The sequence below is a fragment of the Lepisma saccharinum genome, chromosome 20 (genome assembly GCF_977018435.1).
Source record: "Lepisma saccharinum chromosome 20, izLepSacc3.1, whole genome shotgun sequence".
Lineage (NCBI taxonomy): Eukaryota > Metazoa > Arthropoda > Insecta > Zygentoma > Lepismatidae > Lepisma > Lepisma saccharinum.
In genome coordinates, this window is record NC_139248.1 from 53588664 (window position 1) to 53655291 (window position 66628).

The 66628-nt window shown below is 38.4% G+C and overlaps 1 protein-coding gene across 1 annotated transcript; it reads left to right on the plus strand.

Moving 5' to 3' along the window:
- Positions 1-7433: 7433 nt before the first annotated feature.
- On the plus strand, positions 7434-45798 carry nmdyn-D6 (nucleoside diphosphate kinase 6). The gene is made up of 4 exons (XM_083141485.1): positions 7434-7778; positions 17863-18005; positions 38898-39058; positions 45489-45798. Exons 1-4 carry the CDS (start codon positions 7698-7700, stop codon positions 45662-45664), a joined length of 561 nt encoding a protein of 186 aa, XP_082997611.1. The 5' UTR covers positions 7434-7697; the 3' UTR covers positions 45665-45798.
- Positions 45799-66628: the final 20830 nt, after the last annotated feature.

A 66628-nucleotide genomic window follows, 5' to 3' on the forward strand; every position in this document is an offset into this window, starting at 1 on the left:
TTCTCCTTCTTCTCTCCCCTCTTTCTGTTCTGCTTTTATCTCATATTGCCTTCCATACTTTTCTCGCATCTTATCTTCATCCCACTCTTCTCCACTCCTCTTATCTCCTTTCCTGTCTTAGATTTCCGACTCCACTGCACTCTCTTTTTTCATTCTTCTCTTTTTCTCTCCTTTACTCTACTCTCCACTTCCCTCTTCTCGTCTCCTCCTCTCCTCTCGTTTTCCTCCTATTTTCTCTTTTTTGTTCTTTTTCCTCATCTCTCCTCGAATCTTTTTCCATTCTCCTCACTACATCTCCTCTCCTCGTCTATCCTATCTTTCTTCTCTCCTCTACCTTTCCTCTTCTCCTTTCGCTTTCTCTTTCTCCTCTCCCTTGTAACCTTTCGTTTCCTCTCACCTCTTTTCCTTACTGTAGACTCATCAGCGATGAAATACTAGAAACCTATTTTTTTCTTTCAGAAAGAATTTTGTCATTTGCGATATAATAGTGATATTTTTAATAATTTTATACAATAATAATTGTTTATATTTCTTTCGCGTATTTTATAAATATCTATTGTGCACGTGGCAACCCTGAAATTGAGCCTAACTCTGCACGCAACCCACCAACGGCTTGTGTAAATTGGGTTGCCTAGTTTAAAATGTCGTTGTCCTAAAACTTTTGAGAGACACTGTACAAACTAACGGTTGACTCAAAACTGCACAATTTTACAGAAAACAATATTTGTCCACTGCTCCTTCACAGGATAGAAAAGTCAAGTTGTAATGAGAGAATGATGAAAACGGAAAATGAGACTCCCATAACACTAATTACTGTTGACAACAGCCTAACTTTACAAATTCCAGCTGACACACTATATTTGCTTCAAGCTTGAAAAGCTTCACTTTATGGAAAGTGAAGAAGTTTGCTGGAAGCATATAATGGAAAACTGTATGCTTGCATCAGGCTTGAATCAAGCCAACTAGTTACCGCGTGTCAAAATTGCAGCAAGAGTGTCACAGAAAGCTGAAAGCTTGAAAGCATCTTGCATCATGTTTATACAAAGCTTGCTGTATCTAACCTGCTTTGACGACAAGGTACCTTAAGCTTGCTACAAGTATAGAAGAGGAAGGGAGCTTTCAGACGGAAGTGGCACGTGTCTCTTGGAAAGCAGTCTTAAGAAATAAATGCATCTTTTCGAACTGAGGCGACACATCAACCTGCACGTGTGGCCCCAACTGGGCCGTGCTCTCAATACAGTGCATTGTACGAGCACCTCGTCTGTTGTTCGCGCATGCATGGTGAATGTCTTCCTTTAGACTAAAGGGGGTAGTCTCAGCACTTCGGTTTGAAATCCCGGTTTGTAGGTTGTGGCCTTTCGCTTTCACTTCGATCTGTAAGATCACGACTGTGATGATCTTGTTCATTTGTACTTACAAGAATTCTTGCTGGTAGAAGACAAGCGATGGTACGGTTTCTAACAGTAGCAGAAATACAGACATTATGTTCATTTGTTTTATATTAAATATTACAAAGTTATTCTTTACTTAATGCACATATATTACCACTTGAAAATACATTTTCAAGAAATGTCCTTAGAAGATTTACAACAATTATAAGAAATGAACTCTGAAATTACCGTGTCTTTCGCTCTTGCAAAATGGGGCGGGGGAAAAAAGTAAAATTACTCGCTCCTCTAGGGCCTTAATGGTGCTTCCTAGAAGAAACATGCACAAAATCTTTTTTGTAGAGAATTTTATGTAGATAAATTTTCATCATAACCTCTTTTGCTGTAAAATGCTTTTCAAGCGAGGCATTTGCAAAAAACTGATTTTGGGCGTACAGGGGTACAAAATTAATATGTTGTTAATAACCCTTTTTGGAAGATAATAAAATTTGTTCCAGCTTTCCCTGTTTTTTTCCTTACTACACCCTGAAATAATCCCTTGTTGACTGGCTGCTTTGTATCTCACCTCCACATTGTCTACTGCATCAATCGCCGTCTTCATGGCATCCTTATCTCATGTTTCAAGGCCCGCAACGGAAATAAAATTTATTTATTTATTTATTTATTTATTTACTCACAGTTTCAGATACAGTCTTATTTGGCCATTTTACACTGAAACAACGTAAAGTAGAAATAAAAAATAACAAAAGATAAAAACAATAACAAGATGGGATAGATTTACATGTTCTTCGTCAGTAATATACAAAAATTACGTTCTGGAAGGAAAATATCTACATTCAGGGGAAGTTTGTTGTAGATTTCTGGTAGCCTGTAAAACAAGGAGCGCTGTAGAAGGGATAGCCTAGTGGTTGGGTTGTTGAAGAGTTGGAGGTTGCGCGTTAGCTTTTGGGGTACCCTAAGTGTGAATTCACTGATTAGGAGATCTGTTCTGATTTTGCCCTCGTATTATCTTGTATAAAAATTTCATGTCAGCCAGATCACGACGAAAGGATGGAGTGTGAATATTCAGAGCAGCCATGGTGTCTGATTTGGATACATGTCGAAAGGAAGGTATTCTATGGCGAACAATTGCAAGAAAGTAACTGAGAACAGAATCTATTTTGGTGAGATTGTTTTTTTAGGCCATTGCCCAAATTGGGGAACAGTATTCAAGGATGGGCGAGATGAAAGATTTAAAGAATAAAGCAAGAGATGATGGGTTTTGAATTTCGCTAAATCTGTATAGAAGACCGAGAAGGCGCATGGCTTTTTTAGTGGTAGCAATAATATGATAATTAAAAGTGAGTTTTTCATCCATGATAATACCTAGGTCCTTTTGCGTGGAAACGTTTTGGATTGGATTGTTTTCAATAGTATAAGTAGACACCACTTTGTTCTTTTTTAGGGAATAGGTAAGGAAAGAGCATTTCTGAGGGTTTAGTTCTAAATTCCACTGACGACACCACTTAACAAGTTCTGTGAGAGCATTTTGAAGAATCATCGTGTCATGATGCGATGAGATCTCCTTAAAGAGTTTACAGTCATCCGCAAACAAAAGTATATTGATAGGGAGGGAGGACAGTTTTTCAGGGAGGTCATCCATGTACAGAAGGAATAGGAGCGGCCCTAAGACACTCCCCTGGGGAACTCCAGACAAAACGGGAAGAAAGTTAGAAGAGGTACGTGAAAGAACAACACGTTGTTCACGCTCATGGAGGTAGTCCTGGAGTAAAGAAAGAAATTTGCCATGGATGTTAAATCTGGATGATAATTTATGAAGAAGAAATGTATGATTAATTTTGTCAAAGGCTTTCGAAATGTCCAAATATATAGTGTCAAGTTAGGAGTTATTATCAATAGCTCTGGCAGCATGCGAAAGTAAGACGGAAAGATTTGTTAGGCAAGAGCTGCCTGGAAGAAATCCATGTTGTGCTGTGTTGATATATGGTGACGCAAACTGAAGTAACCTGTTTTTGATGATTTTTTCACAAATAATTGATAGTGGCGATAGAAGTGAGATTGGTCTATAGGATTTTACACATTTTTTGGTAACAGTTTCATGCATCGGAGACACATTTCTTCAATTTTACACAAGAAACTACTTACGGAAATGAGTTTCTCCAAGGTTTACAACCTCCGTCGATATATATTCTTCCTAAAACTTCATCCTACAATGCAGCAGAACAATAAATAATCACTTTTCATGTAATAATATTGCGCATTTTGTGAAAATCGACAACATCATGCCGTTGTTTCCAAGATGTACCTGCAGATGGCTCTAGCGTCGGAAGTCACGCGATCTCGCTAGTGGAATCAGGGTTTCCAAACGCGCGATTTTTTTCGAGAAACGCACGGTTTTTTGTCGAGAAAGGAAAATGGTTTTTCGATGAATTTAGGGGTGAAATGGGTGCTAATGGAACCTAACCTAACAGGCCTAACCTAACCTCGTGTGAATGGTTTGTGGGGCTACCCGTGGATGGTTTTTGGGGCTAACGTCAATGGTTTGTGGGGCTACCCGTGCATGGTTTTTGATCCCCGGTTTTTTACAACTTTCATGCACAATAGAGTTGGAAACATTGATATTCGAAAACAAAAGAAGCGTTACAATTCGCAAAGCAAGCGATATCGCACCGTGACGTGCTTTCCGTAGCATTAAGGAAAATGGTTTATTTTAGCAGAAAAAGTGTTTGTTTTCGTGCAAAAAGCATATTGGCACCTTCCACTATGTTCCGCAATACATAATTGGTAAGTACAAACCACGAGAAAGACAAAATATCCGATTTAAATGTGTCTCCGATGCATGAAACTGTTACCCATTTTTTATCTCCAGTTTTGTGAATGGGCACAATGTTGGCCCGTTTGAAGTTTTTCGGAAACACACCCTTAGAGAAACATTTGTTGAGTAAGGCAGACAGAGGAAGAGCCAAGGAGTCAGCAGTTTTACCAAGGAATATTGTGGGGATTTCATCTGGACCTAGGGACCGGTGGAGGGGCAATGAAGCGAGAAGGTATTTTACTTCCTCAGGGGATGTTTTGATTGAAGATAGTGTGTGAGGACAGACAGCATTTAAGTGGGGGAGAGGGTCGGAAACTGAGGAAGGTGAGAAATTCTGATGAAAAAAAACATTGAAAAGTTCGGCTCTTTCTTCTCCACTAGCAATATCAGTATTAGGCTATGAACAATTTCTTTAGGTATACGTGGGCTTTGTTTTCTTGAATTTAGTAATGTGAAGAATCTCTTAGGGTTTGTAGTACATTCGGTTGTTATGTTATTTATATGTTCACTATATTTTTTTCTGAGTAGGTATTTTGAATGACGTCTGATGTCACAATAGGTACCGTGAGTGTGAATATTAGGGTGCTGCTTCCATAGGTACCAAGCCTTGAAAAATATGAGGGGACGAAATTAGGAACAACCGTAAAGCGAACATGGCGGGTCCTAACTTCTCAGCAAGTGAATCTGATTGCACACAACATATACATTCATTTATTAAGAAATATCTAAGCCAATGACATTCAGAAAATATAAAAACAACGACTACGCCTTGAAAGGGTACGTGACATGGGCGTATGTATAGTTCACGTAAGGGAGGGGAGGAGGTCATCTTTTGGTATGATTAGGTGAAAATCTGGGACACTGCTGACCGGAAGCTTGTTGGGGAGCGGGGGGGGGACCCGACAAAGTTGTATGTATGTACAACAATCATATTCTTTACACATCTTATAAAAAACGGAAATCCCCATTGAAGTATGTCATTAATCTTGCAATTCTTTTTCAGTGCCACAATGAACTGAGCTGCTATTTCACAATGTCGAAACTTTATTTGAGAACTGCGGACTGAACAGTGCGGGCACCCAAGCACTGACTGTTTACAGGAAGCAGCTTACTATATAATGACAAAGAACTTTAACTGAAATTCAGCCCTAGTACTAACAGACGGCGGCGCCATCGTGAAGTAAGAAACGAGAGAGCGGTTCAATGTACAGTTAGATTGTTTTGTAAACTGAGCATTTTAAAATTACGCGGTTGTTCCTTTCGCGCATATTTCTGTTTACATTTTGGTTTCGGAATTAATCCGTCTTGCGGTTGTTCCTTTCGCGCTTGTTCCTTCAGGTTTATTCCATTCGCGGTTTTTCTACGGCTCCAACTTCGCGAGTGGCAGGAAAGCGCTAAATCAAAATAACAGTAACACTCTCTATATACCTTGAATAACGTAGTGTGGAAAACGACCCAAGAAATTGGTTCCCCAGACGGATGAGAAACACAGATGGCAGTGCGATCAATATCGGTGCTAATTTTCTTATGAAAGTAATGCGGCTTTGTTAGTTTTTGGAATATATTTTGTAGATTTGTTTGTCTTGAAAGGCGGTACGTGAATTGATGGAAACAGTTATATTTGTGGAGTGATTTGCAGTCACGAAATGACATTAATTTGGAAAGAAAAGTAAAATAAAATTAATAAATAAATAGCATGCCTAATACAAGAAGAAACATCGCAAAGTGATTCCGGACGTCAGGTGTTGGATTGTGTAGTAGAGTTTTATTTTTCTATGTTATTAGAATATAAATAGTATCCTGAGAGATATTTTATACCGAGGCGACAAACCACAAGTGTCGCTTGGAAGCGAGCAGTCCGTAATCAATGCAGCCTTTCGAACCGTAGGGACACAATCTCTGACTGCACCGTTTCCTCAAACCGCACATTACAACAACAGATCTAGGCGACACGATAAGTCACACGTGTCGCTTTGTCGCTTGTGCGTCGCTCAAACTGGGCCATTTCCTCAATAGCTTGCAACATGTTGCCGTGGTTTGTTGTTCGCGCATGCGCGATGCAATGAGTGTCTTGCTTTAGGGAGATTTTACACCAAAGCGACACGCGACAAACGATACGAGGATTTCACACCAAAGCGACACGGGTCCTTTGGTCCAATGCAACTTTCATACCGAAGCGACACATGTTGCTTGGAAACGAGCCAATCAAGAGCAACATTTCACATCGTAGCGGCATGACGGGAAGCACAGGCCAGCGTTCGGTTGGTGAAATCCTCAAGCGATAAGTGTCGCGTGCCCCTTGCCGCTTTGGTGCACAATCTCCCTATAGCAAGACACTCATTGCATCGCGCATGCGCGAACAACAAACCACGGCAACATGTTGCAAGCTATTGAGGAAATGGCCCAGTTTGAGCGACGCACAAGCGACAAAGCGACACGTGTGACTTATCGTGTCGCCTAGATCTGTTGTTGTAATGTGCGGTTTTTCGTGTCGCCTATCTGTTGTTCGCACAATTAGCAGCGAACGCTTGCCAATAGACTGAAGGCACCATGTCGCTTGTCACTTAGTTGGGAACTCACCCTGTAGCGCGTCGCTTCGGTCTGAGCACCCTTCCTTTAAGGAGAACAAGTAGAACGCGAATACGCCATATGAACGTGTCGTTTGCTGTTTGGACCCTCATGTGCAATGAATGCTATTTTACAGTCTGGAAGTGTGTGTCACTAGTGTGACAGTGTGAACCCGTGTCACTTGTCCCATTGGTTTGAAAGTTTCCTTACACTCATGTCGATGGCACTAAGAAAGTTTTGTGGGGTTCCCCTTGTCGTTTCATGGAATCATCATTATCATCATCGGCGCGATTAGTTTAAAGCGGAAGAAAAGAGACAGTAAATATCCAAAATACAAATGCTTCAGTGTGTATATCTTTAGAAGAAATGATGATGATGATAATAATAATGAACCTAATTCATACACAAAAATTTAGTTGCCAAGAGCATTCCACGCGTATTTTTTTCTCCCGTATTATTAACGAAAGTATGACGATAACAGGACGTGGTCGACTGTCTAGAATGTTCGTTAATATCTTCGCGACCACTGGACCAAATATCATAGCAATTATCGCATTCATATAAATGCTTCATGTAAAAGAATCAGACGTTGCAGCGAAAACTCCATTTACTTCCATTATAAGCAGACGAATACCAAGCACCGGGTTGTAGCAGAAGACAAGACATGTCGTGTAAAGAAGGGATTACCCGAATTATCCATCTTCGTTCGCAAAAGTACAACATTTATTGAAAGGATAGATAAATGGTGTATAGCATCTCACTTTGGAAGATATGTAACTTAACTCATTAATAGAGTGATATTGCATTGAAAATTAGGTCATCTTTACTTGTCTGATGCTAGTGCGGGACGGGACTACTTGTTTGTCTTACAAACATGTACGCCGCAGACGATAGTTTAAGTTATATAAGTTTGAAATTATTACATAATGTCGGTTCCTTCAAAATTACTACAACTTACTTTAGCCATTGTAAAGTCACATGCAGTTCAGCATCCAGTTGTGAAGCAGGTAATCAAAACCAACTCTTTGATCAAAATGTCGTGACAAAATTATACTTGCACTGTAAGACATCGTGTTAAGTTTTTTATAACTTTTTATATGAGTATTTGCAGATCGCTTATTTATATTTTTGTTAAACTTAGTACTTATTTTTAGGATAACGGTTCCGATTGTTTTATGATTTTTTTAAAATTCTCCTAGCAGAAAAACTAATTGGGGCCGTCGACCCACTGTACCCCCTTGAGAATTACGTCGATTTTTTTTTTAATCGACAGATTTCAACGTTTTACGTAATATAAAAGTGGTTCCAGCGTTAGGAAACCGGAAATAACTGAGATATTTGATCGCAAAGTATGACCGGTAACGGTTCCGATTGTTTTATGATTTCTCATAGCACAAAGACTTATCGTAGAATTTTGGAAATCATTGTCACGAAATTTGAACCTTCCTTAAAGTAATGAGCACTGTTTGCACTCGAAGAAAGTTATTTATGTTTAAAAAAACAACTTAAAAATTACCTTATGCACTTCTCATGGACAAGATATTCTCCGTCGACAAGCGACAGTAAATATCGTAGAAGCGTGAGAATGAATGTAGAAGTAAATCGGAACCTTAGTAGAATGCATTTAGGGACTTTATTTTAATGCTAAGGGAACCAAACCTAACCTGCCTAACCTAACCATGAAAGCATACATTGAACAAAACCTTAAGTATTCGTTAAAACTCCGGTGTATGTGTTAACAGCTGTACATCGAAATCAAACCATATACAAATTGCATTCGTAGTATAATGAAATCGCAATAAAACAAAAATAACTTGGGCCGTATGACCTGCGTAGGCACAAGAAACTCCGGTAACAGTAGTATAAGCCGGAGACACATTAAACTAGTTTGTTTTCAAATAAAAATCATTGCTACTTACCTCATATGCATAGCGGAAGATTTTTCAAGCTGGGGTCACTTTTTTTTTCATGAAAAAAGCGTTATTTTTAACATTATAATCATGGTAAAAATTTACTATCCTTCGGACACCTCTAATTTTTTCGTTTTGTCAATTTTTGACATTCGTACTTACGTATCTGCTTCACGGAACATTCCTGAAGGTGTAGAACATCTAGAAATTGCAAAATAAGCGAAAATAAGGCGTTAGTTTTCGGAATGGAAACTGTCGATTTTCGCGATTTTTTTTGTTTCACAACCAAATATATATATTCCTTATACTACCACGACACCAAATTTTAACTATGTTTGCCTAACCTAACCACGTGCCAATGGTTCGTGGGGCTAGCGTCAATGGTTCGTGGGGCTAGCGTCAATGGTTCGTGGGGCTAGCATCAATGGTTCGTGGGGCTAGCATCAATGATTCGTGGGGCTAGCACCAATGGTTCGTGGGGCTAGCGTCAATGGTTCACAATTATTTCCAATTTCTAGATCCTGATACTAACACGACACCAAATTTTAACTATGTTTCCTAACTTAACAGAACTAACCTATCCACGTGCCATACTAGCTATTTTCCGTCGGAGAATTAATTTTCAAGAAACAACATGAATTTCAGCTATGAAACATTCCCACATCACACAAAACACCTTCCCGATGTTCGACAATGCTACAGGAACTTATTACGGTAAGTAGTTTCTTCTGTAAAAATAAATAAATGTGTCCGAAGGATAGTAAACTAGTACCCAATCGTGGTTCGGCACCCGGCATCTCGTCGGGTAAGTACCTTTTTCTTTTTACACTTTCTGTTCACGATAGCCCCACTATCCATTCACGGGGTCGAGGTATGCCTACGAGGTTAGGTTAGGCCTGTTAGGTTAGGTTCCATTAGCACTCATTTCACCCCTAAATATGTGCTTCATCATCTAAAAAATTCGTCACTACGTTCAATTGCGCATATCCGGACAACATCGGTTTTTCTCAATTTACTCCTTCAGGAAATTTTTGCTCGCTTTGGGATTTACGTTGTTGAATTCCTTATAAAATAAGCTTTCCAACGATATATAACACGTATTCCTTAGGAAAAGGACATAAACTAGAGTCTTACCTTACGTTAGAAAAAAAAACGCTCACACGTCATCTTGTCAAACTTCCACATGGTTGTGTTAACAGACGTAAATCAAAATCGTACCATGTAAAAATTGCATTCATAGCATGTTGAAATCGCAATAAACAAAACTAACTTGGACCATTTTTAGAATAAAGTTAACATGCATTTTACAAAGTTTTGTCAGTATAAACATAAGTTCAGTGTCACTATTCATGGGGGGAGGGACTGTAAAACTTTTGACCGGCGAGAGATTCTATGTTTTCAGTATCTTCTTAGCTTGAATTTACTTCCATTTTCTACTTTGAGATCACTTTTAGGTGTATATTTGTATTGCTGAAATAACCCACACTTATTCCATGTAATAGTATTGTGGATAGGTTGGACACTGAATGGCCATACTGGGTGTTGCCTTCCGACGCTCCAAATTCTTAGAACTAAGCTTATAACAGATGAAAATTATATTATAACCATGAAAATTTGTTTCATTAGAGTGGTACTTGAGTAAAAATTTCTCAAATTATGTTGGGTTATTTCATTCCTGAGATGAAAAATGGGTAACATTATTGTATGAGGGAAACGGATTCCTTCAAATTTACAGGAGAAAGTACTTACGGAAATCATTTTCTTTAGCGTTGTGGAAGTTCCTGAATGTAGATTTGATCCATTTTAATGTGAATGCGTGTTGTTTTCTGCGAAAATCTCTGTTCCAGCCTCGCCGTGTTTTCACTAGAACATGACGTGTCGAGTATTTTTAATTTTTTTTTAACTATGCTTGCCTAATTTAATCTAACCTAACCTTACGGAAAATTGTTTTTGGGGCTAACGTGAATGGTTTTTGGGGCTAACGTGAATGGTTTTTGAGGCTAACGTCAATGGTTTGTGGGGCTGACGTCAATGTTTTGTGAGGCTAACATCAATGGTTTGCAACGTATTAGCATAATTTCAAATCCAGGCACGAAAGTAGATATTTTCCGGTGAACGAGGTTGCAACACTGCATAAATCGACAAAACACTCAGAACGCCCACTAAACCAGTATGCTATCACGGCCATAATGTGTTACAGATTCAAAACAACAAGTAACAGTAAGTACTCGTAAATCTAAGAAATAGACATTGATATGCATTATTTCACTTTAGGAAATGTTCCACATTCGAAAATAACACGTTAGCAATGTAAAGAAGTCCGAAATATATGATTTGTAGGTGTTTCCCTCATACGATAATAGTACCGAAAAATGTATTCTGCTCAGTGCTTGAAGTGATAGGGGATGGATGATATCCCCCCAACTAATGAAGCTTTTTCAACCCCCCCGCTGTCTCATTGTTACCATGTTAAACCATAGGAACAACTCCCGAGCTAACCCCAAGGCTCGAACAAATATTTCTCCAACTAAGCTTCCTAACTATAAAAGTTATTAAATTCTAGTGTGCCACTATTAATATAGATTAAGTGGTGAAGCAAAGCAATGGTTTTGATTTTGATGAAAAAGCCATAGTATTATTTATAAATATTAATATTGATTAAAATACCGGTACTTTGATCATAACAATCCAGACTGGCTAATTGTGCTGGAACTCTTGGAATATTATTAGTATGCAGCGGCGTGCATTCAGGATATGCAAGGTACGCACTGCGTACCCACAACACAGTAAGAAAAAATAAACATTTTTTCGTCTTCATGAAAATTCAACAGTTATCGCTCCGAAAGCAGTTCCACTGCAAGAAATTCCGATTTCCGCAAGAAGACGCTGCTGCCTTCCTGAAGGCAGTACCGAATGATCCCGATTGTGACTTCGGCACCCACCCGATCCGCGTTCCTGCCGATTTCCGCAGAAAGATGCTGTTTCTTCTGCTTGGTACCCTAGAAATTCGAAGGTAACACCATTGGCTCATATCAGCCCCGACCACGTGTTTGGGTCTGCCCGCGCTTACCCTCTCTCTCACTTCTTTCCCGGTTCTAAGCATCGAGGGTACCCAAGATTTTGACAGTGTATGCAGTGTTGACAGTAGTCAACATATTTTTTGCTGGAATGCTTAGCTTACTAGCATTTAGCAGCCATGCGTAGATAGATCACTGTTGGGTTGCAATAAAAATACATTATAAAAAGTGATGCAGGAATCAAGCAGGAGGGCAAGAATATGTAGTGGTGGAAGATCATATTTAATATACGCGTAAACTATCACATATAAAATATTTATGTGAGGTTAAAGTTACACTAGCAAGTTTTTTTTTTTTTTTTTTTTTTTCCGTATAGGGAGGTGAGGACCAGAATGGACTGTCACTGTGTCGAGGGGAAAATATGTGAACAATTTGCAAGTTTCGCACAATTCTCAGAGTATGAGAGTATCTGTTTATCTCCTTTCGGGATCAACATTTCCTTTGAGTCCCATTGCATGGGTGTTGATTGTTGAATGAATGATAAAAGAAAAACATAATAAAGCACAATGCTTACAATGGGATTCGAATGAGCCCCCCTCCCTCCCGCCAGACATTGCAAAGTGATGTACGGTAGTTTAGCTTTTGAAGTGTTCTGGCATGTATGCTGACGTATTTTATACTTGTCCTTAATTATCTCCCTTCTACAAAATACTTTGTCGACTGGCAACTCCGATTCATTCGTCCACAAGAATGCGTGGTTTTCGGGCATAGCAGACTGGACACAACGTACCGTGGGAGGTTGACTTTTGCTTTCTTCTGTCGTGTGAAATTTGCAGCGAGTGTTTCGTTCATATTATTTACATTACAGGATCTCTATTGTTTGTCGGTGCCGTGAAGTGATAAAATAGGGGGACCGGGAGTTATTAACGACATACTGGAGAAGGGATTTTCAGAATTTACGAAAAAAGTGTAAACAATCCGAAATGGAAGGTCTGTTCCTGATTTGGAAAAATTGTTTCAGGCAGGAGTTGTGAAGGATGGTAAGCAGTATATTAAGCATTTTGATTTTTGAGAAAAAGAAAAAAATATCTCTACAGTGTGATTGACTGAGTAGAAAAACAGTGAAACTTTATTGTTGGCCTTATTCGTTGGTTTCCTCTGCGAAAGGTGTGAAATAGTAGAGGATACTGAGATTTATGAAATTTATTACATGAAATTTGAAAGGACGGAAAATGATTGAGCCATTTCCTTCCCGTTCAATGTTCATCGCACTGCATGAAGGAAATAACCAAAGTTGAATTGTTGGACTCTACGTAGCTACTATCAGAATATATTTGCGAATATAAAATATCATACATATATTTTACCTCGTTACATTTGGATATTGATGCAAGGATGAGAAATTTCCCATTATAAAATTGTAGAAAAAAGTTATTTTCTGAATAACATGATGGCCAGGGAGGGCGGGAGGTCTGGCCCCCATAATTCATTTCGGTTGGCCCATGTTGCGTACCCTAGTTTAAATGTCACCACACGCCACTGTTAGTATGTATCTCTGGGAGTGAAGTTGAATCAACAAGTATTGATTGCACTGGCTGTTGCAGGCAGGCACAAAACCATGGGGAAGGTAACTTGGACTCGGGCTATGGGACACGTTCTGGTTCGAGTCTCCTCGGGGTGAAGCGTAAAAACTTTTCCCCCTGATATTTCAGCTTGTGTATGAGACCTGTGGTGACCCACTATCATGAGGAAATTGGGGAGCTACAAATGAGTAGCGTAACCCAGTCATGGAAAGGTGCAACAATGACTGAGGGTTTGTTGTGCCGACCAAACGTAACCCTATAACTGGTTGGATGATTGACTTCCTCCGCTGAGGCATGTGGGAGTGAGGCTGGCAGTCAGTAGTAGGCCCGGGCCCTCATGGGTTATTATTATTATTTGCAGAAACACCATGATTCTGAAGAGTAATGGCAGAAAATAATAATCACATCTTACTTGGGATCATTATTTTTGCAATGATTTTGTATTAATCTTTAGACCACGGTTCCTCATTGTTTATGTAATATACATATATGGGTTTGAATTGATTCCCTGGCTAGATGCATTGATCAATTACCTTATCTTTGTCCTTGTTTTCATGTGTCTCCCATCATTGAAGAGATTTGTTGCTAGTTTTAAATGTGTCTAGTTGATTAATTTTGGACTTCAAGTTGGAGAGGGATGGTGAATACAACTGTAGTAACTCTTATTGGCAATTTGTAATTAGTTTTAGCCAGTATCCACCCCTTTTCTTTAATCCACTTAAAAGTAGGAGAGTACTGAACTAAAATCTCTTACTTGTAATTGCAAGTGGTTTTTCTAGATCCACCACTGGTTAATGGGTTAGAAGGAAAAATAAAGTTACACAATAGACTGATTGATTGGTTTTAGAGCATATAATTTTGATAATTTTGCCCAGTTGTTATTGCTGTGGTCTGAAGGAAGTTGGCAAAGATTGTCAAGAATCAATTGATCTTTCCCAGGATAGAGACAGAGATAAGACTCATGTTGTTTCAACAATAAACTTTTGGGTGTGAGAATTGCACAGGTCCATGAGGAGGACAATAGGGATGATTACCGAACTGCCAAGTTTTTAGATATATTATCATGCCTACTATTTTTAAAGACTCAGATGTTCTGTATTTTATCACCAAGTTTAACAGACTCTAGAATATGTTTTAATATTTGATTTATCCCACTTTGTGCTCATGATAGGCTAGTTGAAACTGGACCTACAGTTTAAATCACTATGCAGTATGTCTCAGAAGGGAATTGAGAGAATAGGTTTTTGTTTATTCCCTTTACTCCTCATATATGAGCCGGCCCCCATGGCAGAGTGGTTAGCACATTGCAATAAGATGCCAGGGGTCCCGGGTTCAAATCCTGGCCTGGGGCATGGATGTTTGCGAGTGTCCATTCATAAATTTCATCACATCATCACTCATCCCCATCTTCGCAAATTAGCCACAAGTGGCACAAAATGCAAAGTAAAATAAACCAAATCAATCAATCAATCCTCATATATGATCCTTCAGTTTACTGTGGCAATAGGAACTAAGATAATGACTAAAGCCCGGATTTTTATGTAATATCAACCCCTAAAATATGTACATAAATATGTAATAAAAATGTCTGAAATATGTAAAAAATATGTAAATTCATAATGAAATATGTACTATAAATATTTATTCCAAACGTTACTTCCTATTTTTGTTACATTTTTTCCTCGCAAAGGGATATGTTTATTTCAAAAAGACTTACAAAAATTGAAGTTACAATATTACAATGCTTACATTAAGTATTTTTTATGTTCTTATAGAGCAAAAATATTAACCACAATTTGAATATATTCAATATTTAATATACAATGTCACCAGGAACCATTCAAAATGTTCAGTAGTAAATTTTCGTTGGCCAAATTTTTCACTCAAAAAGCACTTACAAAAATTCAGGTTACCTTTGATCTTGGGGCAGGCACTGTATTTAATTATTTAACTTACAATATGTTGCCAGGTACATTTCCAAATGTTCAGAAGTAAATGTTTGTCGCCGATCAGATAATATGTTCTTGTACGCAGAGAAACTTCTCTCCACGTCACAAGAAGTAACCTTAGCGTACTTCAGGAGGTGAATGTGGTCGGGAGAAATATCATTGGGAGGGTTAACTGTTGAGAATGCGGCTCACTGTAAATAAGCTGACGTAACCTGGGTTTCTTTCAGTCACTGCGTCAAATTTTCTTCGAGCTTTCTCTCCCACATCTCCTCCAACAGCAGACAGTTTCTTTCTTGCATCCTCATATATATCCATGGCTTCCAGGAGAGGAAGCCCAACAGTTTCAAGTTTTTTTTATGCTTGTATCAATCCAACCAAAATTGCTGTTTATGTATGCCATATCGCAAGCAAGTTTGGTGTCCTTGAAGAGATTTTGAGCAGTGCGTACCGATATAGCTGAGTCCGCCGAAAATGAGTCAAGCACAGATTTCACTTCTTCAAAATGTTCGTTGTAAAACGTACTTGCCGGATCCAAGTGCCCCATCTAGTAAGAATAGGTTCCGGAGGAAGTGGTACACCTGGCAATTGTTCCTTGTAAACTTGCACACGTTGTGGTGCCTTCAGAAACACCTTTTTCGTGGAAGAAATAAGTTAGTTGACTTCCGGGAAATTGCCTCTCACCTCCTCAGCAATGCGTTGGAGAGCATGTGCCAAGCAAGTAAAGTGGATCAAGTTAGGATAAAACACTTTAAGTGCCGTAGCAGCTTTTAACATGTATGACACACTGTCTGTGAACATGAGAAGAACTCTCTCTTCTTGTACGCCATCCGGATACAACAATTTAAGAATGTCATTCACAAATCGTGCTATGGTGGAATGATTAGTACGCTCTAGAACTTTGCATTCAATGAGATGTGGTGTAGATGGAGAATCAGCAATTAGCGTTCCAACAATGAAATTACTTACATACCGTCCCAAAGCATCAGTTGTTTCGTCGATGGAAATCCACACATAGGAACTGCCTACTTCTGCCCTAATTGATTCTAAAGTTTCTTTGTAGGAATGTGGAAGATATCACTTTCGAAGGGTTGACTCGTCAGGAAGTTTACGGCCACAATATTTTTCCAGGAAATCCCGGAACTTCAGTACTTGAATTTTATACCAAGGGATGTTTGCTGCAATCATTGCTTCGCACATTTCCTTGTAAAACTCACTGAATGAAGAATCCTCTTGCATCTGGGTTAGTAAAACTTTCTTGCTTCTTTTCACTCCGTAGTTGTTTGTTTTTCACATGAAGTGAAGTGCGAACATGTTGATCTAATTGAGACTTCATAGTGCACCCAACTTTTTTATCGCACACTCGACAAAAAATAACTTTACCATCCGTAGTAAATGCATCATCGACTGCTATCCAAGATCACAACTTTTGAGATAACGAGGAGGTAGGCGAGCCATTCCAGCTTTCTACAGCTAAAACACTGTTTAAATACTGAGGCAAGCTCTTCTTAAAACTACAATGGTTAAAATGAAAAGGCGACGAAATATATATATACGAAATTCTACGGTTGAGTTAACAATACTTCATTCAAGATTTGTCGCCGCCGGCTGCAAAAATCAAAACGATCACAACAATGTACGGATGAAAGGTAAGTGCCTCTCAGCGTTGTACTTGCCGCCTTCCATTGTTGGTTCTCTCCGTTCGCTGTGTGTTGCTTGCCGCTCCATGTTACAGACTGGAAACTGAAACACTGTCGAATCTTGATGTAATTGTTACGATGCGGCGAATCAACGAACTGCTATGTACGTACAACGAAGGCAAATCGCACTTTTAAGTTACTATATTTTTTTAGACCTGGAAATGGGGAGGGGAAGTGAGAAGATACTTTTTTAACTAGTAAGCCAAAAGTTCATTGGATTTTCCTCTTAAGGACTGTTTTATGTAAAAAATATTTCATATCTTAGGAATATGTAACATTTAGTAAAATATGTAAAAATATGTAATATAAAACTTCACTGTGACATCTCTACTGACGTAATTCGTCAATATATTTTAATTCCACGCTTGTACATATAAAGGAAAAAATATGTAATTACATAGAAATCCGGGCTTTAATAATGACACACAATAATAACCATCTATTCCAGCCATGGACCCCTGTTTTTGCAAAACAATACTCAATTTTTAAAACCTAGAAGTCAGCTTGGTTTCTGTTTATAGCACTACATATTTTGTATAAAGCAGTGGAAGTTTAGAATTGATTCTGAGTGAGGAGAGGTTCCCGACAGAAATTTACCCCTCTTCTGGTTCTGCACTGGATTTGAAGGGGATGGTTTAGTTATGATGAACTAAGTAATAGCTTGTGATTTAACCATCTGATGAGAAATATTGTATAAATAACATGTGTCAGAGGTACCGCAGAAAGTGTTTGTATAAAATTATTATTTCATTATAATTACATTGGCACAGGATATAAAACTATGCATTAAAAAACCTGTTAAGTGTCATGTAAATATAAATTTATGATTAAATATTCAGTGTGGAAAACACAACATTTCGGATAAGTATATTGTTGTTGTCTATGTTACAAACATTCTGATGAAACTAAAGTAATGTTGATTTTCTGCCTCCTAGATTGTGCATGAGAGCATATTGAACAATTCGTTTTACATAGTAAGAACAAGGAGAATTAGAATGAAGCAAAGTCAGGCAGAAGAATTCTATGCAGAACATAAAAACAAGTTTTTCTACCACAGACTGGTGAATTTCATGAGCAGGTTGGTTTTATATTTTTGTAAGCCTTGTACAAATTTGGCCTGATGTTGGTAAAACTTGCAATATTCAATTTTAAAAATTAAAATAAAATATTTATATACTTGTACATCATTATACCACTCTTCAACAAATATGCTACTTTTCAATATATTTTGTATTTGTCATTTAAAGTTTGAAAGTATTTTTCTTCCCTTCTCTCTGTGGTATTTCACGATTATTTTGCTTTGTTTTGTAAGTACTAGAATGTACAATTGAAGATTAGGAACACACAGGAGATGTACTACGTAGAAATTTTCGGCGAAAAATGCAGGACTCGAACCCGCGTCTCTGGCTGGCATACTGTGGCATTGCTCTAACCGTTGAGCTACCGAGCTGGCCTGGCCTCGCCTGATTTTTCGCTATCACTGCTTTACCTGTGTGGAATTGTCTCTGCCAGTGCTACCGCAACGGGATCTGTTGCCTTTGAAACACAGTAGACTTCGACGTTGCCTCGTTCCTCCCAGCGTAGAGATGTTAATTATTGAAGATTAGGCACACATTGGAGATGTACTACTTAGAAATTTTCAGCGAACAACGCAGGTAAAACAGCAATAGCGAAAAATCAGGCAAGGCCAGGTCAACTTGGTAGCTCAGTGGTTAGAGCAATGGCAAGGTATGCCAGAAACCCAGGTTCGAGTCCTGGTCAAGCCTGCATTTTTCGCTGAAAATTTCTACTTAGTACATCTCCTGTGTGTGCCTAATCTTCTCTGTGTTTCAAAGGCAACAGATCCCATTGCGGTAGCACTGCAGAGACGATTCCACGCAGTTAAAACAGCGATAGCGAAAAATCGGGCGAGACCAGGCCGACCCTGTAGCTCAGTGGTTAGAGCAATGACACAGTATGTCAGAGATGCAGGTTCGAGTCCTGGTCGAGCCTGCATTTTTCACTGAATATTTCTACATAGAATGTACAAGTAAACATACTTAATTAATTAGGATGTAAATTAGGATCTTAATTGTACTTACGTGAGTTCTTGATAACATCCCTCCAGCTAGGGAAATCTACACTGCACTCCCCAGCTGATTCTCGCCATGTTAAATGACAGGAACATTACCAGCTAGCCGCAAGGCTTGATCAAAATTCCTCAATAGAACAATTTCCACTTCAAGCACTGTCCTAGATCATGACCATGATGATTGAAATGATGGGAACATTAGCAGAATCAACTACTAATGCTGCTGCTTTACCTACTACTAGTAATAGTTTTCTACTACTACTGCTATTCATCTTGTTACTAATTACTTCTTCATTGTTTCCAGAAGTAATGTATATTTGTTATATGCAGTGACACACAAGGTCTGTTCAGCAAGAGACCAAACTTTAAATGCCAGGTACCCAAATTGGTACTTGGAACTTATTGCAGGGTTGACATCTAGAGACGAGTTTTGGCAACACTGTGCCTCTTGTTGCATCATGGTATCTTCAGTAATCATCAAGCTACTACCTCTGATGGGCACATACTGTCTGTTGGATTTGTGGAAGGGCAGGTGTTACAAAAGCAAATTCCAGGTTTGACATGAACAACTCGTACACAAGCAAGTTTATTTTTTTAAATATACCACAACCTGAAACAAAATTAAGGGTCAGTATTGGACCGCCAATGAACCAATAGAATTTGCTAATTACTGATGATATGAACTCTGCACCAGGATTTTGCCCGGCATCCCGGTGGGCCAGTCCGGCCTTGGATGGATGCTATATTGTTGACAAGGTACACATCGCGTGGTACATGTTCGGAATCTACCGATCTGCAAATAGTTCAATAGTGTGTGTGTGTGTGAGAGAGAGAGTGAGAGTGAGAGAGAAAGAGAGATAGATATATATGCATTCAATAGAAATAATTCACGCCCACACGTTCCTTTCAGCACAAACTTCCTCACAAGTGCAGTGTGTAAGGAAGAAGAAACGGAATAAGAAGGACCTGAGCAACACAAAAGTAGCCATACCATCTTCATACTTTACCATCGAACACATACCACAAATCAAATTACAACAAGCATTCAATTCATAAAATATCGTGGAGACGATACATATCGTCGACACAATACGTATCGCCAAAATATCATGATGATATATATAGTGGCCACGATATATATTGCCGAAATGTCGTGACAATACATATCGTGGCCACGATATATATTGCCAAAATATCGTGACAATACATATCATGACCATGATATATATTGCCAAAATATCGTGACAATACATATCGTGACCATGATATATATCGCCAAAATATTGTGACGATATATCGTCTAGTTGATATCACCGGAACGATATTTTTTCAATATCGCAATATATCGTCTAGACGATATATTGCAGAACACTAGTTGCCACTGGTCCTATACACAGGCCAAAAACCCAGGTAGGCTCGAACCCATGCTGTCCCGCAGTCGGAGCCCAAAGCACAGCACCTTAGATGACACGACCACAGAGGAGGAAATGTATAATATATAATTGACGAAAAATTTGAAGTTTTCAGACTTCTGGTTTTCTATTACTTGTATGCCTGCATTGGTGTTTTTTCTATTTTATCTAATTAATTTTTAATAAAATAAATATACAATAAATTAGAATTGTTGGGGTAAACCAGGTCAAATTTTCAGAATAACCTCTGACTGGCATGAAATGCAAGTCCTTGACAATACATTTTTTTTTTTTTAATTCTGCAGTTGGGTACATGGATAGTAAGATAGAATGGGCGTTAATGAACTGCATACTGTTCATGGGCATTGCCTGAAAATTTTGTAATGAGTTGAATGGTTATTCACTGAATTGTAATCAGGTTAAACGTGGATTGGTTACAATTGGCTTGCTCTGATAACGCACTTCGACACTATTATGAAGTACACACAACAAATACATTTCTATGTTTCACTTATGATATTTACTTATTTGTATGGTGCGTTCAAAATGCACCAACAGTTATCACATCTTTTATTAATGTTAAATCACTTCTGCAATTCGCTGGTATATTAAGGTTCACAATTTTAACATTGATAAAGTAGCACGAGTATAAAAAGAATTCACGTGAATAGTAAAAGTATGTACTATTCAAAAACCTCTTTTTTTTTGCAGTGAATAGGCACGTATGAATTTTTGAGTTTGTTGCTTAAGTTCAATTTCACATATTCTAGTTGTCAAAAGGATAGAGTCAAATTCAAGTGTCGCAGTTACGTAATATTTTTCGTTGTTCCTTCCTTGTAGACACATGATCGTGCAGAAACTCCAGGGAGCGTATCGGAGCAAAACTGTTCAAGGTTCAATGCCAAAAAGTTCAAATCTTAAGTTCAATTGACACCAAATACTTCTCACTTAATTATATTAAATAAAATACTGGTAAAAAAAAAAAAAGGTAAAGTGTTCCCCTGTGCATAGCACCACGCCATGAAGGCGTATAGGGGGTGTGGGGGTAACGCCCCACACTTTCTTGATCCGGTCGTGAGTGGGGGTGATGTGATCAGCATCACGCCCCTGACCGCCTTTACCCCCCAGGGTTTCCCCCAGGTACCCATGTTATTCGACGCTGGGTAGGCGCCGGGGCCGCTTCCACCGTTAGAAAAGTTCCTGGATTTGAACCGACCGGGGAACGAACCCGGGACCTTTAGCATGGTAGTCAGACGCGTTACCGACTGAGCCACCGCGGCCACTAATACTGGTCATGCAAATTATTTTTAAAATGGTACCACAAGATTAAAATAACTGGGCATGGAATTTCAATAAAAATGTCTATCACAAGATTTAAAAAGTTAAAATTTGTTGGTTCTCGAAATTGATCAAATGGACAATTTTCTTACTAATATTTCACGGCATGATTCTTCATTGCAATAATCAATTTTAGTTCATACTAGCAACACGTAACTTTATAATACATGCCAAAAGTTCACAATGTCCCAACTTACGATTATGAAAGGTTGCACAGATACAATATAAAAGCTTGACCCAGTTGAGAAGGAAATACCAATACGACGTTGAACCTTGAGGGAAACGTGACGAACTGTGTTGGCAATTTTTCCGTTGCTTGCGAAGGAGGAAAGGTGAAAGGTGACTGTGGAGACACCTAATGGTATAAATAGCAATGAGGAAAATAACCTCTTAAGGGAAATTTTATGAATGCGAAATTTCCGTGTGGGAAATTTTGACATAATGTAATGGGATGACGTAAAGCGGGACTACAAATGACAGGTTCACGTCATCGCCGTTACACATTACTGTAAAGGGATTATTTTTCCTTACCTTCCTTATTAGCGTTATCCATTGCGAGGGTGTATAATCAGACTGTGTTTTCCTCTTTGACCTCTCAATGATGCCAAGACCTGCATCACATGGTAGGAAAGTGTGGGCTGGGACCAAAAACCTATGCTCTATTGTTTTGAGATCGGTAATGTCCAGCAAGTACATCCGCAGGGCCATTATTACTGAGTGCTTATTTTGTCCAACACAATAATCACTATATACTATTACATTAGACCTGCTGTGAATATCTTCCGGTAGGTTTGGCATCACTACTACTTCACTACCACGAGATGCAACAGATTCTGGCCAGATGCACATAACTGCAGAATCGTCATGACAGAAATGGATTCCAAAGCAGTATGTCCACAACTGCCACAGGTAGAACACAGTCTCGGTGCTGATCATGGGCGTTGGAAGTGCTTGTTCAAAATCCATGGCGATAACTGTTGTGTTGCTGTCAACGTCTTGGCACTTCTTTTTTGCGTTCCTCAAAGACTGGTATGCAGCTTCGGCTTTACAAAGATGCAACTTGTATTCGGGTGGCTTAGGTTCTACATGCTGCATCGAATCACATGTTTTGCATGTATCAGTGCATGGTATTTTAAATGCAATGTTGAACTCATGGTTGAATACATTTCGATATGTGTGTAACTTCACTGGATCAATAGTCTTTTGTTTGCACTCTTCCACATACAAATAATACATCTCCTGCAGGGACTGTGATACGGACGACGAAATGATCCCAATGATCGCCAACTGTCACGAACGCAATGGCAGTGCCAATTGCCAAGGACGACGTGACTTCCGGTCGGACGTAAGTTTGTATACCCAAATATACTGTAGACAAATGAGGCACAGGTGAAGAAAAACGCACAACCACTGATCGGTCGCACGGCAGCTGCTTAACTGGACGCGACGAACGTCTCGACGCTACTGTCAACTCAACCTCTTTCACCGCGGGCGCGGCTCTGCTCGTCTTACCTACCTGCGAGACTTACTATGGCCGTTACGCGCGCTTATTCACGCATGAGGGTTGACCTTAGCTTTATGTAAGACGCAATTCATCTGCGTAATATATATATGTATGTTCATATAACTATAACTGTGTGTTATTTCACTCTCCACTATAGATAGCCTTTCAGTAACATACACACAGAGAGCTGCAAATTATGGTAATCCTAGCCTGCCTCAATCTTCCAAATACCTTATGTTCTAATTTCACCTCGGCTAAAACTCAGACGGCTAAATGGGATACTCTGACCCCTCTCAGGTACGGGCTTGGTGAATAAAGCATTGAGAACTTAAGGGTGTTGCTGGTGAATCATAAAATAAATGAACGACTCTTCTCAAATTTTAAGATTGGCAACTGCATCTTCTGGGAGGTTACTTTGACCTTTCTTTTCATTCATTTTTATCCAGGAGATGGTTTATTTCCAATACATACGAAAGCTTACATTACACTCAAGTTACAATTTACAGTCCATGAATATCCTTAAATTTAAAAGAAATACAGAATCCCCTGTTCGTTAATATTCGATTCGATGAATCCAGAATTCTAATTTGCTGCATGTCTCCACGGGAAAAAAAATCCAAATATGTGTATGTGCAGGGAATAGTTACGTGTGTATGTGCGTCGCTAGGAGGAAGCCGTACCAGGGAAGAGAACCCTGTCGTTTTTGCAACCGAAGACGAAGCTTACGGCCTACCATTCAGTAGCAGACAAAAACTTTCGTTCGTGCCCCTTCCTACAGTATTGCGACCAAAATGTGTCACGAGTATCGATGTTAATACGGGCAGGATTTAAGCAGAATCGAATCTACGGGCTCCACTGAGTACTTGGGATCGAGAAACGTTAATAGGCAGAGCTTGCATCAATATACACGCCAATGATGACATGTCCACTGAAAAACGAGACTTATTGCATTACATGTCTAGTTTTGCTTCCTTGCCCAAATAAGTCTACGTTGAATAAATTTTGAAGAAGGCCAAAATAAAGTTCGAAGATCTGAAATTCTATCATTTATCCGTAAGAATGAGAATATATGGGTCAACAGTGACAAATACATGTCCAATAGGCAGGCGTCATTAACCTCAAAGGATTTCGGCCGATCCTAACCTGTCGTCCCATAACATTATAAATTTCGAAGTATAAATTGTGCTTGGCGAAATACAGGTATCTTTATTCCCAAGTGTCATTAGATGTTCATATCGTAGAGCCGACGCTGATGGAATACGTGTAAACTAAGCTCCGCATTTACTTATATACCTTTCCAATCGATGCTCACTTGTTAAGCATTACGTAATTTGCACAGCGCGACTTGCGACATTTCCAAAAACTAAATACTCATCAATGTCTATATTCACAATCTCAATATCAAAGTTTAACTAATTTCCACGTTGCAGCAAAACCAAATAAAATTGTATAAGGGGAACGATTCATCTCTGATAATAAAGACTAAACTCGAATTATTCCTCGTTGCAACTTGAACCTTATTGAATACGTTAAATTTAAAAGAACAGATTCGATCTTCCCATTGTTGCTAAACGAAATCTATGTCAATCTAAATCATAAACATTTTCTACCGTGAAAGAGCACAGATTTACATATCCAATATTAAAGATTCGGTCAGAAAATTAACATATAGATTGTTACATTAGGCTCCGTTTACACTTTTGTTACAATAAAGGAAATATTAGTGGATTATATAAGTCTAGTAATAATCTTTCTATTTATCAAAAATTATGAAATATAAATGATTACAAATACGGAATATTAACAATCAAGTAATAAGAACCAACTAATATAAAATAACCAATAATAATTAACGGCACATGGATATGAGCCGTGAGGTTCATATCATATGGCCCCCACTTTGAAAATCGTTTCTTGGACGAAATATATATATTTATAAATGAAGGAGAAGAACGATTTACGGAGAATATGCACTATACGAATTACCCTTTCTTCACAAAAAATACTAAATAATACGTAATAATAATACAAAGGAATATTTACAGGTACAGTCATGTACTAAAACCATTAAATATCTATGGGTATTACAAACATACTATATACACCAAATACCTGGAGTGTTAGTCATAACATTCCCTTTAAATTTCAAGGAACTTTCATGCAAACAAGGCCCTTATTGACACAAACATGTTTCATGAGCCTCTTCTTTAATTTGCTACGACTGCCCTCAAACTTAAGTTCTGCAACCATACGGCTAACAAGTTCTTCAAACTTCAGTTGTTTTCCAGCGATTTGCTCGGAAATCTTCTCCTTAAGATTCTGATTAGAACCTTTATCGATTTCACACACTAAAGGAAAATTTTCTTTCGAGTCTACCTCACTGATTTCTTCCATTTCATTCCAAACTGACTCTTCACCAAGAGCACTAAGTTCGTCATAAAGTCTTGGCGATATAGGTAGATCCAGCAACATTTCATCGTCCAGACTAATCTCACTTAAACCATCATCTTCACTTATTCTTCGGAAACATTCCGGTTTTTCTTCTACAGGCACTTGCATTTCCATAGTCTCTATAATTAAGTCCATTCGGGATTCTTTGCGACAACCGCAAAGGTTACACATCTCGATTTCTTCTTCAGTTTGTACCGCCACATCCATTACATCTCTCTGCACATGCACGGCGCCTTGCATCATCGTAGAGAGCAACGGATCTCGACCACCATCTTGAATTCCTATAGAATTCTTGAAGTCTTTAGTGCCAGCAATTTCCTCAACTTCTTTTACGTTTGTCCCAGAGAGTTCTGCGGTTAACGATTTCCTCAACAGGGAAAACTGCAAAGACATCTCTTCTTTCAGATATTTCTTCAAGTCGGCAATTTCCTTTGTCACGTGTTCATGGAGCGAATCTTCCAAAGGTTGGATCTGCTCGGACACAGCTTCTGAAATTAGTTTCTCTGTTTGTATTTCTCTGTACATATCTTTGATATGTTCTAAAGCACAATTATTTAGATGCGTTGTATTATTATACTATTAATATTAACTTAATAATACTCAGCGGTGAACGATGAGACTCGGTGAAGTACACAGACTCCTCTCAGGTACAGGGATAGTGTTAGGCAAAGACAATATTCACAGCACAGAGAAATAAAACCACATTACTGCCGTATGTATAAACTGAAAAGTTTTATTCTTTATTTATTGCAATTATAATGCAACTATACTTGAGACGAAGGCGAGGATTTCGCTTTGTCGATGAATTGACTCAATTAAAACGCATAAAACTCAATGCGTGGCTATCGGCAAGCCTATGATCACATAGACCTAGCTTGCGCCCCGAACTACCACACCAAGAGATAAGCAATGATAACTGAGCCAATATTTGCTCTTTAGCCTTTTATTTCCAAATTAATCTTTAGGCTAACTTTATTATTTGACGTAGAATGGTTGCAGTATTGTGCATATCATCAATGCATGGCTATCGGCGTACCTATGTTCACATAGGCCTAGCTTGCGCCCCGAACTACCATACCAAGATGTATGCACAACACCGAGGAGTTCTTTTTAAGTTTAAAAGCTTCGTCGATCCGTGGCGAAAAAGTGTGATGATTCTTACGCGACATCCTCGCTTTTATACTATTTTCAAGAACACAAATTAAAGTACAGATGAATCATTCACTATCTACAAAAGGATACTATCAACAAAACTGACATCTATACATCTTTAGAAATACAAATTCGTATAGTGCACTCTTGCAAACAAAGATACATTAAATTACCTATAATGTAGCATAAAATACAATAAACGATAAACAAAAGATATATATTACAAACAAGGTGCATTATTACATATAATAACAAAGAAATTACGCTTTCTTTTACAAAAATAAATACATTAGTGACATATCTTCTACTGGTGACGTCACATAAAAATGTGGATCATATCATCTGCCCCTTCCTTTCGGAAACTAAGTTTCAGGAAGGAAGTTATCTACCTGGAGGAAACTTAGTTTTAAAGTACAAATTCTTTCTTTTTATCCTCCGAAAAGCGCACCAGTTTTAGGTTATCCAAGTTAACCTTACCATATAATTCTTTAGTCCTTGGAATTAGCAATGTCACAACATTATTTTCCACTTTGTCCACTAGATAAGGTCCTATCCACAACATAAATAACTTTTGAATGGTCCTATCTAATGAGGAGCTTCAGGAATGGTTTTTAACCATCACGAAGTCTCCAACTGTCACTGTCTTGGCGTTTCCCTTCTGTTTTAAATCCTTCGACAGCTTCTTCTTCTCCCTGACTTGGGCTAAGAATAATTTGGACTTCCAATCCGGTTGGGCTTCTTCCCGTTCGGGCCAATTGAAATGGGTTAGGATCTCTCTGGGTATGGGATGGTTGAAGAATAGTTCAGCAGGTGAATATCCAGTAGTCTCAGAAATGGAATAATTAATTAACCAAACAACTTTTGATATGTATCGAGACCAAGTCTGATGTTCTCGATAACAAAATAAACGAAGTAATCTGACTATCTCTTGATTTGCTCGTTCTACCATGTTCCCCTTTGGATTGTAAGCTGTTGTGCAAACGTGATGGATACCAAGCTTTTTGGTAAATTTGTGCCACTGCTTAGAGGTAAACTGAGCTCCTCTGTCGCTCAGGCTAAACGTAACGTTTGGATAGTGAGCAAAATATCCTCTCTGAAGCGTGTTTATAATTTCTGTGGTGCTGGCAGTCCGTAAAGCATATGCGGGGACAAAACGTGTACCCACATCAATAAGGCTCAAGATGTACTGGTATCCATTAGACCGAGGAAGCTTCCCAATCAAGTCCAGAGAAAGCATCTCATGAGGTTGCTTGGGACTGATATGAAGGGTCTCCTTGAGTATCCCTAATTTGTCTGGTTTACTCTGGGCACAAATTTCACAATCTCGGATGTACTGTATCACGTCATCCTTCATGCCTTTCCAGAAGTATCGTACTGCAAGTCGCTTCAATGTCTTGGATACTCCAAAATGTCCAGCTTCATCATGAATTACTTTCAAGAGAGGTTGCTTCATTACCACCGGAACACACAATTTCCAAAGGGACTGATTGTCTGATCCTCTCTTAAATAAAATTCCTTCTTGAATGCGATAGGAACAATGCAATCTGAGGTTAGGTTCCTGAGAATTTAGAGATTGGAGTAAATTTTTGCAGAATTCATCTTCAGATTGTGCCTCTCTCCACTTGTCGACGTCATCTATTTCTCCTCTTTCGGCCCACAGGTAGTTTATTCTGAATGTCTGCTGGCTATTTTCAGGATGAATCTGGGGTATATCATCAGCAGGATACCGAGATAAAATATCTGCCAGATCGTTTTGGCGACCAGAGACGTATACTATTTTATACTGGTACTGTTGGAGTTTTAGAGACCAGCGAGTCAAACGACTGTTCCAGTTACGGGCGTCTTGTAACCATACCAACCCTTTATGATCACTGTAGATAGTGAAAGGCCTACCTTTCAAATAAACAGCATACTTCTCAACTCCAAAGATTATGGCCAAACATTCTAACTCATGGATGGAGTAATGGCGTTCGTTCTCCTTCAGTTTTCGGCTTGCATACTGAATGACCTTCCTCTCTTCACCATCCATTTGGAAAAGAATACTACTCAATCCTTTCCCAGAAGCATCGCATTGGATACAGAATTCCTGTTCAAAATCAGGCTGTGCTAATTCAGCATCTCTTACAAGTTCATTCTTCAGTAGCTGGAAACTTTGTTCTTCCTCGTCTCGCCAAATCCAACGTTGATTTTTACCTAACAGCTTGGTGAGCGGTTCAGATTTAGCTGCAAAATTTTCAATGAACTTCCGCCTCCAGTTGGCGAGGCCAAGAAATTTCCGAACATCCTTTCTAGTTTTAGGTTTAGGAAATAATTTAACGGTTGAATTTTTGTCTCGTTGGATTTTGATAGCATCTCCAGAAACAATGTGACCCAAGTAGGTAATTTCCTTTTTGACAAATTCACATTTTCGCAGCTTTACAGTCATCCCCACTTCTTGGAGTCGCTGCAACACTTCGTCCAGATGTTCGAGATGCTTGGAGAGTTCTTTGTCGAAAATCAGCAAGTCATCCATATATTGAGTTAGATACTCTTCGGTTTCAGGACCAAATACAGCATGCATGGCAGCTATGAAAATTGACACAGCACTAGAGATACCAAAAGGCATTCGAGCAAACATCCACTGACATCCTTTATAGGAGAAGGCAGTACATGGTTGGCAGTCAGTTTTTACAGGGATCTGTAAATATCCAGAAGCCAGATCCAGATTTGTAAAATAACGAGCACCTTTAAATTTTTGTAAGGCATCCGAAATGGGCTCAACTGAATTTCGTGGAACACGTACAATTTTATTCAAATTTCTGAAGTCAATGCATGGGCGTAATGTACCGTCAGGCTTGTCGACTACAATTGAAGGGTTCAAGTAAGGGGAATTACAAGGAATTATAACACCCCATTGTCTCCACTTTTCTAATTCTTCCTCCAGGAGTTTCCTTTTTGCTATAGGTATGGGATATGGAGATCGATACACAGGTTCTGTGGTGGTGAGTTCAATCTCACACTGGAAGTTTTTAATAGTACCTGGTCTCTCGGAAAATACATCTCTATGCTTCAATAAGACGTCTTTCAATTGGCTTCTACCCCTTTCGCATAAAATCTCATTCGCATTGACCTTCTGCAGAATGTCGTCAGGACTAGCCGTCCACTGATCGACATGGGAATCTTCACGGACATTTCTTACATACGTCCCTTTCGAAGATCCATTATTCACGAGGTCCTGCTCTACCGGAACTCCGTCTACGGTGAGGGATAACTTCTCGCGCTGTAGGTCAATTCCTGCTTCATATTTTTCCTGAGGAATGGGTAGCCCAAAATAAAGTCAGCTTCGAGACCCTTCAAGACAAACATGTCCTCCAATAAATTTCTTCCAGCAATCTCCAGATATACTTGTCTACATCGTACAACTCTAGTTTTGTTTCTCCCAGTGAAATCAGTCAGCCTAACATCTGGACATATTTGTAACTGCAATGATGGCAGCTTCTCTTTAATCATCTTCCAAATGGCATAGCTCATGAGATTACATTCGCTGCCAGTGTCCAGAACACAAATAAAATCGACGCTGGTTACAGTTGTTTTAATTAACGGAGCCCTGGGTAAATTTTCCTTTCTAACTGCCTGTTGTAGTGCTCTATCTAAACTTTGTTCTCCCTCATTGAGAGTCAGCACAACAAAAAGATGATTATCTTCACTATTTATATCGCTGTCATCGGTTCCCAGAGAAGTCCAAGATTTTAGCCCAACCGTGATCGGGAACGAAGAATTCACGTTGGGTGACTGGCTAAATCCGACTCCATACCATTCGGATTAGCACTAGTCGATGGTGCCCAACAAAAGTCTCTGGTTATGTCGACGCTTTGACGTTGCTCGTTCGTCAAACGTGAAGCAGAAGGTTCAAACGGAGGCGCCGTCGCTCTGAAATTACTGGGTTCAGAGGCGTTACGTGAAGAGTCACGGAAATGGTCTTCTGGATCAGATCTGGAACGACGCGGCCCAAGTGCGTAGTTGTTCCTGCCATCCCTTCTAGGAGGATTACGTCGTCTGTTGTAATTGGAATATCCATTCCTCTGGTTCTGCATAACTTGTCTGACTCTGGGTTGTTGGTTTCCAATTCTATTTTGTCTGGGAGCATTTCCCTGGCCTGCACCTTCCCTATTCCACACAGGCTTCCAACTGTCCTGCTCTTCAAGCACCTCGAACCTTTTCAGAAAGTCGGCTAGCTGCCGTACAGTTTGAGGAGAATTAGCTAGACTCAGACTGCGAGCTCTATATGGAAGCTGGGAGATGATTAAATTCACAATCTCAGGTTCTATGTAATGGGCAGACAGATTGTGGTAGGCTGAGTAAATAGACCAGGCATATTCCTCATGCTCATACCGGATTGCTTTAAGTATCGGCGAGATCTCACTGCTGTCAGCTGCCTCTCTTTGGCCTCTTCTGAAGCATATTGTTTGCGAAAACGACGGCAGAAATCAGAATAGGACTTGAACTCTAACTGGTTTGCTCGAAACCAATGCTCAGCCTGGCCCTTGAAAAGCCGAGGAATAATTTCCAATCGGTATTCGTATGGAATCTGCATTAAATCAAAATTGATATTAAGTTCTTTGAAGTATTGCTCAGCATTCTGGGCTTCCAGGTCTCCCTTGAACTTCGACAAGGAATTAAGGTCTGCCATCCTTGGAGTTCCAGTCATTGCTGATCGCCGAGTTGTTGGCGGCGACTCATCTGGCCCGCTCCTTGAATTTCCATGCCTTCGTGTTCGCTTCCTGATTTTTGCTTGATACTGAGAGTCAGAGCTGGTGCTGGAAGAGGAGGAACTGCGATCTTTCTTCCTTTCTAGACGTTTCCTCTTGGTCCTTTCTTCATAAAGACTGTGCCGGGCCCTGTAACCTCTGTCATCGCCCGAAAGACTAAAGGTAGGTGGAACAGCAGACGCCACTTCATTAGCTCTTGAATCAGCAGTAACTCGTGGGCGACAGACTTGTTTGTCTTCTCTAGTTCTCTCTCCACCGGCTCTGTCCATCGCTTCATTTAGTTCAATGTTCATGGTTGGCAACGCTGCACTCTCAGCAACTGCAGACGGATGACCAGCTGTTCGAGATCCAGTTTCTGTTTCCGTTTGGCGGGTAACGTGCATGGTCTCTAACTGATTCGTAAGTTGTTCTACTTGAGTTTTTATTTCCTCAACGTCCTTGCTTCTTTGAGACACAATTACTGAAATCTGACTAATATTTTCTTGGACCTAGCCCGGAACTGTATTTTGTCAGTCTCGGCCTCGGCCAATATCTGTTCCATCGTCAGCTGTTTTTCAATAATCTTATTGCACTCCTCAGTGAATCTCGAATTAATATCCTCTACATCGATGCGAACACTTTCCGTGGCTTTATTAACATCGGCTGCCAAGCTACGCCGGAACTCATCAAAGTCCATCTCTCTAGCCTGCCGAATTTCTTCAGAGAATCGGGCCCTAGTATTCTCGTTCTCAGACTTTAGTTGTTGTATTTCACAGGCCATCTCGCCTATTTCAGCTCTTAAAGCTTTCATAGATTCATCGTGCTGCTTACCGATATCATCCTTTAGCAACGCACATTCTCTGAGGATATCTTCCTTCAATATGTCAGATTGTCTACAGATATCAGCCTTCAGTGTTTCAGACTGTTTGCAGATATCAGCTTTCAAGCTGGTAATGGAATCAGCTTGCTGTTTAATATCAGCCTGCAGTGTTTCAGACTGTTTGCTAATATCAGCCTGTAATGTTTCCACACTTTCAACTTGCTGCTTGCTAATTCCTTCAATCATGGTTTTTAAAGCTTCAAACATATTTAATGGATCAGATGTAATAGTTGTAGACAATGATTCACATTCTTTACAAACGAAATCGGTAACTTCACGGCTTTCAGATCGAACATCTAAGCCACAACATTCATAATGTAGAAGCTTTGTACATTTCTTGCACACAAATGTGGTTTTATCTTTATCAATGTTCCGACAACAATCGGGAACATTAAGCTCTGAATTTGAAGCAAGATTTTTATTTGCGCTACGCAAATGTTTTCTTTCCATTTCGAACGAAGTAGTTCTGTGCTTTTCTACAAATATAAAAGTTTAGTGCTTTTGCACAATGAATCTCAACTTTAAACAATTGTCTTGCCCTTGTACACTACAAAATCGAGCCAACACGTTGAGCTGCCACTTGATACGTTCTAAAGCACAATTATTTAGACGCGTCGTATTATTATACTATTAATATTAACTTAATAATACTCAGCGGTGAACGATGAGACTCGGTGAAGTACACAGACTCCTCTCAGGTACAGGGATAGTGTTAGGCAAAGACAATATTCACAGCACAGAGAAATAAAACCACATTACTGCCGTATGTATAAACTGAAAAGTTTTATTCTTTATTTATTGCAATTATAATGCAACTATACTTGAGACGAAGGCGAGGATTTCGCTTTGTCGATGAATTGACTCAATTAAAACGCATAAAACTCAATGCGTGGCTATCGGCAAGCCTATGATCACATAGACCTAGCTTGCGCCCCGAACTACCACACCAAGAGATATGCAATGATAACCGAGCCAATATTTGCTCTTTAGCCTTTTATTTCCAAATTAATCTTTAGGCTAACTTTATTATTTGACGTAGAATGGTTGCAGTATTGTGCATATCATCAATGCATGGCTATCGGCGTACCTATGTTCACATAGGCCTAGCTTGCGCCCCGAACTACCATACCAAGATGTATGCACAACACCGAGGAGTTCTTTTTAAGTTTAAAAGCTTCGTCGATCCGTGGCAAAAAAGTGTGATGATTCTTACGCGACATCCTCGCTTTTATACTATTTTCGAGAACACAGATTAAAGTACAGATGAATCATTCACTATCTACAAAAGGATACTATCAACAAAACTGACATCTATACATCTTTAGAAATACAAATTCGTATAGTGCACTCTTGCACACAAAGATACATTAAATTACCTATAATGTAGCATAAAATACAATAAACGATAAACAAAAGATATATATTACAAACAAGGTGCATTATTACATATAATAACAAAGAAATTACGCTTTCTTTTACAAAAATAAATACATTAGTGACATATCTTCTACTGGTGACGTCACATAAAAATGTGGATCATATCATCTTGTTCTGTCTTTTCGAATTCTCTCTGCCACTCGACGTATTTTCTTGTATTTATTTCATGTAGCTTACGCTGATACTCCTCCCTTTTCTTCCCTTCTTGTGGATTTACTTCCGGTCGGACGTAAGACATTAGATTTAATGGATCCTTGTTATATCATTGCGCCTCTGACACAACTGATGAACATCCAAAGGACGTTGAGTGTTTTATCTTAAAGGACTGCATCTCTGGATTCAATTGAAATGTTTATCTTCCTTCCGTCTCAATCTAGCTATCACCAATATTTTTCTCAATCGAGCCTTCACCAACCTTTTCTCAATAGGGAATCACAATCTTTTCTCAATCGGGCCCCACGTTTAGGGTGCCACTTGATACGGACGACGAAATGATCCCAATGATCGCCAACTGTCACGAACGCAATGGCAGTGCCAATTGCCAAGGACGACGTGACTTCCGGTCGGACGTAAGTTTGTATACCCAAATATACTGTAGACAAATGAGGCACAGGCGAAGAAAAACGCACAACCACTGATCGGTCGCACGGCAGCTGCTTAACTGGACGCGACGAACGTCTCGACGCTACTGTCAACTCAACCTCTTTCACAGCGGGCGCGGCTCTGCTCGTCTTACCTACCTGCGAGACTTACTATGGCCGTTACGCGCGCTTATTCACGCATGAGGGTTGACCTTAGCTTTATGTAAGACGCAATTCATCTGCGTAATATATATATGTATGTTCATATAACTATAACTGTGTGTTATTTCACTCTCCACTATAGATAGCCTTTCAGTAACATACACACAGAGAGCTGCAAATTATGGTAATCCTAGCCTGCCTCAATCTTCCAAATACCTTATGTTCTAATTTCACCTCGGCTAAAACTCAGACGGCTAAATGGGATACTCTGACCCCTCTCAGGTACGGGCTTGGTGAATAAAGCATTGAGAACTTAAGGGTGTTGCTGGTGAATCATAAAATAAATGAACGACTCTTCTCAAATTTTAAGATTGGCAACTGCATCTTCTGGGAGGTTACTTTGACCTTTCTTTTCATTCATTTTTATCCAGGAGATGGTTTATTTCCAATACATACGAAAGCTTACATTACACTCAAGTTACAATTTACAGTCCATGAATATCCTTAAATTTAAAAGAAATACAGAATCCCCTGTTCGTTAATATTCGATTCGATGAATCCAGAATTCTAATTTGCTGCATGTCTCCACGGGAAAAAAGATCCAAATATGTGTATGTGCAGGGAATAGTTACGTGTGTATGTGCGTCGCTAGGAGGAAGCCATACCAGGGAAGAGAACCCTGTCGTTTTTGCAACCGTAGACGAAGCTTACGGCCTACCATTCAGTAGCAGACAAAAACTTTCGTACGTGCCCCTTCCTACAGTATTGCGACCAAAATGTGTCACGAGTATCGATGTTAATACGGGCAGGATTTAAGCAGAATCGAATCTACGGGCTCCACTGAGTACTTGGGATCGAGAAACGTTAATAGGCAGAGCTTGCATCAATATACACGCCAATGATGACATGTCCACTGAAAAACTAGACTTATTGCATTACATGTCTAGTTTTGCTTCCTTGCCCAAATAAGTCTACTTTGAATAAATTTTGAAGAAGGCCAAAATAAAGTTCGAAGATCTGAAATTCTATCATTTATCCGTAAGAATGAGAATATATGGGTCAACAGTGACAAATACATGTCCAATAGGCAGGCGTCATTAACCTCAAAGGATTTCGGCCAATCCTAACCTGTCGTCCCATAACATTATAAATTTCGAAGTATAAATTGTGCTTGGCGAAATACAGGTATCTTTATTCCCAAGTGTCATTAGATGTTCATATCGTAGAGCCGACGCTGATGGAATACGTGCAAACTAAGCTCCGCATTTACTTATATACCTTTCCAATCGATGCTCACTTGTTAAGCATTACGTAATTTGCACAGCGCGACTTGCGACATTTCCAAAAACTAAATACTCTTCAATGTCTATATTCACAATCTCAATATCAAAGTTTAACTAATTTCCACGTTGCAGCAAAACCAAATAAAATTGTATAAGGGGAACGATTCATCTCTGATAATAAAGACTAAACTCGAATTATTCCTCGTTGCAACTTGAACCTTATTGAATACGTTAAATTTAAAAGAACAGATTCGATCTTCCCATTGTTGCTAAACCAAATCTATGTCAATCTAAATCATAAACATTTTCTACCGTGAAAGAACACAGATTTACATATCCAATATTAAAGATTCGGTCAGAAAATTAACATATAGATTATTACATTAGGCTCCGTTTACACTTTTGTTACAATAAAGGAAATATTAGTGGATTATATAAGTCTAGTAATAATCTTTCTATTTATCAAAAATTATGAAATATAAATGATTACAAATACAGAATATTAACAATCAAGTAATAAGAACCAACTAATATAAAATAACCAATAATAATTAACGGCACATGGATATGAGCCGTGAGGTTCATATCAACTGCACTGCAACTACATACGAGCATTCTGGGTTTGAAGCCCTACTGTAGTGCGAATGGTATCTTTGGGAAAGACATGATGTGATTCCTGACAATATTCAATTCTTCTTGCGCAATGGCATGTGGCCAGTTGGCAGTGTCTACCTCTACCATCTTCTGGTGGTGAATGCAATTTGTTTGCAGACGAATCTTTCTTCCTTGCTTCTGTTTCACCACGAGCAGTACGCAATCTACGCTCAGTGTTGCCATGCACCTTGCAAAATGCTCGTTTACATAGATTGACTTCCTTTCCTGAGAGCAGATGCATAACGTAATGGAAAGTGTTAGCACGTCGGGAAACATTTGGAATTTTCCTGTCTGTCCTGTAAATGCGCTCACATGCTGACCTGCGGATCAGACCAAGAAGACAGACATTTTGTTTGTTAAAGTCACCCATGTTGTAAAAGGGAAGGAAAATGGTATCTTTTGACTCAGAGTCTGTCCATGTACCGGCACCATTCACTTCTGCAACACATCACATCACTTCGTGCTTCGTTTGGTCTGTACGTCCAACGTACATTTTACCTGTGTTCCTGTTGCGCTTACATTCATTGTCTTTCCAATTTTCTTCATTTCTCTGTCGTTTCCGTGGTTTTACAGGTGAGCACACAAGACTGGAACAACTCGCACCTTCTCGCACAGCTGCCAAGTTTACTTTCAACAGTAAAATATAAGAGTGACCACGATTGGATGATTACCTGGCTCATCGCCAATGGCAGACCGCAACATATTTTACATGCTTCATTGCGATAACAAGCAGAGAGGTTATTATTCCACTAACTTTCTGGCGTTGACAGGGGACAGGTAATTTTTCCACTAAACTTGTCAAAAAAACAATTGTGTTGTTTCATTAATGTGGGTGTACAACCCATGTGGTATGCAAATGAATTATGAAAGTTTGTCAGGAGATGGATTAATGGTGCACAAATCCAAATTTGTTATCTCAATTTTGGCCCCTCAATTTCATAATTAAATGCTAGTTATTGTCCTCCACCGTGGCTGTGCGGTCTAATGTGTCATGCTTTGGGCTCCACTTACGGGATGTGCCCAGGTTCGAGTCTCCTGGTGTAACAACATCAAGAGACTGCCTGTTCCGATAATTGTAAATATTGATTTGTTTGAATTTATTACTAACCCATTTGAAGAGCACTAATTTCTTATATTCTTCAAATCTTGGTTTAAAAGTGCGACCGCGTTCTGCAATTTTGATATACGTGTGGATATATACAATTGAGTGTTGTCGGCATAACATTGCACGTTGCATTTTTCACTAACGAGACTAAATCAGCAGCCGAGAGCGTGAAAAGCAGGGAACCAAGGATCGAGCCCTGAGGCACCCCAGCTCGTACGTGAAGTGGAGAAGATATCTCCCCCATCTTAACCTGCTGTTTTCTTCCACTTCGAACCACTTAAGTGCCGTCGGCGAGAATTTATAATAATGAAACTTGGCCACAAGGAGCTTATGCGGTAGTGTCAAAGGCCTTGCTAATGTCGAGCAACGTAATGTTAGATTGATCCATCGAGTTAAAAATGTCGTCAGTTACTTTTAAGAGTGCCATTAGTGTGCTATGGTGAGGGTGAAAACCGGATTGCTGCCGGGGAAGGATATGAAATTTGTCAATATGCTTTCGAATTTGATCATTTGCAATTTTTTCGATTTTTGAAAGCACCTGCAGAATGAAGATGGGCCGCAAGTCATTCACAAAAACCAGGTTCTGCTTTTTAGGGATGGGAATTACCGTTGCCTCCTTCCAAGAATCAGAGAAAACTGCCATGAATCAAAGTAATTAAGTTATAAAATGTGACCTTAAAGCATTTCATTTATGCGAGATTGGATTCAAAGTAATTAATTCTTATGCCGGAGTGGTTTCTAAAGAAGGCTCAACTATTTGGCCTGTTTTACCACAACAATTCTTATATATTTTATATTAATTAGATATAATAGAAACAAAACATCAATGCAGGCCAACAAGTAAAGCAAAAACAGAAGTCCAGCAATTTATATATGTATATATGAAAAAAGTTGACTGGCTGTAAATTAGGTAACATGGCCGAATAATACTAACACTGAAAAATACATACTGTATTCATTATTCAAATAATAGGTAATGGAAATTTTCATAAGTGAAGTCGAAATTTCAAAAGAAAAGATTTAGAACTGAATTTAAAAATTCAGGGCTGAGTGCCTTGTATTTTTCTGCCCCTGTGTTCACCTGTAGTAGTATGTATTACAAATTATTAATGATTCTGCATAATCGATACATCAGTTCTCTATGATAATTGCTGTAGATACTCTCCTGAATTCTTTATTCTATTTGTTTGAATTTACTTTGTCTCCTTTCCAGTGGTCCTTCAGAAGTGCATATCTTAGCCCGAGAAGATGCCATCAGAAGATGGAGAGAAATCCTTGGGCCTACAAAAGTATACAAGGCAATAGTAACACACCCACAAACCCTCAGAGGGACATATGGACTGTCAGATACCAGAAATGTTGCACATGGATCAGGTACGATTCATCATTTTGTTTAAAATCAACCATTCATGGATATGCTGCTTCCTCAGATTCACTGTTAAATTCCCAAGTGCTCTAAAGAAATTCTAATTGAACTGTGGAAAAAAAAATAGGGAGAATTTACACCAAAGCAACAAACAACATGCAGCATGTGTCGCTTTGGAATAAACAATCAGCAGCATAGTTTCTCACTGTAGCAGCATGTCAGGCCACACAAGTCTGTGATCGATTGGTAAAATTCTCATGCGACGTGTCACCTGACACTTGTCGCTTTGGTGTGAATGCTCCCTTAATGATTGTTTGAGTTATGATTTTCTGATTTCTAATGGTTAAGAAACTCGATTTGAATTGTGTAACTTTGATATCATCACAACAGATGCACTTTTTGTTCATGGATCAAATATATGCATGACTACAAACATACTGAACAGGTTTTGTGATTATGTACTGAACAGGTTTTGTGATTATGTAAGGCAATTTTTTTAAAAAAATTATTATTATTTTGTGCGTAGCGATTCCATGTTGTTCCTGTATGCTTAGATTACTATTTGGTGCTCATAGTCTTACAATTGTAACAATACAATAGTATAGTTTAGTAATTTATATTATATTATATTTGTGTATGAGTTCTATTATGTTATGTCTCACTGTATTATATTATGAGTTTCATTTGTTTTTTTTATTGGAAACCTTCTGTAAAAGGAGATAATTTCTCTGTTGAAGGAAATAAATAAATAAATAAATTGTGCTCTGTGCTCACAGCATTACTACAGTTGAATGAGCCCTTGACTGAGAATTATATCAATTTTTAAACTTTTTTTAATTGATAGTTTTTGCTGTTTTATGCATTATAAAATGTGTTTCTTGGTGCAAAAATCACAAATAACAGAGATATTTGATCCCAAGATAATATGGCCTGCATAATTAAAAAAAAAAAGATAGAAACTCCTATCTTGGCGTACTTTCACCATTTTTATTCGTAAAAACTGGTTGAATGCACACTGAAATAGAAAGAAAAGAAACGTATGCAAATGATAACACTACCAATCTTAGCATTCCTAACGTAACAACATATATTTCAACATCAATAAATCTAACACTCCTAACGGCAGCTTTGCTTCTATTTTGGTTTCGTAAGTTTCAGTCCTTCGTGTTTGTTAGATTTGCTTTATGTTCTAATACATTGTAATATAAAATAATTAATATTTATTGTAAATTTATTTAATTTTTTCATTAATATTTTGTATTTGTGAAGCGGTAGCCACCCCCATCACATCTGGTGCTGTTTTGATTGTCATGTCATGTGCTATATTCGCTTTTGTGAAGCCTTCTGGCTGGGGTGCTTCAGATTAAGGTAACAGAGCTACATTACTTCACCAGAATGCATCTCCACGAGCTAACAACAACAAAAAACATCCATAAAGAACACAATCTTCATAAACTAGGCAAAATATTCCAACTTCTAGTAGGACCAATGTGAAAATCTTAAAATGTGGGAAATTGTAGAATGCAGGAAAATTTAATGACAATTTGTTTACTGGGACTGTGTATGATGTAGGAAGATGTAAAATCGAGGTTCAACATTTACACATTTTGAGGGGTTTTCCTCGGTCTTTCCTAGGGTTACCAGATTGCTGTAAAAAAAAATGTAGGACATGCTGTCCCAAAATGTAGGACACAAAACATTCTCAATAAATACGAGATGCATTCAAGTTCTAAGTTCTCCTATTTCTTTCTTCATTAATAGAAGCAGAGCAGTTATAAACGTGAGAGTTGTTTGAGAAGAAGCATCCATTTTTGAAGCAGGGTCGACAGAGTCACATGCTTGTTGGATCCGGTGCTTGAGATGTTGGAGATCAGTGATTTATTTTCTTCTCTTGATACACTATAGCTTTAAGATGACCCCCAAAGGTAAAAGTCAAGGGGCATAAGGTCTGGAGAACTGGGTGGCCACTCAGTGAGCCCTCTTCGACCAATCCAGTGACCTGGGAAATGTCCATCCAACCACTGCCTGACACATAAATAGGCTGGTAATTCATCTTTCGGGTTCATCAGTGGGGGAACACATCTTACTGGAGAATATTCAGATATCTCTCCCCATTTAGGTTGCCATGGATGAAGACAGGTCCCACAATTCGGGTGTTCCATATCCCACACCACACCATTACCACGATGGGTTGGTATCCGACCAATAACGATGATTCTGCTTATTTACCTCACCGTTCATAAAGAATATGGCCTCATCGCTGAACACTTTTCGGTAACTGGGGATCGTCGTTGCAACGAGCCAAAGCCCAGTCTGCAAACTATAACTGCCTGTCGAGTCATCCTCAGTTAAGAACTGCTGCATTTGAATTTTGTAGGGATGCCACTTGTTAGTATGCAACACACGGAGTATGGATCTCGGACTGACTCCTGACACTGAAACAAAAAATGCCGGGTACTGTGGTTCGGGTTCTTGACCAAGGATGCCACGATTGCTGTTGCTATTTCTTTGTCGGTAGCGGTTCTCTGCCGTCCACTACGTTCTCTGTCTCCAGTCTCCTTAAACGTCTGCATTACATGCAACACTGTGGTATGTGAGATGTCGTCTCTCTCTGGATGCCGGGCATTGAAATCTTCTGCAATGACCCTGGCACTGCGCTCCCCACTTATAACAACAATTTTGATCAGTTCTTGGAGGGTTAGAGCCATGTTAGATCACCTGGAACAAATAAATACCAACCCATTACATTACACCAAATGTGAACTTCAACTGTAAAAATATCCTCACCAAATACAGTTAGGGGGAAAATAACAGCGTATTCTTATTTCTGAGAAAACGCACATGCAAAATAATATGCTACATGACGCCCTTCCCATTTGAAAATCTAATTCCAAGATGGCAGCTTTCAAGATGGCCACCATGATCCACAGTAGCACCATCTGGTGTGCCCCACCCCAATTATCCATATTCGAAATTTCATCGCCCTCTGTCAAGTCATTTTCAAATTAAAAGTGTGGTGCCGGACTTTTGCCTCACCCTGTAGATCAACTAAATGTTTGCACACTTTCAACAAACACATTTACAAATGAACACAGTATTAATCTACAAAGCAAAATAAACATGTATTTAAGGTCTGTTACACAACCCTGTATTTTAAACAAAAAAAATCTGATGTTTTCAAATCAATGTGTGATCCTGGAAGTATTTTGAATGTTGATCACTGAAATGACATCCATTTTTTTTCTCAACATGTCCGAATTTTTCATAATTTCACATTCAGAATTCTCATATTTGCAATTACATGACATCTATCACCTAAAGCAACAAAATAATTTATGCAAGGGAAATTTTGGTTGTTTCCAATTGAATAAGTGATTCTGGAAGTACAGCGTGTCCACAATGAGACTCCAACATTTTGAAAGTCTATAACCAAGGTTCCCACACACCTGGACAACATGGAAAACCTGGAAATCTCAGGGAATTTGAAAAAAATACAAATCTCAGGGAAAATCTTGTAATTGATTAATGGTTCCCAATGAAGCAAAACTGAGGGATTATGATATGCTACTGTCTGTGGATAATCCAAGCTGTTGTAGCATTTCTCTTTCAGCAAGGAACTCGTACCTATTTGTTTGTCTGTTTCTTGTTTTTAAATGTGATTCCAGAGCTGGTGACCAAGTGTATGCCCTCATAAATTTTGCACTCTTTAAAATTGAATTAACCGATTTTGATCTTTTACATGACGTAAAATATATTTCAAGATGTGGAAAATGCATAATAAAGATAACCTGATGTCTAAAGTTAACCAGTGTTCATCTGATTTCCCTTATTGGGGAGTAGTTTTAAGTTTTTTCTTCCTTCTTTTTTTACAAAATAGTAAAAAAAATGGAGTGTCCTGTTTAGGGAAATATTTTTCTGCCATCTTTTGTGTACAATATTGTTGATTGTGTATTTACTGCATTTAGAACAGAATTTTAAATATTTACTTACTAGTGCCATATATGAATTATGTACTGTTCATAATACTTGTTCATATTTTAAGTTTTTGATCATGTTCAACTATTGTTATAGTATGACATGATATGTGAATTTTTACATGCCTCAAAAGCTCACATATGGTAAAATGGAATTACTTGTAGGACCAGCAGATCTACATTAATATCATGTAGTGAATTAGTTTTCTCAACAGATATGCCAGAAATTGAATATCATGATGTGAAGGCCAGTCGAATGGTGTATACTTAACTCCCATCACACTTGCACTTGCAACTGTCACTAACTTACCATTACGTACTACCATTCCTCACTTATTCATCTTAGATTAGGCTTGTTTTGGAGCACTGTTAAGTTGGTTTTGATTTTATCACATGGCAATGCATATGTGGAAAGTGGGTTTTCTGTAAATAAGCAGGTTTTAATAGAAAACTTGAAAGAAGAGTCTGTTGTGGCTATTCGGCAAGTTTATGATGCAGTGAAAGTGGTAGGGGGAGTGTCAAATGTAGAAGTAAGCAAAGATATGATCCAGAGTGTTAAAGGTGCACGTATTAGATACGAACAAGCATTGCAGAAGATGAGAAAGAAATGTGATCACAAAGATGACAAAAGGAAATAAATGAAACGTAAAGCAAGCGAGATCCGTGCTTTACAAGCCAAACAACAAAAGATGCAAGAAGAAGCAAAGGCTACTGCAGAACAATTAAAAAAACATGAAGCTTCTGAGAAGTAAAGTTTCTTAATTTGCTGAATCAGACATTAAGTACATTTCTTGTTTTATATTTCAGTCTCGATAACTTATTATTCCTTTTTAAATCTGTACTAATAATTGTCACTTCATTTTTATGTGTTTTAAAAATTCCAATGATTTGTTTGTCTTAACTATTATTGTACGCATTACAGATTAATTGATATTGTATCCATTTATAAACATGTATGAAAAGTGTGAAAATATTTCAATCTTCTATATCAGATATGTTAGAAATTGTTTCAGAGTTGTTTAAAGTTCTAGAAAACTGGTCATCTTTGTCCTTAATTACATGCAAAGAAGTCTTAATTACATGCAAAGAAGTGTAATTTTATTTTATTATTAAACTATTTTTGTTATTTGCATCAGAAAACAACAGTAATAAAGAAGGTGAGGATGGTATGGCTATGAGGGGAAATGGAGGAGGCCATTGTAAAATTATAGTAGTCATTTACTGTGCATTCAATACTCTAAAAAAATATGAGGATTCTGGAAAACTCAGGGAAAATTGATTTGGAGTTTGTGTGGGAACCCTGTATAACTTTTTCATTTCAGATTGTACAGCTGTGATTCTGGCAGAAGCAGAAACTCAAAACGTTTATGTGGTAACGTTTTAGTGTGCACAATAGCCGTAGTGGCGCTGCAACAATCGATTGTTTGAAAATGGAGATTCCAAACGAGCATGCACAGGTTGTGTGGTGGTATGCAGAAACAAAATCAGTCATTCAAGTGCAACGAAACTTTCGTCATGTGTACAATAAGGATCCTTCAACATTTAAGACTATAAAGAAGTGGTGTGGTTAGTTTTTGGCGACCGGCAATGTTTTGAAAGGACATGGTGGTGGTAAACCCAAAATCCATGAACAGGTTGTAGAAAATGTGCGGAGGTCATTCTAAAGGAGTCCACAGAAGTCAGTAAGACAAGCAGTGAACAATTAATTGTAGCAGCGCCACTACGGCTATTGCGCGCACTAAAATGTTACCACATAAACTTTTTGAGTTTCTGCTTCTTCGGGAATCACAGCTGTACAATCTGAAATGAAAAAGTTATAGACTTTCAAAATGTTGGAGTCTCATATTGGACACTGAATTTTGAATGCTCATCATGGAAATGACATAAACGTCTTCCCATCACGTCAGGATTTTTCTCCACGTCACTAAGCACAATCAACCTACCATATTATAACATTGAGGTTTTGACATTTTGTGAAGGAAATTTTTAGGAGGGATTTCTAAAATAAAACTTACGTAATCAAAGTCCGTACAATTTCCATGCCAATGTGTCGTGTGAAGGTAGATTAAATGTTCCTATTCTACATGCAATTACAGTTAAAAATTGAAGGATTTGTATTGTAGAAAACCAATATTTTACCACCATGTAAACAGAGCCATTTATTTGGGAAATAATAGAACTGCACATTTTATTGTGAAATTAAGGCAATTAGATATTGCTGGAAAAACTAGACGTGATGGGTAAAAATTGATTTCATTTTTGGAATCAGCATGTTGAAATTATTCCGAGACAACAGTCATCTGCGAGACATCCAAACCCATGCAGGCCAGTCCTATTTTCAAAATAGAGCAAATTACAAAAATTGGAATTATTAGTACTGACGTAGGAACCCTGACTGTGGTTACATAGATAATTGCAAATAATTTTAAAAATTTAAATTTTTCTGAATTCATTTGTCTTCTAGATTCAGAAACATCTGCACTTCGTGAAATAAATTTCTTTTTCCCGGACTTTGATGTTGACAAATGGTATGAAGAAGAGGAACCTTGCTTTCGTAAAGGCATTGTTCGATTTGATGAAGAAGAGTTTGTACATCATATTGACCCAGAGGAAGGATCACTGTTACATGAATTGAAGTGAGAAAACATCATTTAGGGCTTCTGTATAAATATGTAAATTACATTTTTAAGGACAATTGATTTGTACTATACAATGTAAAAAGTTGTAGAAAATATGTACACACTTATTGTAAATATAGAATGTTTAATATTTTATTTGGTAATTTCATATTTTTTTGTGTCTAATAAGTTACAAAGTTACATATTTACAAATGACCTGTAATCTAGTGAAATATTTCACCATTTCATTATTATTTTTATTCATGTTAGAGGGAACAAAATGCAGTTGATAATAAGATGATGCGAGTGAGTTACTAAATTATTTCCGCGAAACTTACTTGTAAATGTTTGATAATTTTGGTTGTGTATGCCATGCCACCATCCACTTGGGAACTCGTTGCTTCACTGTTGGGTTGACTTCCAGTTCCTGTTGTTTACTTGCTTACCACTAGGAGCACTGGTGTAGCCAGTTCGTCTGATGCGTGTGATCGGTTTAACTTGTTGCAATTTGCGATTAAATTACCACCTGAGCGCTAGTGTCACTTCCAATATGGCTGCTCTATGTAGGATAAATCTTTGTTTACATTCTGCAGTAGTACGAAACAGCAGCATGTTGTCATGGCTGGTATGGTAAAAATGTATAAATTATGCAATATTTTTAAATATTGCGAATGAGATGTGAATTCCAGGAACTCTAACGAAGGTGAAGCTGTGATTAGAACGAAGCAAAGTTCGAACACACGCTCCTTTCATCAGACATTTATTTTCATTTTGTTCTCCTGAAACGTCACAAAGAAAAACTGTTTTCTTATGCTTGTAATAACCGTAAACTACAGGAAAATAATTCTATAATGCAAGCAATGTGTACATACAAGAAAAACCTGTGATTGTTTATCATTTAAATACGCTCACGTATGGCACAGCACCAGCTGCTTTTCTTGCTATGAGTGTGTTGCGTCAGCAGACGATGAAGGTGAAAATTACCCGATTGCAGCAGAAGTCTTAAAGCAACAGTTTTATATAGACAATGTGTGCAGTGGAGCTGACAGTGTTCCAGAAGCAATAGAGATGCAGCAACAATTAACACAATTATTGAGAAAGGGTGGATTTGAGTTGCATAAGTGGACGTCGAATCATACTGACGTGTTGAACAGTATTCCTGAGCATTTGCGAGAGAAACCTACAATATCTTCAATCCATAACAGCGAATTCGTAAGAACTCTTGGCCTTGTGTGGCACCTGGATACTGATTATTTGAGTTTCATCATTAACCCACCTAGTGAACCAGGTTATTGTTGTCTGATGTAGTTTGCATATTTGATCAACTCGGATTACTAGCCCCAGTCACTACGTTAGCTAAAATATTAATTCAAATTCAATCACTTTGGAAGGAACAGTTAAATTGAGATGAACCTATTCCTAGTGTCATAAGAGAAATATGGGAAAGAGATTGTGCTGAATTTCATGTGTTACAGAGCATACAGTTGCCACGATGCTTAAAATGTAGAGAACCAACTTTGGTTTTTGTGATGCCAGTGAGAAAGGTACATGTGCTATTGTGTATCTACGAACAGTATGTGATGACAACACTTACAGTCAGATTATCAGTTTCGAAAACAAAGCTTGCACCCATAAAACCGGTAACATTGCCACGTTTAGAGTTATGTGCTGCTGTGTTGTTAGCCAAATTGATTAGTGTTGTGCAGTCATCATTGTCATTGCATATAGACAATATTTTCCTTTGGTCTGATTCACAGATCACCTTATGTTGGATTAAATCAGATCCATCAAGATGGAGTACCTTTGTTTCAAACAGAGTTTCTCTCATTCATGAACTGACGAATCCTCAACAGTGGTTTCATGTGCGTTTATAAAGAAAACCCTGCAGACATTGGTTCTCGTGGTGCTTTCCCTACACAGTTGCGTGATTCTCGTTTATGGTGGAATGGTCCGTCATTTCTTTACTTGCCTGAGTTGCCTATGCATGAATCATCTACAGTGGAAAGTGAAGAAGTAAAAAAGGAGGAAAGAAAAACAAGGATTCGTGTGCTGTTGACTACAACCTTTGACACTAAGGAGTTATTGCAGAGATTCTCATCATTCTTGAGATTAATGTGTGTTACCTCTTGGATGTTTAGATTCATAAACAACTGTAGAGCGCCTTCCATGCATCGAAAGGAGCAGACGTTTACAACCGAAGATACTGAGTTATGGGTCAAGGTCATCCAACGTGAAGCATATGAGAGCGATATTAACTGTTTACAAACAGAACAAGAGCTCCCCTCATCCAGTAAACTTCTTTCGTTGAGTCCTTTCAATGACAAACATTCTGTGTTGCGAGTAGGTGGGCATTTACATAATGCTGATGTGTCTTCAGATAAGAGACATCCTATAGTGTTACCCAAAAATCATCTATTTACTTAACTCTTATCTAAAGAGGCCTATTATGAAACTAGCACATCTGCCAATTGAGAATGTGTAGATATGTAACCAGAAAAAAAAATTTGTGTTTATTGTAATCTATGTATTCAAGTGTAATATGTTATATTGTAAAAGGTAATAATTATTGTGCATGCTAATTTTGAAAGCTGATCTTCCAAGAGGGGCCGTGATGTTCAGACGAATTGTCATTCTCATTAAGCTTGTTGCCATGCAGTGTGCGCATGTGCAGTGTGAGTCCGAGTTGAGTGGTAAGATGACGTACGTGTGTTGTACGCCTCGTCATATTCGTGTAAATTTGTGACGAACTCTTCATTATATTTAGTGTTATTTAAATGCTTCGTGTTATTAAACTATAAGTAAGTCTCCATACATGTTTCATTTGTACCAGAGTGAAACTGACATATGCGAAACCACACATCCCGGAACTAGGAAGCTATTCAACTGACCTTACTTTTGGAACAAGCTTTGTATTAAAAATAAGTTGCGCCCTTCCATGGGACCCCATCTTTCGTTGGCTCATCCATTATCAGCAGCCTCAATCTAAAGATTAAAAACTGGAGTGGGTAGAAGCCCTGAAGATGTATTTCTCAGTATATAACAAATTATTATACAAGATGTTTAAGCCTGCTAAGGAAGTAAAATTAATTACCTCTATACACTATTTCCAATTAAACATATTTAGGATAGGAGGGGGTGACCTTGAAAAGGTCCCTCTACAATCATCCACCCAAACATAAAGTCAATGTATGGCTTAACTTCTACCAAAGAATTTTCTCTCACTGCACTAATGAAGAGGACCTGAAGGAAGAAGTTACTATGGTTACAGACATAGGACTTCAGAATGGGTACACAGTGCAACAACTTTCTACATGGTGTAGCAAAGCTGAAATTCAGGTGCGACAACCTAACCAACACCACCCAACCAGCAGCAATAAAACAAAATGGATTGCCTTCCTTACCACCAGACAACATTCAACTGCCTGGCCAAGACCTTTAAACAGTATGACATCAAACTTGCACACAAACCAGAACAAAATAGCCAGTGCCCTAAGCAAACACAAGAGATCTTTCCTTTCACCACTTGACAACCCAGGAGTATATGATGCCCAGTGTGAGTACAACTCTCATTACGTTGGCAGATCCATCAATGAATGTATACAACAGCACTTAACCGATGCAAAAAAATCCCAACCCACTACCGGACTAGCAAAGCACCTCAGGTTTAACAAACACAGGATCCAAAACGTTTGTCACGCATACAATGCACACACAAAGATTGACATCAAAATTAAAGACACACACACACACACAATTATGCACTTTCCACATGATCTGAATATAGACAGTGGTCGGGCACATCATGTTTTGCTCCTGCTATACGCTGGTAAAGTAAACGTCACTTCCGGCACTGTCGCCATAGCAACGGAAGACAATACAACGTGCTCCCCATACTTTCCCCATGCTGTTAGTATGGAAAAGGATGGCGAGGGATACATTTTGTTGTAAGTGACAGCGTTTATCAAAGAAAATGGTACTATGTAACTTAAACCATTGTAAAGATTAGATTCAGAAGAATACATAGATAATATACAGGTTGCTTACAGGCGACAAGTTAAAGAAGAAATAGAGATACAAAAGCAGGTATTTTCCAAGAAAGTGACCGACAAACAATTGGCCGGAACTTAAGATTTCTTCGGTTTAGCTACGATAGGCTTGCTGGCGAATAAAGGAACATGAAGTCACATGGTTCTTTGTGTGCGGTCAGATATGTATTATTGCTTTCTGTGTGATTGCAAGCATTAGACACATTTCTTGCCTTTGCACTACTGGGCATTAAAATAAAGTACAATGCATTATCTCGCTCAGAAGAATATATGTGTAGGGCTATATTAGTCCATAGTCAATGGATGTCCCCAGAAATGTTTGTAGGGGTGGTCAGGCCATTGACAAATTTGAATAGTAGTAGTAGCACAAAGAACATATACTACTTTGTCTGTAGTAGTACTGTAGTATTAGGAGTGCTTAAAGTGGTTTCGTTCAACAACTGGAACACGAACGACAATGAATAGACATGACTACTGTCACTACTAATAATAATAATAACAGCAATAATAATGCATATTGAGGTAACAACGGTATTAATATTAACATTAGTACTTCATCCAAAGTAAATATATATCGTCTTGTGACAAAAAATGAACCTCGAAAGGTTCGGGGATCAGACCTGGAGCCTTTTAGATTAAAGATAATTATTCTATTGGGGGTTAGCGGTAGCTCGTAAGCTCTCGCTTGGCTGCATCTGCATACTGCAGGAGGTACCTGAATGCACTTAACTTTACATAACACTTTATAGAATGGCAACTCTCTAGATTTGGGTTACAATGACCTTAAGCCTGCATTGGCAAAGGATGGCATTAAAAGTATATTACCTGTCTCTCTCTTTGGAAGCGTGGACTGAAGAGTTTCTAGAATAACTGTCACTCGCTTGCTGAAGTTCAGTTCGCCTCTTAAAATCTCACACAGCTTCGCTGCACTCCTCTCTCCAAAACTCAAAACCCCCTTCTTCTTCGTCCAGGACCACTCTCCTCTTCTCTCCCAAAACTCCCGACCAACTCTCCTCGCCACCTCTCTCACCAGATCCAACTCCCTTCTTCCTCCTCAAAACTCCTCCCCTTTTTCTCTCTCATCAATTTTCCTTTGCAAATATTGGCGAATGCTTTTCGCTGAGCTGGTGCTGAAGTTAACACTTTCCTAATACTTCCTGTCAGGCTGCCTAGCTACACGTAACTCGAAAATGAAAATGAGGGATACGTGACGGTATCCAGCTGGGCGAAAAAAATTCCTTTGAATTTTTAAAACGTTGAGACAAGTTGCAGGTACAGTGCCGGTTATGCCAATGCAGTCCCTTAGAAGGTCTATTTATTTAATGAAGAAAAATAAAAATACATTTCACATCAGTGAAAATGAACACTACAGACTAACTCTAAAACTAAAGGGAAGGGAAAAAAAAATGCAGTCAAAATTAGATTTGGTTGACAGGTGTCAAGTCGTAATCTAATTTGGACTATCGAATATCAAAACAAAAGCTCTGTGGGAGCAAACTAAAATTAAAAGCCGAGATGGCAATCAAAAATGAGAAGTCCAATGCCATATTTCGTTTGTCTCTAGCATGAATGAAATGAACGCGTGCGTACTACAATGTTTATGCTGAGCACGCATACATTGGCTTCCAAGAAATGTTTATCAACACGAGCTAAGCGGTAATGTCGGCTCGGGTCAGAGAACCAAAGATGTTGATACATCAAACTCACACCAGTGAACTCACTTGTCAGCTGAACTGACGTCAGAAAGGCCAAAGCCATAAGTTGTGGCTCCACCCACTAAGCATGTGGGGGGGGGGCTAACACCAAAGCACTAGGAATATGGGAGCAACTGCTCACGCCACAATAAATTTCAAGACAATTTGCACTTATATAAGAGGATCCTGGTGAATATATATTGTATCGAAGCACACGCAAGTTTCTCCGTCCATTGAATCTCTGTGAGAGAATAATATATGTATAGAAGATATAAGTACCATCTTCCAATAAAAATGAGAGAAAAAAAAGATTGTTGAAAATATATCATATTATAGTGAATAATGCTATAGTGCATTACGTATTAAAATACCAAAATTGTCCAACACCGTCCATTAAATATGAGTAGATATTTGAATACACACGTGATAAGTAAAGAAAAAAACAACTTAGTCCACTACAAATACATAATGAGTGGAATATTAAAATCAAATGTCCATTATATGTGTATATATATTGGTTATTAAAAAAGTAATCCTACAGTCCTTGCTGTATGGCGTAAAAGTTCCTATGTAAAGTCCGGAATGTTCTGAAAACACGCGAAAGCACTTGCGTGTATTATCCACTGCATTCCATGGAGTCCGTGCAAAAGTGTTTGCAACTGCGAAAACCGGAACGAGGGTGTCACAATTTACATCCCAATCATCACGTGAGAATATAGGTCCTTTTGTAGTTTAAGGAACGAGAAGTATTCGTGATTGTACCACTGGATGTAAAATTCTGGGTGAGGGACGTTTGATGAGGCGGGGGGTAAATCTTGAAGATCGGCGGGTGAACAGAAGGAAGAAACAGTTGGATTAATTTGTGCGGCTAACTGTACTGTAAAATTAATCATCCAGGGGAGAATGCTGTTCACCGGACTAGGGAACCTAGTCTCGTAAAGTCTGCATTGCTGTAGAAGTAACAGCTAAAGTAGGTGTGCTTGGCGGGTTGCATATGCCTGCACTCGAAGATGGTAACACACTTGTGGTGGGGACCGTACATGAAAGTAAAGCTGGTCTTGCTGCGTACGGGCGTCTGAGTGGTAAACAAATCGAAGGATACTGAAGATGGGGTAAAGGTGTCATGTTTTCTTCTGGCCACTTGAAACTTGTAGGCTGGGACACATGACGGGAAAAGTTTTCATCCGTTGCATCACTTTGAGCTGGAATGTAGTTCTGACTGGAGTTCCAGCGGAAATAAAGACAGTACTTCCGCTGCATCTTGAGGGCCGAAGCGTAGAAATGGGACAAAATTGTAGGTGTGTTCAGGTGGCTGGCACAAATCCCATCGGCCAACGGTCGCAGTGCAGTCCTGAGTTCGAGGAGGTAATGCGAAGTACTCGGCGGGTTTATGTATGCCGGGTGAAAACTGAAATTGTTGACTCCACGAACTGAGAGGCGATTGTAAATGGAGCTGCTCTCTGAAGGCGATCCGCGCGTAGAATTGCAAGTTGAAGGCGTCTCAGGAAGTCTCTGCTTTTCGATGTAGACGTCATGGAGATATGAGACATTTTTAGGTGAGGATAGGAATGAGGTGGCTAATGAAGAAAAAAAAAAAAAAGGAACAGGGAAAGGTTTCAAAATACAGTCTTTAAAATCACAATAACCCAGAGTATGCCATTCAAATAAAGGTACAAAATCACTAAAAATGGGGCCTAATGTCAAATAAAATATAATAACTAATAAAAGGCAATAAAGAATGTAAATCAATTTTAAATAACTGATATGCGAAAAGTAGTGGGGTTTACGGTACGGACAGCACAACTTTTAAGTGTAGAAAAGGCGAGGCTATTTGATTGAACAATCAGATTTGCTTATACTTAAAACAAAGCCAAGAGAGGCCTATACCCCAATTTTTCAGGTGTGATATGCTCTGATTTTTAAGAAATTCTGAATTTCTAGTGTAGAAAAGGCGAGGGCTCAACAGATAGATTTACCCGTACTTAAGACAATGCCAAGAGGGGCCTATACCCCAATTCTTCCAGTGTGATATGCTCTTAATTTTAAGAATTTTGAATTCTAGTGTAGAAAGGGTGAAAGCCTCTCAGACAGATTTGCTTATACTTAAAATTATGCCAAGTTCCCATATGATCTTATTGCTTATAGTGTGTTTTTCTGTCAAAATCCCAGGAATTGAATTTTAGTGTAGCTCAGATTGATTCTGCCATGTATATTAATATAAAGCTTATAGTTACTGGGTTCTGAGGCCCAGTGGAGTGTGGTGCATAGCCCCATGGTTTTTATTGCCTTGCAATCAGGAGGCCTCTGGGTTTGAGTCCTGATAAAATGTGAAGCCTCTCCTGATGGCAAAATGTTAATATTGTTGCTTTGTAAGCAAAAGGCTCGGGTTTGAGTCCTGATAAAATGTAAAGCCTCTCCTGATGGCAAAATGTTAATATTGTTGTCTTGTAAACAAGGGGCTTTGGGTTCGAGTCCTGATAGATTGAAATATATACAACTGCCCACACATAAGATATTCACTGCTAGCTGATAATACAGTTGAGGTTTGTATGTTGTACAACAGGATAATAGAACAAATATCTTCTAGAATTGCTCCGTGACTCTCTCATTTCTTACATCATAAACATATGATTTTTCACCTATGAGAATAACACTACAAATGGTGTCATCAGGTAATGCCTCATGGAATTCACAGATAATTTTAATGTTTGTCCTGTCATTAACCACAACCTGTTTTCTTTTTGAAGTGTTGATTACAAACATGGGTCTCTGTGTCTTGAATTCATCTGGTGAATAATACATGTCAGTACTGCCTGTAGTGACTCTCTTGAAAGCCGAAAATGCCTCATATAATTTAAGAAAATCATCCTTGGACATGTCTAAATTATAATTTTCTCTAGGAAATACCTCATTTCTGCCATTTTTAAGATATATGTTCTTGATGTTGCAGTTATCAAATCTACTTGAATTTTTTTCCTGATTGTTGTGTCTTCCAGTCTGAAACAGTACCACTACAAAATCAGGCATGTCGTATTGTATGCTGGAGAATGAATTTGTAGCATCAAATTCATAATATGTACCAGATGCGGGCTTCTGTACGCATTGATATGTATAAAATTGCAGAGGAATCTGTGGATTTTTTATTATATCAGCTTTGTATTTAAGAGCATAACTGGCCTCATATTCAACAACTGGAATTCTTAGCTCCATAGTCTGAATAATGCATTTGCCTGCATCTGGTAAGGTATTAGGCAAAGCTTCCCCTGTAGAATTTAATGTACTGTACCTCATCAATGCATTATTATCATTTGCAGCTCTTCTAAATGTAATTCTTAACCCCCCCTTCCACATAATTTCTTTGTAATCTGAGAAGAATCCTGGCAACAGGCGCATGGGGAACAGCACTGTGTGATTTTTAGATAATATCTTATCACCAGCTTCAAATCCCCCTATTTTGTAGTATGGAGCCTCGGTCTTGGATAATTTTAGAGTGGCCAAAGCTGTGGAGGTAATGCCGGGATAATCTATTCTGTTTATAACAACGCCATGCTTTCTGATCTCAATTTCAGAGAACAGATGCGGCACAAAATTGTCCACCAATCTTATATTTGAATTTGCCGGATAATCTGTACCATCGAGCTTTACAACATCAAATTTGATGTATAGATCTGCTCTGTAAGGGTGTATAAAGCCGTCCCCTACATCAAGATCAACCTCGATTTCCGTGTTGGGTTGATTTAAATTTGCAAATGTCCTCCTGTTTGGAGGGAATGATTGTAGCTCATAACTCTCAATATTTTCCATTGTATGTATTTTTATTTAAATGTTAATCTCTATGATAGCAGTTGTTGTGGCTCCAGCAAAATCAACTAATTCTTCTTTTTCATTAGTGACCATCAATTCAATGTAATCTATTCTATTATGGCACACAGGAAAATATAATGTTGGGGATGGATTGTAGATGATTGGCTCCATGAATTCGGAATTAGGTTTGAATGTTGCAATGATGCCGGTTTGTTTGTGAGTGCCTATGCCATTTGATTTGGTGATCATACCCTCAGCCACATTACAGTGAATATTCAGAGTCTCTATGGCTAAGAATTTGGGTATATTCATAGCAGTGTGTTTGATGGCCGCTTCAAGTTTTGTGTTGTTCTCAAAGCCTAGCAGCTCTCCTATAGTACCCAGATGCACTGTTTCTGTAGCAGATACAATCTCTACTCTGTGAGTGACAGAATTTTGACTTAACACTACACCTCTGGGTAAGTGAGCATTTAGAGTTGACAGATTATATTGCCCTGGAGTGATGACAATTTTTTGATCCCCTACTGCAATTGTGTTGTTGTGGTGTGTAATATTAGGGATCAAGTACATGCCGTAAAATGCTCTGAGAGCTATTGTTTTGGGATACACTATGTCATCATGTAATTTGAGTTTCAATATTGAATTTTGGCTGGTGAGATGGAATACCCCCATGATGTTTCAAATACCACAAGGCCTTTTGAAAATTTTCAATTGATGGTTTATTTATTTGAGACATATATCTAAGAACAGATAAACACAAATGTCCGCAATTAACATCTTTGAAGTTTTGAAGACGGGCATTATTGTAATAAAGATTAGCTGATTTTAGATATTTTACTAAATTTTCAGGTGGAACACCTCCAAATGAATCAAACACAAATGCCTCATTGTTTAAATATTTAAGATAACAGATCCAGTGAGTGCCCTGATTTTTGTACTTATCCAAATTAACAATGCCACACTCTTTGTTGAGTGGTTGCTCTGGTAAAGAATCAGACATGTACACACCTCTAAAATGTTTGATGCCCAGTGGCTTGATCAAAGCTTCAATATCTTGGTTTGTAAGCGGCTCTTGTTTTTTTTAAACTTACTCATGGCTCTCTTAACACCTTTGCCTTTTTTCTCCATTGCCAGGTTATGGCGCCTCTGTTCATCTAATTCTGCCCTATTCTTTTTGGCATCTATTACTGTTTTTGCTATGGCAGCTGATCCCCCGGCCAAGCTCCCAACAGCCCCGAGAGCAGCTAAGATGGCAGGGATAGTAAATATGAATCCCCCCACATGTGATTTTTTTCTTGATTGCTGTAATTTTTTTAATTGGGGGGTACTAAGCAACAATTTCATACCATGTCCCTTGGCAAGACAAGAGCTTTTTTTCTTGCGCTGCTTTTTGGTCAAAAGGCTGTCAATAGTTTTAAGAGATTTGAGACCTGCATAAGGTATTTGATACATAACACCCTTGGCCTTCATTGTAGGTTTATTATTTACAACCCCCACCCCAGTTTTTGTTTGGTGCTCATAGCTATGGTGGTCCCCAATGCTGATATTCTCTCACTCAAAGAAGCATCTTTGCTTACAAATCTACCAAATGCAGCCTCTTCTAATTTCTTGTCTGCAACATGTCTCTTGTCAAGATCAGAATGTGTGTTGTATGCTATGTCATGGTCTCTACAAGCAGCATCTAGGGGATTAACACCAGGATCCCCTCTGTTTAATCTATGATCCAATTTTGTACCGGGGCCACAATACTGATAGCCTGGAATGTGTAGTTCAAATGGCAGCTTGTTTATAATGTCATTCACCAGGCCCCGACCCTCAGAAATATTCCAAAATTTAGGTGGTAGAGTATTAATAATTTTTATGAGATATCCAATCCCCTTAGGGTCATTCACTATAAAATTAGACAATTTTGTGCTTATCATGTCCATAATTCCAACCTTTTCATTATAAAAATTGTGGTTGCCAGCATTTTCCTCCCCAGCTATCACCAGCAACCTATCTACAAGTTTCCTGACATCATCAACCCACACAAATTCTTTAGGCAGGGTGTTGTATTGTTTGATTCCACTCCCTGTCTTGATCTGTGACCATATGGGCTTGATTAAGTTGTTATATTTTGCCCCACTGCTAGACTTCACTCTTTTTTGTGTGGGATCATTGTTCTGGTATAGAGCATCTGATTTTATTAATATTTCTTTGTAATGCTCATAATCTTGATCTGTATAGCTGCCAGGCCTTTTCCTAGTCATCAGTTCCCACAATCCAGGTGTTCCGGGGTATTTAACAAAACCACCTTTTTCTCCGAGACGAGATTCTGAATATACAATTAGATCATCTCCCATAAATGTTACTCTGAAATTGCCAATTCTATGTATGATGCTACCATCAAGCTCTGTGTCAGCATATAAGCCAAACACCTCATCTTTGTTGTCTTTAGGTGTGGTTAAATATTTTTGAGCAAGAAGACCCAATTCAATAGGATCCTGAGTAGCTTCAATTCTTCGAGGAGCAACAGGACTAGGTGTATGAATACTGGAAAGTGGGGTGAATGGATAATCTAATATGTTCCTTGCAGCTACAGGTACGAGCTCTGTGATCAAATCTTGATTTTGCTCTGTAACAGTTTTGATATTCTTACCTAAATTATTAATAGCATCAATTACAGGCTGTTCTGTTTGTTTGTGTTTTTCATAAATTCCTCGGTTCTCTGATTTCCATCCCTTAAATCTTTTTACAAGATAATCTCTTAACTTAAGATCATCAATGACTGGTCGTTTCATGGTTATTTATATACGTCTCAACGTCTAGAAAATCGTTGATTTTACTTCTGTATTTGCCGCTACTGGGTGTTCTTGTCATATCAATTGTGACAAACCCATAACTGTCCTGGCTCCAGCACCTGCTGCAAAACTTAGAAAAATCATTGTAGCTCAGGTCCCCACCTACATATTCTTCGTGTATGTGTTTGAGGTTGGTATGATCTTGATGAAACACACATATAAAATTGCTGTTGTCTCGGATCAGTTGCTTCGGTATTTTAGAAAAAGTCTGTGCCAGGTAGAAACAATCAATGTTTTTGTGCCGCCCCTGTGTAAAGAAATTTCTAACCTTGTTTTGATTATCCAGTATAATGTCATCAAACACAACAACAGAATTATCGAGACATTCGTGAAGTGGCTTAACATCTGATTCAAAAGTGGCTATATCCAATCCATCATATAGCTTCATCAGCTGCTGATATTTTAATTGTTCCAAGCTCTTAGAAAAGACATACAAGTGCCTGTTTTTCCAGTCTAACCAGTTGGGTGCCAATAAAAAATTATCAACCATTAGTGTAGTTTTGCCACAAGCTGATGGCCCAACAATAAGACACCTAATATTATCAGGCAGCAAGTTGCCATTTCTCTTATTCTGCTGTTCAGGTTCTGGCAGCCTTTTTATAACATCCCAGGTGCTCATATTATTATTTTGTCTGCATCGATCCAGCTGTTTTCCGGATGACCCAGCCATTTGACAAGTAACTTGTTGCCTTTTCTGCGGATGATTTTTTCTATGAGATATGTGTCAGGCTGTTTAGTTTTGCTGAGTTCTTGTTCATAGAATCTGCTTTTGAGAATTTCTCCTCGGTGATCTTTTATTATATATGTGTTAAGGGTCCCGGGTTTAACTTGAACTACTGTAAATAATTCAGTACTCCAGTTTCTTGTAAAGCCTCTTTTGAATAAGTGCTTATATTTGCTGATTCTTACTTGATCACCCACCCTGTATTTGGCCCTTCTTGTTGTTGGCTGGTATCTAGGATAATAAACAGTCCTGATCAATTTTTGTTCATCAGATGAAGTTACTTCAGAGGGCTTCATGTTGATTGTGGAATGGACAGAGTTGTTATATTTATGTAGAAGTTCTGGAAGAATATTAATCCATTTATAATTACCTTGAAGTGTAAATTGTTTATACATAAGATTTTTTAAGGTTCTGTTGAATCTCTCTACAATTGAGGCCTTGAGATCACTGTAACTCGAATAATGTTTTATTGCCTGGCTTTTAATAAATTGTTGAAACACTGAATTATAAAATTCTTTGCCATTATCTGTTTGCAAATAGCGCGGTGATCTTCCTGAATGATTGATGATTGTCCTGAAGGCTTCTGTAACACATTTTCCAGTCTTGGATTTGAGTGGCACAGCCCAGGCAAATTTTGAAAATGTGTCTATTACAGTGAGTAGATACTTGTAGCCCTTGTTGATTTTGTCTAAGTTTTTCAACTGTCCACTTGACAACTCAATCAAGTCGCTCTGCCATAAATCATCTATGCCTTTTGTGACTACTGGGAGTCTCTTAAAATTATGTCTGGCCTGTCTGTGTAATTCATCAACTATAATTTGTCTAGACATAATATGTAAACAAGAATATTGCAACTATGGGGTGTTCAGCAGCTGAGACTGCAGGATTTTCTAAATATAATTTGTCCCCTATTTGTATTTTAAATTCCAAAGTGCCATCATCTTCAGTATAGGCTGTTTCTAATGTATTGGGGTCTGTAAAATCCTCTAACTCTACACTGGTGATTTTCGGTTTGTTGTCAGCATTTGTTATTGATAAGGTAGGGTAGTGGTGTGCCTGTGGCTGATGCCAATATTTGATCTTGATTGGTCTCAGTGTGCCCCCAACAAAAAACTGGTAATAAAATTGTGCAGGGGACAGCATATATATTTTGCCACCTGGTGTAAATGGTGAATCATATTCTTTGTTGGGGATGCTGTACAATTCAAGAATTACTGTATGTTTTGGATTCTCGATTATGCCTGTTATTTCCTTTTCTGCTGTAAGCAATCTGCTTGTTACAGATTCAAGGTGCTCATTGATGGTCCTAACAACATCATCATGGCCTGGCTTGATCTTTATGTCCACAACAAGTTTCTTGTATTGTTGCACAATCTCTTGAAGCTGGGTGGCAAAAACAGACAGAGCATTTGCTTGATTGGATTCCATGGTCCCTAACTGTTGCTTGATATTAGCTACAATTTGTTGCAAATTTTCAACAACTGCCAATTTTGAATTTTGAGCAGTAAGATCATGGACCTGTCTTCTGATATCCTCAAACAGGGCATGCAGTTCATTAATATGTTGATTGGTTGGAAGAGTGGCCACTGTCTGAGTGAGATGTTTGATCTCTGTCTGGATATTCTTGATATCTTCTGATTTCAATATCCTATTCACAGCTCTCTTAATATTTTTAAGTTCCTGCGATGTAGGGAGATTTGAAACAGTATTCTGCAAAGATTCAAGTGCCAATTTCACATTGTTTAATTCAGAAGCATCAGCCACATTTTGCATAGCATTTTGGAGCAGGGCTATATCTGCCTGAGAGGGTGTGGATTGTTGTAAAATTTCAAGTTTTGTTTGGATATCATCGATCAAGTGATGAAAATGAGATAGTTCAGATTCAGTGTTGAGGTTTTCAAGCTTTGTGATCTGTTGCTGGACACTGACAAGTGTATCTACAATCCCAGGCAGGCGAGTTTCTTGTACATTTGCCAAATCACTTTGCACTGCTGCTATTGTACCTTCAAGATGGGTTATGGTACTTTGAATTTTTCCAAAATCTTCATATGTTTCAAGTTGCAGCTTAATGTTGGCTACACTCCGAGTTATTGCATTCAAAGCATCAGAAGATGGCAAATTGTTCATAAAATTTTCAAGTGTCTCAATTTTTTCTTTAACCTCGGCTATGGCATTGTGTAGAGGATCCAGGTTAGGTATCTGGAGTGACTGAATCTGTTCTTTCAGAGTGGAAATGACTAGATCAAAATCTTCTTCTGATTTTATGCTTTTGACAATTGTTTGGAGCTGTGCCTGGACATTATTTATCTGCTCTTCCAATTGTTGCTTCAATTGCTCAGAGTTGGTAGCCTGGGTCTTAAATTTGGCTTGAAGAGCTGCTACAGCCTCTTCTAAACTTTGAAAATTATCCAATGTGGCCAAATCAGTATATTTCTGAAGCAGCACTTTGAGTTCAGAATCAATTTTAAGAAGAGGGTCCATGCATTGTGATTGTAAATTTGTAATTTCTAATTGAAGACTGGCATTGAGTGTTGTTTGTAAAGCTTGTAAATCACTTCTTAATTTCTTGACTCTGACATCAAGCATAAGAATCTCATCACTGTGATCTTCATGTCTTGTATGGCCAAATATATCATTAGGCATTTTTGTTTTAATGGTTATTTATTATAGAGTATCTGATTCTTAATTCTATAAAAAAGGGTATAAGCTTGTCATAGGATCCAGGGACCTCAATATATAAGCAGTCACCAGCAGAAACAGTATATACAGTGCCAGAAACCATGTTTGAGTGCTTAATTCTATAAATATTTCTCCCTACTGAAATTTTAACATCACCCTCAGGGGTTGTAATAAATTGCAATTGCCCTCCTACAGGTAATTGGTAATGATTTAAATTATTGTTAAATATGTACAATGTTTTGCCTGTTTCTTCATCATTATCTGTAAATATGCTGTTCAGATGAATAATTAACAAGCCACTCAGTTTAGACATTACAGATTGTAAATCAGGAGAGTGTTGTGGTGTGGGCAGGTCCATAATAGCCTGTTTTTTGAACCCAAATAAGTTCATGGGCATGTTTATTTATTTCAAATCATGCTCTGTAATTGGGCATTGATTTCCATTTTTCAAATCACAATGCCCCCAAGGTAAAGTATGCATGCCGCATGATAAAATGCATCTCTTGTCATCATGTGGGTCCAGAGCCACTTTTGTTACAATATTTGAAGTCAGCAAGTGATTCTCACTCTGAATTCTATTTTCTGATGTTCTGATTGAATTCTGTGATTTGATGCAATTTTTATAATCTTCAAATACAAGCTCTTTTTCCACAGTAACTCTGCCAATGCCCTTGGCTTTTTTGACAACAGCACTACATGTTTTAAAACTGTACACCTTGGCACTTAACCCAGCAAATTCCACAATAACATCGCCAAGTGTCTCATCTTTTAACTTGCCAGGCACCTTTTTGTTGTGGGGTTGAATTCTTGTATGTTCACTGGTATCAAAATATTGAAACAATTCAGGCTGTGACATATCTTGATAAACATCTTCTGTTTGAATATCAAGAATAAAACTATCCGTGTCCATGTACAATAATTTTACACGATCACCATAAAAAGGTTTCAGCACATCATAATATAATATTAACATATGTAATTTGGACAATTCCAATATCACAGCCCCTACATAAATAGGTTTATCAAACTTGATCTTTGTTTTCATCATGTTGAAAAGTGCCATGTGCTCATCATAAATTCTTCTGTAATTGAAATTAGGCTTTGCAACCAATTTTTTGCTCCGGCTGGGGTCAGTAATTATTTTTACATCGGTATGTTTCCTGACATTTTCAATTGTTTTGCCATACACTGAATTCACCATCAATTTAAACAAGCTCTTATCAAATTGGCTCTTTGCAGATGTTCGAAGCTCCGTGTTTGTGTCAATGTAGGGTTTCAACCATTCTGAGTGCCTGAACCTCAAAACTTTTCCAACTTTGGTCACTTGAACACCATGTTTCATCAGGAACTGGAGGTTTTTGTAATATATGACATAGCCTTCTTTTGGTTCCAGAGTCATCATGAGCTTCTTCTGTTTAGAGCCAGGTGGGCACCTAACCTCGGGAATTGGGGGCAGATCAGAAAATTTGTTGTGCAAATGATCTGGAATTGTCAGATCAGTCTCTAAGAAGAGGCCATATTCACTGTCATCAAAATTCTGAAGATCTTCAATTTTGAAATCTTCCACCCACTCAAGCTCTGCATATGGCAGTTTTTGCATCATGGCGTGACCATAGAGGTTGTTTGCATCTGCATACATTATATAATTTGATGGCCGTGCTGGATCATAATCAGGCATATGCTTGTTATTTGCTCTGGCATATCTCTGGGAACATTGCACCATCCCTCCTCTTATACATTCCTCCATAAACTGATACATATCTTGATCGTGGATCAGATCCAATTGCATTTTGGTATTCAAAAATGTTGCGGCCCATGCTAGGCCCGGGGCACTGTAAAAATACACTGGGTCCAGTCCATAATTTTGCATGGAAGATTTTCTGAATGCTTGCAATATATCAGCTGAGAGAGTGACATCAAGTTTCAAATAAGCCATGTGATAATCACCAAATGTCTTGCATTTAAAACTGTTCCACATCAATTTGGCATGGTGATAATCTTCATCAGTGATTCCAGATCCTCTGATTTTGCTGTAAAATGCTTCTTGTGGTGGCAGGGAACACTCATCAAATTTAGAAAATCCTGTAACATAGTCATATGGATATACACCCTTCCGCCTAATTAATTTCAGGTCCTGATCTGGAAACAAGGCACGTGTGATTTTCAAGTCATCATCAGATAATTGAGAGGCCTGTGTAGCCAGGCCAGCAGGTAAAAATCTGTAAGAATCAAGAAATCTTAATTGAATAGAAACACCATCAACTTTAATTATCTTGCTAATAGATATATATTTTTCATCATTTTCAGCTAAAATATTTAAATTCTGCTTCTCAAACCCCTCGTACCTGATCAGATGATGGAAATCATAATTGGATGCTCCATGGCAAAATATGGGGATAAATCTTGGTCTCTTGATCTTAATATTACAGCTATTACACAGGGCCTGTTTATATCCACCATCTGTATGAGAATGGTGATGTACCTTGATATTTGTATCTGAAAATTCAGAATCACATACCGGGCATTTTTCTGCATTGTTGAAATCCTCAATCTGTTCCTCTGTTAAAGGCAACATAGGCTTTGATTTTAATAAGATGTTAGATGCTATGTCACGGCACACATTTTCTATTCTATGTGCAAATATTTTGATGGCATTTGGTCCCATGTATGAATATTCTTTAATAACAACACCATCCCGTATAACCACAAAACAAAAGCTGGAAGGTTCATGTAGCTGGTACGGTGTAATTGATGATTCTTCTGGATCTGGGCTACAGAATGCAAGAGATTTGAGATTCGATTCGAAATCATAGACAATAAATGCTGGGTGTTCCAACAAGGCTTCAAACTTTTTGAATTTGCAATTTTCACTTGGATTAGGCATCACCATATGAACAGGTTTATGGTTGCCACAGTATTTCAGATGCTCAATTAACTTGTTTTTAGCAATTTCTGCATTCTCTTCCCGAACCCCCTTCACCATTTTTTGACCATCAAATACAGTTAAACATCTTCTGCACAACTTAAATATTGTATGAGTTTTGTCTAGTTGTGTTCTCACTAAAGCTTCAAGATTATGTATCAGAGTGTAATGGTATGTATCATCCCCTTCAATTAAGAGCAGATCAATCGGAATAGCAGATTCATCATCAATTGTACTGATTCTGAGAGGTGCTATCGGACAATTGCCAGTGGAACAAATAAATACATTAATAGATAATTGTTTGCCATTGATGTGCTTGGCCCTTTTTTCAAATTTATCAATATTCTGAACTGACATTGGATATTCCAAACCCTCCATTACATCGTCAAAATCATATTCATGCTGTTTGTAATAACTTATTCTCTGAGGATTCCTTGAAACTGGATACAAAGCAGCTAATATACACCACAAAAAGCATTTCTGGTCGGTGTTTTTTATATTGACCACGGCTCTTTTGTTTTTGATATTGGCAGGTAATGGCAAATATGTAGATCCTTGTAATGGGCTGAATTCAGAAATATGAACATATAACTTGTGTGATGAACCGCATAGGCTCCATCCTGACTCTTTTGCCGCAAATTCAGAGTGTTTGATATTTAATTGATCTATCAAATTGCCTATTATTGTGTCTGAATTTGAATTTGAATATACAGGTACAGTTTCTGTTATGTGGGGCTGTGTAAATTTTGTGCCATTTGGTTTCTTATATTGTACAAACAATTTGAGGGACAGCTTATAAGAGCCATTTTGTGCATTAAGAATTGCCTGGAGATTAGGATTTATACTGTTCAAGAAATTCTCAATGCCGCATCTTGGCTCTGATACAAACCGGTAATCCCTAAGTTGGGCATTAAAACTGCTATGTATGGGTGCATAGCGTGGCTGCTTTGCAGGTGAAGCATTAACAGGTGCTTCGTGCCTTCTTTTCAGACCAGATGTAGATGGTTGTGGGGGCAATGCTGATGACTGTACATAAGAATTACACTTATGCCATTTGTAATATGCCTTGCTTAATATTTTATGGCATCTTGGACATATTTTCATGGCCTTTCTGCATTTCCTAGAGTTACAAATACGGCAATGCCTAGCCCAATGAGAACTAGATATATTTTTATTACACTGATTGCAATATTTTTGTTTTGGCATTTTTTCTTGTTGTTTATTATATAAGATTTTCTGGGCTTCAATTCCAAACTTTATACTTAATAAAAATATCAGTTGGGTTCAGCAGTTAATGGCTGAGCTGGTGCTTTTATACCCAAACAACAGCAGTAACTAGGTTTTGGTGATAGTTTTGCTGATGTACAACATACAAACCTCAACTGTTTATCAGCTAGCAGTGAATATCTTATGTGTGGGCAGTTGCATATATTTCAATCTTATATCAGGACTCGAACCCAAAGCCTCTGATTACAATGCCACAATATTAACACGTCTCCAAATGGAATATGCCCACATTTTACTGGGTTCTGAGACCCTTATGCAGACAAAATTGGATTTTGAACTGCCATAATATTTTCTAAGTCTTTGCCTAGGCTCATATTATCAGAATAGAATTGCTTTCAGCACGAGGGGGGTACAGTTCATTGCCACTGTGTGAAAATATGTATCTTTATCTCAATAATCTTTGTTACATTTTCCTTGTTACAGACATGTTACACGCACAGAAAGATTAATGCCCCCTTCAGTGAATCATACAGAAAAATCATTATTATTCCCTTCTAGCGTGTCTCTTGCGTGCCGGCAAAGCACGCAAACAATTAACTATGCTTACCCGCTCTTCTCCTATTGTATTGAGGAGGTGGTTATAAAACATGAGAAAATAAGAAAATTCAGTTTTTTGTACAATATATTATTGTAAAACACTTTTTACCAGGTTTTCAGATCTGGGAGTTGTATATCAACTATTCTCAAAATCTCACTTGTGGACATATTATTTTGCCACATGTTTTCAATCTTAAATATTTTATCAGGACTCGAACCCAAAGCCCCTTGTTTACAAGACAACAATATTAACATTTTGCCATCAGGAGAGGCTTTACATTTTATCAGGACTCAAACCCAGCCTTTTGCTTACAAAGCAACAATATTAACATTTTGCCATCAGGAGAGGCTTCACATTTTATCAGGACTCAAACCCAGAGGCCTCCTGATTGCAAGGCAATAAAAACCATGGGGCTATGCACCACACTCCACTGGGCCTCAGAACCCAGTAA

What these genes read in the sequence shown, in the direction of transcription:
- nmdyn-D6 (XM_083141485.1), top strand. Translation starts at nt 7,698, where the DNA reads ATGTCGGTTCCTTCAAAATTACTACAACTTACTTTAGCCATTGTAAAG. An exon ending in CTGGTGAATTTCATGAGCAG is followed by an intron (nt 18,006 to 38,897) that starts GTTGGTTTTATA and finishes TCTCCTTTCCAG; the next exon opens with TGGTCCTTCAGAAGTGCATA. An exon ending in AAATGTTGCACATGGATCAG is followed by an intron (nt 39,059 to 45,488) that starts GTACGATTCATC and finishes TTTGTCTTCTAG; the next exon opens with ATTCAGAAACATCTGCACTT.